Source organism: Grampus griseus, assembly GCF_964374135.1.
Source record: "Grampus griseus genome assembly, chromosome: 20".
NCBI lineage: Eukaryota > Metazoa > Chordata > Mammalia > Artiodactyla > Delphinidae > Grampus > Grampus griseus.
The window spans coordinates 58,234,038-58,295,414 of record NC_139014.1 but is presented as its reverse complement, the minus strand read 5'-3'; the positions used below and the strand labels follow the sequence as shown (position 1 = coordinate 58,295,414).

At 40.8% G+C, this 61,377-nt stretch overlaps 2 protein-coding genes and 1 long non-coding RNA gene across 4 annotated transcripts; 2 read left to right on the top strand and 1 right to left on the bottom strand.

Annotated features, from left to right (window-relative positions):
* Positions 1-1,367: 1,367 nt before the first annotated feature.
* LOC309838288 (protein SLFN14-like) lies at positions 1,368-8,658 on the top strand (the record flags this gene model as incomplete). Of its 2 annotated transcripts, none has more annotated exons than XM_082679347.1 (4): positions 1,368-2,430; positions 3,879-4,007; positions 4,907-5,621; positions 7,824-8,658. In XM_082679347.1, 4 exons carry the CDS (start codon positions 1,371-1,373, stop codon positions 8,656-8,658), a joined length of 2,739 nt encoding a protein of 912 aa, XP_082535473.1. The 2 variants fall into 2 exon arrangements, with proteins under 2 accessions (XP_082535473.1, XP_082535472.1); XM_082679346.1 differs by having other exon boundaries at positions 1,398-2,505.
* Positions 8,659-10,910: 2,252 nt separating this feature from the next.
* On the bottom strand, positions 10,911-21,952 carry LOC309838205. Its single transcript, XR_014298330.1, has 3 exons — positions 21,648-21,952; positions 20,243-20,306; positions 10,911-11,388 (listed from the first exon to the last, which is right to left on the bottom strand). It is a non-coding gene; the product is annotated as an uncharacterized lncRNA (long non-coding RNA).
* Positions 18,766-36,303, top strand: SLFN11 (schlafen family member 11; the record flags this gene model as incomplete). Its single annotated transcript, XM_082679225.1, has 5 exons — positions 18,766-18,802; positions 29,581-30,644; positions 31,561-31,689; positions 34,138-34,861; positions 35,520-36,303. Exons 2-5 carry the CDS (start codon positions 29,582-29,584, stop codon positions 36,301-36,303), a joined length of 2,700 nt encoding a protein of 899 aa, XP_082535351.1. The 5' UTR covers positions 18,766-18,802; position 29,581.
* Between the last annotated feature and the right edge of the window lie 25,074 nt (positions 36,304-61,377).

Sequence of the window (61,377 nt, the reverse complement as noted above, 5' to 3'; positions counted from 1 at the left end):
GTGGTTCGGGCAGTAATGCGAGTGATGGGGAGCTATAGGGAGCGGCAGATGAAGCTTCCCTAGCTCGCCGCCGCTCACCTCCTGCTGTGCGGCCCTGTTCCTAACAGGCCGCAGCCCAGGGGTTGGGGACCCCTGTTACAGAGAGTATTTAAGGTAGATGGTTGGACCAGATCTTTAAAGTCCCTTCCAACACTTCTGTGATTCTATGATATAATAGAAACTTATCAGAAATTTCTCTAAGAGCCAAACATTTACATTTGCCTATAGGAGATGCTCACCTATGAAAAAACAATTCATCAGGTTGATTTTGGTTTGCCTGGAGGAAGTGAGAAGGCAACCAAGGCAAGCTAACAGCAGAGGAGAGGACCCATCCTGCTGGATGCCTGCTTTTTTCCCTTCTGGTGGATATAAACAACACCCACCTGGCCTCTGCTTAGCAGAAATCACACAGAAAAAAAATGGGTTCCCTTCTTCTAGAGGAAGAATTTGGGTTTGGGTTAGTAAATATTTTATTTTGCAGTTAACAAAGACTAAGGGGGCTGTCTCTGAACCATCTGCTTCCAGGGTGCTAACTTCAATGTAGGTGCCTGTTTTCTGGTCTGGGAAGCAGAAGGAGGTTGACCACAGTTTAATATCTATGTCTCAAAGGCTCATGTCCATTCCCCAGTCTTAGGGGTTCCCACAGCACAGGCAGAACTATTAGGAGGGATGGAAAACTCCTGTTCCTGCATCCCACTGAATAAGAAGTGTACTTTTAGAAGAATGCCTGAAGAGCTTAAAAGATTTCTGCATTTGGTATCAATTGTTATTCTTTCAGGAGTAGAATAAGACTTTTTTAAATGTATAAAATAGCACATAAAGAATACCAAGTTTTATGCTTGTTTTTATAGCCAGATCTTCTACATCAAATATACTCCAAAGCTATACTCCCTTGGTTTGTTGTCTTCTCTTCTTTCCCCTCTGAATTATAAATAGGGGCATCTTCTGATGGCAACTACTACTTCTGTGTAATTTGCTTTGGCTCCTGTGCCAACCGATGCCCCTTATATCTGGGCTCACTGTTGGTGCTTCCTGATTTTAAATGAAAAATGGCTAAAAGTTCAGCAATTTTTCCATTATGGTAAAATATTAAGCATTCAGTTTATCTATTCCTGTTCATGCTGTGAAGGCTAAAGTTCTTGGCAAAGTTGTTAGAAAACAGTAATATCAAAGATGATTTCCAATGTTAAAATGTATCTCCAATAATCTAAAGCTTTGAAGAAAATTTTGTAATCTCTGTAATTCTTGTTAACGTAGAAGCAACATTTCTGTCCTAATTATTTATTGGAACCCCTTTCTGTCATTGTTTGGGGCACAGAAGGGCTGCTGAGATGGAGAGTCTCAAGATGGATACGGAAATGCTCTATCCTGAGATAATTGTAGAAGTGGGCAAAGTCACTCTTGGAGAAGAAAAAAGGAAGAAGATGACCAATAGCTATTTGAAAAGAACTGAGAATTCTAAAATCATCCAAGCGACATGTGCACTGTTAAATTCTGGAGGGGGTGTGATCAAAGCAGAGATTGATGATAAAACCTACAGTTACCGATTCCATGGGCTGGGACAGGACCTGGAAACTTCTTTTCAAAAGCTCCTTCCTTCAGGTTCACAGAAATACCTTGACTACATGCAGCAGGGGCACAATCTTATGATTTTTGTGAAGTCCTGGAGCCCAGATGTCTTCAGCCTCCCGCTAAGGATTTGCAGCTTGCGCTCCAATTTATTTCAGAGAGCTGTGACTTCCACCGTCAACTTGAGTGCCAGCAGTGCTCTGGAGCTCCTCCGAGAGAAGCAGTCCAGAGCTCAAAGAGGAAGATCAAAGGTGCAGGAGCTGCATTCTCAGAAAGCTCTTGACAAATACATTCAGGAAGAGGAAGATATGAGGATGTGTGCCTCAGAATTTGTTAAAAAAGATAAACTCATCTATAAGGAGAAACTCGACTTCAGTGAATCCACACATGTCGAGCTTAAAAGGTTCACCACCAAAAAGATCATCCCTCGGATTAGAGAAATGCTGCCCCATTATGTTTCTGCATTTGCCAACACCCATGGGGGATACCTAATTATCGGGGTGGATGATAAGAGCAAAGAAGTGTTTGGATGTAAGAGAGAAAAAGTGAACCCTGAATTATTAAAAAAAGAAATAGAAAACTGCATAGAAAAATTGCCTACATTCCACTTCTGCTGTGAGAAGCCAAAGGTGAATTTCACTACCAAAATCTTGAATGTGTACCAAAAAGATGTCCTGTATGGTCATGTCTGTGTGGTACACGTGGAGCCCTTCTGCTGTGTAGTATTCACAGAGGCCCCAGATTCCTGGGTCATCAGGGACAATTCTGTCACAAGGCTGACGGCTGAGCAGTGGGTAGCCATGATGCTGGATATTCAATCAGGTAAAGCAGACAAGACGTCATTGTCCAGTCAGCAGGGAGGAGCCCCTTCTCTGCCTTCTTTTGGGTATTTGGTCAATATTTTGGTTAGAGAATAGAAAGCTAGTTTTGCTTACAAACCCTTTGCTTAAAGGGTTATTTTCTAACATTTTTAGTTCCAAAGACTCAGAATATGAACTGTGTGAGGTCAAGAAATGCTTGGATTTTCATCTCTTTGGGGAAAGTTATAGTATGCCATCAGCCATGAATTCATGAAAGTTCCTTTTTATGCACTGTAAAGGTCTGCTGAAAAAAAAATTGCAGGCTGATAGTCTTAGTCTAAAACATTCATCAATAGTCTCTCTCTAAAGATGATATTTCAGAGAAACGTTGTTTAAGAAAGACTCTCCACTAATTCTTTCAAGGGAAACTTGTTGACAAATTTGAATTGTTTCAGTAACATTAGGAGCCAGTACCTTGAACCACTAGGCTGAGGGCACCACCAAGTGGAGAAAAACTTAACGCAAAAGAAGGTGCCAGGTACGGGCCTCCCTTATGGCACAGTGGTTGAGAGTCCGCCTGCCGATGCAGAGGACACGGGTTTGCGCTCCGGTCCAGGATCCCACATGCCTCAGAGCGGTTGGGCCTGTGAGCCATGGCCGTTGAGCCTGCACGTCTGGAGCCTCTGCTCCACAACGGGAGAAGGCACAACAGTGAAAGGCCCACATACCTAAAAAAAAAAAAAAAAAAAGGTGCTGGGGAGGGGATGGTGGTGGGGGAGGAGGATTTCTTGTGTTTTCACTTCCTTACAGTTTTGCTGAGCATCAGCCCTGGTGATTTCACATCAATCCATAAAGGACTTAACAGGCTGAATGAAGTTTATCGGTTTGCCTTCATGGTCAGTAAGTTCCAGATTTGATAAAAGAAGCTCAGATCAAGACTTCAGTGATTTTATTGACACACACACACACACACACACACACACACACACACACATACACACACACACACATAAACCCCAAACTAGAGATCCTACTACTTTCCATTCCATCTAAACTTTGGGGTGGGGGAGACTTTAACAACTATAATAATATTTTTAAAATACTGTGCCTACTTTTTCTGACACCACCCTACCACCACCACTACCACCACTACTGGAAGCCTTTTCTTCTTAGAGGTGACCTGGAACCAGAATATTAGAGTTGGAAGGAACCTTAGGGATCACCTGCTCACCCTTGCAGGAGAGAGGTGAAATGACTTGCCCAAGATAAGTCACAGGTGACTTAGATGATGCATGGCCCTACAGGAGTCCCAGACCTCTTTTCCTAACATATGTGAACTGTTTGAGGCATAGAAAGAATGAGAACAGCTCAGGCATGACACACACCATATGTCAACAGTAGGAAGAGCAATAGAAACATTCTTTAACTTTTTTTTTTTCATCTGAAACAACTCTCCATGGATTTGTTTAGCTCCTTCCAATTTGGCCGCAGACTACAGCCTTCACCTGATTTCACCAGCTTCATCTACACGAAGAAGCCCGTCATCTCCCATCAAAGTCCTGGAATTTAAGGGGGCTCTACAACAACGCTTGTTTCCAGGTATTCCTTCTTGATTTCAGCTGAGGGGATTATTTATTTTCTAAAATTAAGTTGGGAGGAATTGGTAGCAATTCATCCAAGCCTTTCTCCTTAGAGAAGATCAAATGTAGTGCTTAGCAGATACAATTGTCCTGAATTAATATACATGGCGAATTCTTGATTTCAGTCATCAAATCCACCCTACACCTCTGTGCGTTTTGGGCTTCCAGTCACAGATGGCTTTTGTTCTCCAAATATGAGAGAATACATTTGAAAGAGCTGCCCCCTGGCTTTCCAAGGCAGAAGGAGGTGAGCCTTGGGGTCACCTAGACTCTTCCTAAGGCAGAGTTTCTCAGTCTTGACCCTATTGATATTTAGATCAGATAATTCTTTGTTAGGGAGGCTGCCCTGAGAATTGTAGGATGTTTGGCCGCATTCCTGGCCTCTAGCCACTAGATGCCAGTGGCACCTCTCCAGCTATGAAAAATCAAAACATTTCCAGATATTGCCAAATATCCCATGGGGGCAAAATTGCCACAGGAAAAGGAAAGTTCTTAGTTTCCCAAAAGCATCAGGTTCTGTCTCTGTCTCTGTCTCTGTCTCTCTGTCTCTCTCTCACACACACACACACACACACCCTTAACAGGAAGGCATACCTTCCTAGTACTACTGGACCATTTGGGGTTGAGGACAGAGTGCTAGAAGGCTGTTCTGTGAAGACCCCTCCCTGATTGCCTTCCCCTGTATGAGAGCTGCCAGAAACAGTGACTTCTCAGCCCTGGCCTGTGAAGAGGAGATGCTTTCTTTGCAGACAAGGAAACCCATAGTTCCATGGCTAGGCTCATCTCTTCTTACGATGTTGCAGGAATACTTAAATATCCTTTGGAAATTTTAGTAACTTCTATTCCTTGCACTTTCAGTGACACAGGAAGAGATACAATTTAAACCAGAATCCCTCTGTAAGAAGCTCTTCTCAGATCATAAAGGACTGGAGAAATTAATGAAGACACAGATATATCCTTGTTCTCAGGGGTTTGTGATATTTTCCAAAAGCTGGGCTAGTGACATTGGCTTCAGGAAGGAGCAGAATGTCCTGTGTGATGCTCTCCTAATAGCAGTAAACAGCCCCCTTGTACTCTATACAATCTTAACAGACCCCACGTGGATTGGGGGGCTTATGTACGCCCGGAACACTGCTCGTCAATTAAAGCAGAAACTGGGAACTGTTGGTGGTTACACAGGGAAACTGTGTGTCATCCCAAGGCTGATATACCTGCCCAGCACACAGTGTAGACCACGTGAAATCCCCATGCACTATCCCCGAGCCTACAGGCTTGCTGATGAGGATGAAATGGAAAATTTGTTGCAGGCCCTTATCATGGTCTCACTCTGCTCTCGATCTCTTCTGAGTGACCAGCTGGGCTGTGAATATTTCAATTTGCTTGTAGCAGAGCAGTGCGAGCTGCTTTCAGAGAGCCTTCAGGAGACACGAGAATTGTTCCTCCACTGCTTTCCAGGAACCAGGAAGACTGCCCTGGCCATAAAGATCATGGAGAAAATTAAGGACTTGTTCCACTGCAAGCCCAAAGAGATCCTCTACGTTTGTGAAAGTGATGCCTTAAAGGATTTTGTGATGTAAGAGTTTCACTAACTAAACACATTTAATCAGTCTTTCAACAGTATCACACAAGTAATTTGTGTCTTTAGTTTAAGATTTTGCAATGCCTTTGCTGCATATGGACAAGAGCCCAAACTATATACACATTTGCAAGTGATCAAGTAGTTGAGCTAGAAAACGGCACTTTGCAATGTTCAGGCTTAAACATCTCATTAGAAATTAGCTACATATGCATAACTTTAAGTTTATATAACTAGAAACATTTTCCCCCCACAATCTATGGCCTTAAATTTAAGAAAGGTTGAAACGAACCTATCTTGTTTCACATATACTTTTTGCTTGATATTTAGTGCTTTAAAGTCATAGGGTCTTTCAGTCAATTAGACATTACACCTAATGGGAACTTGAATTTAAATACCATTTATTTCGTTTATAAAATATTTTTACTTGTTTGACTTGTTCTGAGTCAATAATTTTAGAAAACATGCACATTTGCTTCTGATTTAAATCTTTAGCTTTCGATTTAGTAAAAGAAATTGGTTGTTAGTCAATCCAGCAACTGAGGGCTTTTAATTGACTTGCTTATTTATTCAACTAATCTTTTTGAACACTGTTTATATGCTAGGTACTGTGTACATTTAGTGTTAGAGGAGAAAAACATATTGCAGACCTTGCCGTAAAGCCCAATAAGAGAGACAAAGAGAAAAATAAGCAATGGGAGTGTTGTGTAACTATTATGATACTAAAGATATGCTTAACTTGGGCTGGATATTGGTCAGCAAATACTCCCCAGTGAAGGAGATCTTGACTTCCTTCTTAAGAAGTGAGTAGGAGAAGTGAATAAAGGCAAAGGGCACAGCAAGTGCAAAGGCATGGAGATTAGAGAATCATAATGGTAGGTCTGCCTGGAGCCATGAGGGACTGTGGGTATGCGACAGATGATGAACTTGCAAAGGAGGCAGATGCCAGACTATGAAGGATCTTGTAAACTGTGTTAAAGGCTACGTTCTTTATTACGCTTTACAGGTATAAGTTTTTTTTTTTTTTTTTTTTGCGGTACATGGGCCTCTCACTGTTGTGGCCTCTCCCTTTGCGGAGCACAGGCTCTGGACGCGCAGGCTCAGTGGCCATGGCTCACAGGCCCAGCCGCTCCGCAGTATGTGGGATCTTCCCGGACCGGGGCATGAACCCGTGTCCCCTGCATCGGCAGGCGGACTCTCAACCACTGCGCCACCAGGGAAGCCCCAGGTATAAGTTTTTAAATATCCCCAGTCAAAAGACAAATTCAATTCAACAAACATCTATGAACTTAATGTGAGTGGGTTACGGAGATGACTAAGAATCAATGCTTTTCTTCAAGAAGTCTACAGAGTCCAACCTGGAAGAGAGGAACGTGAATAGTTATGATTCAGGACATAGGGAGTAAAGCCCCAGGGACTGCACATGCAGTCCCACATCTGCAGGGATGGGTGATATGACTTGATTCCAAATTAGAGGTGGCAAGAAACAACCAAGTTTGTTTTTAAAAAAAAAAGTATACACACACACACACACACACACACACACGTATGCTAAAACATACTATAAAGGAAAATTGAGCTAAGTAAGTAGGATTGGTAGCTCCATAGAGGCAAAGACCCTGCAGACTTGGTACCCTACTTGACATGTCATGGAACTCAGCAACCTCTTAATGTTTTCCTTACCAAAATCTAAAGAGGCTTCTGCTTTTGTACTACAAGTAAGTGGGGAAATAGGATTTTCTTTAGAGGAACTTGTATGAGCCCATACCTCTTTTGCATACGAAAATTATGATATGCCTCTAGGTGACTGTTCTCCAGCTCTAAAAAAGACAGAAAGTAAAGAAATAGTAGTAACAAGTGTAAATTCCTTTTGATATTTCCTTTAGATGTAAGGAATTTACCTTCAGGGATTGTCAAGCAGCAGAAATGGACTATGGTAGAAATAATAAAATCTCCTACCTGGGTTCATTTCAAAAGTATCGCATGCAGATTCAACTTAATAACCCCAAAGAGTAGGGTTTGCAATTATGTATTCTGTCTATCAGGTAACTTGTAAGTAGAGCATTTTTGTAGTTATTGAATCAGTGAATCAGTCTCCAGATGAGAACCAGTCTCTAATGCTAATCCAGAGAATAATAAATGCATGGTATTTCCTTTGTTTATATGGCTGAAGCCCTATTTTCTCCTTCATCCTTACAGCCAGCAAACCACCTGCCAAGCTGTGACCCGGAAAACCTTCATGCAAGGGGAGTTCTCAAAGATCAAACACATAGTGATGGATGAGACTGAGAATTTCTGCAGTAAATATGGTGACTGGTACATGAAGGCTAGGAGCATCACCCATCCAAAGGTGAGGGGCGCCGGAAGTGAAAATCTTCACCACGGGATTCTCTGGCTTTTTCTGGACCCTTTCCAAGTCCGTCATGCAGATATCAATGGCCTTCCCCCTCCATCTGCTCAGTTTCCTCGAAAAACAATCACCAATGGGATCCACTGTGCTCTGGACATAGCGATGTTGATGAAAGAAGAAATGAAGAGGATCAAAGAAAATCCTCACCCCAACGTGTCTCCAGACACATTGGCATCATTTAGGGAAGCTGCCTATGAGGAAGCAATGTGCGCTCAGGCTCTGCCTGGGGTGTGTGAGACAGAGACGAACCTGACCACAGAAGAAATTGCAAAACACGTGGCAGAAAGATGTCACAACCTGTTCCAATGTGGATATCTGCCCAAAGATATAGCAATTCTGTGCAGGAGAGGGGAGGACAGAGGACGCTATGAGCTTGCACTACTAAGAGCGATGGAATTATTTGAGACCCACGGAGCAGTGAAGGTCGTGTTCAGCCAGGTCTCTGGTGTTTTGGATGGTCACATCATTTTAGACAGTATTCAGCAGTTTTCAGGCCTGGAGAGGAATATTGTGTTTGGGCTCAGTCCGGAATATGCCCTGTCAGAGGAAGTTCATAAGCTCTGTTTTGCCTCGAGAGCCATTAAACACCTTTACCTGCTTTATGAAAAGAGGGCAACCTTCTGAAAATTATTTCAAACAGTACAGGAAGGGAGAAAGAGCAGAGTCCCTGCTCCCAGGCAGGTGGCAGCTATGCCTTTTCATGTGTTACAAGTGAGGAAATCAAGGCACAGTCAGAATAGCATGGAGCCACAGAAACATCTCTTGGGACTGGGCCTTTCAGTCTGTTTGCAGTGTCACTGTCCTTTTCCCACTCCACTCCACCTCTTCCCTGGTACTTATCACTGGTGCCTTGCCTCTGGTTTTTCTAGTCCAATCCAGCTTCCATCTTGTCAACCACAGAAGTCCTCCTCAAATACAGAACTGACTTTGTGACATCCCTGCTAATGTATCCCCAGGGAGTCCCCGCAGTCAAACCAAACTAATTTTCAAGGCTTTCCAGGATACACCCTGACTTACTGTCCTAATGCATCCTTTATTATACCTCTATCTCCCAGTGTTTCTAACGCACCCCAGCCTTGCTGGCCTATTTTGGGGATGGGGTAGGGTGCCCTCCAGGCACAAATCCAGGAGAAAGTGAGGAAATATTCTTTTTGGTTATAATTTCAGATAAAGCCCATCATCTTTCCAAGAGGTGGAAGAGCAGGCAGGGCTTGGAAAAGTGCTCTTAGCTGCCTCTCTGAACTGCTCAGGCCCCCAAGCCAGCCATCTGAACCTAGTGGTCGGCTCTCCTGATACTGGATTGAACAGAAGAAACTCCCCACTTACTCCTGTTGCTCCAGCTACCTGATATTTCATCATTTTTACCTTTCCTTGGGGGCTTTAAGGGTACTTTTAGATGGGAGAAAATAAAGTTCAGCAATTAGTTAGTTTTTGATGAAGCAAAAGATACCAGCGTGTTAACATTCAGAGAATGGGAAATGTGTGAATTCTCTAAAAATAAAGAGTCAAAAGTGGAGGAGGATTGAGGGAATGGAGAGAACAGGGGTCTGCTAAATTTTAGTCGTAAGCCTCAGTGCCATTTGACTTTGAACTATTTGCATACATTGTATAATTTTTGATAAAATAATTGATTTTTTTAAACAAATTAATTGTTTTAAATATTGCATTTGAGAGTCTTTGTCAGTTCTATGCAGACAGTTTGGTCGGGCTCAAAGTAGAAGGCCTAATCCAGTGGTTCTCAACACTGGCTGCTCATTATAACCATCTGGGGAGCTTTAAAAAATAGCAGTGATCAGGCCAGAAACGAGACCAGTTAAATCAGCATCTCTGGGCATGGGCCTGGGCAACGGTATTTATTAAAAGTTGTCCAGGGACTTCCCTGACAGCGCAGTGGTTAAGAATCCGCCTGCCAATGCAGGGGACATGGGGTCAAGCCCTGGTCCGGGAAGATCCCACATGCTGTGGAGCAACTAAGCCCATGTGCCACAACTACTGAGCCTGTGCTCGAGAGACTGTGAGCCACAACTACTGAGCCCACATGCCACAACTACTGAAGCCCGCAAGCCTAGAGCCCATGCTCCATAACAAGAAGCCACCGAAATGAGAAGCCCGCGCACCGCAACAAAGAGTAGCCCCTGCTCTCCACAACTAGAGAAAGCCCACACGCAGCAACGAAGACCCAATGCAGCCATAAATAAATAAATAAATAAAAGTTGTCCGGATGATTCCAATGTGCCACCAGGGTTGAGAACTCATGAATCTTTCTTCTAGTCTGTTCTTTCTGGCCCCAAATGTATGTGTACAGATTTCTCTTCCCATTAGACTGTGAGACCCCTGACAGTAAGGATGGCACTTACACATCTTTATTATTTCCCTGAAAGTAACTAGTGCAGCACCTTGAACATGGCAGGTGCTCAGTAATTATTTACTGAATGGACTTGCTGCTTTCAGAAAATCAGAATCTACTAGGACAATGCTTCTAGCCAATAGAATGAATATCTAATTTTGGAGACTTCAAAGAGGTCAGTGTGGAGAATAATTAACACTGCCATAATGGAGAATAAGAGAATAAAGGAATTTAAACTGTTTTTAGGCAACAGCTAAAGGTCCATGTTGATGGAAGTTTGTTAGATTTGAGTTTGAGATTAGGAACTGGTGGAGACTAAGAATAAATGGCTAACTTGAATGTGCTTAGAATTCTACATTTTTCCTACAGACCCTTAATATAATAGATAAAACAATTTGTTTGGTGAAATAACATGCCTGCTGTGAGAAGCTTCTAAAACTTACTTTAAAAAAGAAAGGTACTATATTATGTAAGTTTGAGAAATGGAGAGAGGCAAAATAAACAGTTCTTAGCCACTTGTTATCCAGTCATGATTTTTTTCATTTTTGCTTATTTATTTCTATTCTTTGTTGACTTGCAAAAAATATTTTTACATAGTTATGATCAAGTTGTACAATCAATTTTATATCCTGTGCATGTGTTTTTTCCATGTAATCTTTTTGTGAGGCACTGTTGTAGACTGTATAATTCTTCCCAGTACTTCATCACTCCCTACACCTATACCATGTGTAGTTCCTGAGATTACAGCTGGAGTATATTTTCCACCCCCTTGATGTCAGCTTGGCTGTATGACTTTATTTAGCCAATGAAATGTTAGTAGTTGTGATGTGTACAGAGGCTTTACCCATTTCAGTGCTGGGTCTGCTCTCTTGGGCTTCTGCTACCACCTTGTGAAGATGATGTCTTGGGCAGCCCACTAGTCACGGAGGAATGAGAGATGTGAACTCAACTCATGGCTGGAGCCAAGTTCCACTGATCCCGACAAGATTAGCCAAAATCCAGCTGACCTGCAAATGCAGAAGTGAGAGAAAAAGACTTATTGTATGACTGAGATTCTAAGCTTGTTGTTTGTTTTGCAGCAGTAGCTGACTAATGCAGGCATTTCCCCATGTTGTAGTGTAGTCTTCAAAATGATCATTTTTAATGGTTGCACAATATCCCAGAAGATTATACAAAATTTCAGTAATCATCCTCCTAATAATTTGGGTAACTAGCAATTTTACACTATTAAAATCAAGCCAGGCACATACTCTACTCAGGCATATGACCTTTTCTTTCCTTGGTATATTTATGAATCCCCAGAGGTGAGATGACTGGCTCAAAAAGGTGACCTTGATAAAAGATTCACCTTATTCGTACTGTACATAACAACATTCAGATTTGTTGCCTTAAACAAGAGAACAAAATGCTGACCAGGTTTTGATGACAAAAGAGGCACTGGCATCTCAGAAACAGGTGGCTCAGAGCACGCTGTCTGCATGCAGAGTAAAACCAAGGCCCATCACCATAACCCAGAACCTCAGAGGAGGAATCTAACTTGGAAAATTACAGATGGGAACATGAATTATGTAACCTTAACATTATATGTAAATAAAAAGCTCTCATCACTTGAAACCAATGTAGGGTGTTATCCCAGAGAAAAGAAAAGGCAGGATACCTCTAATCATCAATAGAACTCTTTTTTTTGGCCGCACTGCGTAGCTTGCGGAATCTTAGTTCCCCCGACCAGGGAGCGAATTCACGCCCCCTGCAGTGGAAGTGCGGAATCCTAACCACTGGACCGCCAGGGAATTCCCATATAGGACTTGTTTTGAAGAAAGACTGTGCCATCTATGAAATGGAAAGAGGAAGAACCAGAGAGGTAAACTAGATTTCTTATGAAGCTGAGCTGCCTCAGTTTCCCCATGGTTTGGGAGAGGCTGAACATCAAATTATTTTCAAGAAGCTTCAATTTCAAATAAACACAAAATTTATAATAACCGTATGTTTCTATTTACTGAGATGTTACTACAACCAGCTACTATCTGCTAATGCTTTGTGTACATTCTCACAACAACTCATATGAGGTATACCACACACGTTATCACCACTTCATAGATGGTAAAACTGAGGCGCAGAGAATTTAATTTTCTGAAAGGCACATGTCTAGTAAGTGTCCAAGCTGGATAAATATAACATTTAAATAGATTTAGTCATCTCAACTCTGAGAATGTAGAAATACTCTGAAGATACTCTCCAAAGGCGAGAATACTCATGTTTGCTAACAGGATCCTTGGTCAAGCTCTCAACTCTAGAAAGCATTGGCCTCCACTGCAAGTGAAAACAGCTGAGTAGTCTATACTGTTTCCTATACTTAATATCTGTCAGTTCTCCCAGAGCCTCCTGATCGTTCTAGAAAAATCTGAATTTCTTCTTCTGCAAAGCTCAGGATCAGACTCAGGTCATATTCCTGACCTGTCCAAAGTCAGGGACTCCTAACATGGACTGGCAAATCCCCTCCGAGGCTGCTGCATCTTGGCTTCTCCCAAGATTTAGTGTAAAATCCCCATTTTCCTCCTTTTTGCAAAGTCCTTTTGTGGGGGGAGGGGAGAAATATACATCTATCTTGCTCGTTTTCAAATGGAATGGGCATTTAAAAGTTCCAGAGACAATGTTTTCCTTCTGAATCTACCTCATGCACAAGCGGAAGGAGACTCAAGCTGCCTCTTAGTTCAGTATCTTCAGCTGACAGAGGTGACATGATTTTGAAATAAATGGGATCAGTTTTCAATTTTGTTCCTTCTTTCATTCTCAGCCTAAAATGGAAGTGAAGAATGAGGAATTAGGACACAGCCACTATGTTCATCCTCTTTTTATTGTTTATTGTTTCAGAATCATCTCAGACCATTTGCATTTAAAGTCCACCTTCACCTCTGCTTTAATCAGGGAAAGTTGTCTTCTTTGCCCAATTATACAGCTTGGAAGAAGCATGTCTTGGGTGGGGGGGGAATGAGGGAAGCACGGGCTCCCTTCCAAGACAGCCAGATATGACAAATAAACCCCATCAGTCAATGGCTAATACATCAAAATGCCTCTACAGCTCCATCCCTGTATCCTCTGATATCTAAGATTATAGCTAACATATAGTGAGTGCTTACTATGTGTCAGATACTGTGCAAAATGTTTTAAATACCTTATATCTTTTCTCATCCCCTCAATCTTTGAATTATGTATAGCAGCCTCAAGCAAGGTAGGATAAAGTCCTGTTAAGAGCTTGACTCCTAGGGTCAGATTGACCAGAGCTTTGAATTCCAACCGTATTTCTTAATCGGCTGAATGACCTCAGGCAAGTTAATTTCCCCCTTTAAGACTCAGCTTTCTCATTTGTAAAACAGAAATAAAATTCATACCTATGCCTTAGATAAAGATGAAGGTTGAAATAAATAATATATTTAAATAAAGCCTGGCATATGGAAGGCTCTCAATAAATTTTGGCCCTGATTAGCTTTAATTTACAGTTGAGGAAAATGTGCCTTGCCTGAGACCACCTAGTAAATTCTGAACCCAAGATCTGAACCCATGTCTGCCTGACTCCAAAGTCTACTTTAGCCTCTTTGCTATTCTGCCTTCCTGCACGTCAAAGTTAAATGCATGAGTCTCCATGTTAACAGTAATTTATTTGCTTTGATATGGAGACTAGGATTGGATATACTCGGAATATTTGTGATATTAAGCAACATGGCTCTTGTTAGCTTCTAAAACTTTTCTACAAAATCTGTATGATAACAAAAATGACTCACATAACAGAAATGTTTAGGGAAAAGTGATTTCTACAGTAAGAAACTTTAAAAATATACCTTTCATAGGGGCTTCCCTGGTGGCGCAGTGGTTAAGAATCCGCCTGCCAATGCAGGAGACACGGGTTTGAGCCCTGGTCTGGGAAAATCCCACATGCTGCAGAGTAACTAAGCCCGTGCGCCACAACTACTGAGCCTGCGCTCAAGAGCCTGCGAGCCACGACTACTGAAGCCCACGTGCCTAGAGCCTGTGCTCCACAACAAGAGAAGCCACCGCAGTGAGAAGCCCGCACACCACAATGAAGAGGAGCCCCTGCTCGCCGCAGAGAAATGCCTGCGTGCAGCAACGAAGACCCAACACAGCCAAAATTAAAATAAATAAATAAATAAAATAATTTAAATATATATATATCTTTCATTATGAGATCTATATAATGACATTACAGAAAGATTAAAAAGTAGAGAATGACAATGGAATATTACTCAGCCATAAAAAGAAACGAAATTGAGTTATTTGTAGGGAGATGGATGGACCTAGAGTCTGTCATACAGAGTGAAGTAAGTCAGAAAGAGAAAAACAAATACCGTATGCTAACACATATATACGGAATCTAAAAAAAAAAACAAAGGTTCTGAAGAACCTAGGGGCAGGACAGGAATAAAGACGCAGACATAGAGAATGGACTTGAGGACACGGGGAGGGGGAAGGGTAAGCTGGGACGAAGTGAGAGAGTGGCATGGACATATATATACTACCAAATGTAAAACAGATAGCTAGTGGGAAGCAGCTGCATAGCACAGGGAGATGAGCTCTGTGCTTTGTGACCACCTAGAGGGGTGGGATAGGGAGGGTGGGAGGGAGATGGAAGAGGGAGGAGATATGTGGGTGTAGGTATATGTATAGCTGATTCACTTTGTTATAAAGCAGAAACTAACAGACCATTGTAAAGCAATTATACTCCAATAAAGATGTTAAAAAAAAAAAAGTAGACAATGACAGGGAATTCCCTGGTGGTCCAGAGATTAGGACTCCATGCTTTCACTGCTGAAGGCCCAGGTTTGATCCTTGGTCTGAGGACTAAGGTTCCACAAGCTGTGTGATATGGCCAAAAAAAAAAAAAAAAGGTAGAGAATGAGAAAACTCCTTCCTACCGCTGTATCATACAGTTGCTTCCACTTTTGCTTATTCATTTCCAGTGTTAGTCCATCGGCAGATATATTTTAGCAAAGTTGTAATCATAGTATACACTGTGTTTTGCATCCTGTTGGGGTCAGTTGTTCTGGAGGCCCCTTCCCACTCTGCAGTTTCCCACTGAGACACTGTCCACATTACAGCCTAAGGAGGGGTGATTCCCGGCACAGCAGATCCTCTAATGTTCCAGTTGATTTCTTAGCCAAACCCACCTGAATTCACGCCTACAGAAAGAAAGATGATGATGGGCAAGTAAAAGATACAGAAGCTCTTCACCAAACTCCATCACATACGGAGGTAGGGGTGGAGTGAAGACATTTTAGGCAACTCAGCAACAGAGTAACATGATTAGGACAGACGCATTCTTCTCCCCTCATTTCCCCACAGGTCAGTGTGAGAAGCTGCCATTGGTGGTTGTGCCCTCCCTCAAGGGTGCCTGTTGCCAGGCACACAATGCAGGAGGTCTGTAAAACAGACTCTGTTCATTCAAAGCTACCTAAACAGTGTTGTCCAAATTTTCCTGATAAGAATCACCTGGTGTGGTTGTTAAAATTCCAGATCCTAGGCCCCTCTCAGCTTTAGGGCAGGGGCCTAAGACTGGAATTTGGAGATCATTTAGGAAACGTTGTATTGACTGTTGAAATGGGTGGAGACTGTGACTGAATTACAGGAAGAACACCCACTCACTACTTACAGTGCTACCCAGGAATGACCACAACATCCATCAGACTGAGCTTGGAGGAAGTACCCATGTACTTGTGTGGGTTTCAGAGCCAAATGTGACAAGGTTCAAATATAGCCTCAGGTACCCAAATGTGATCTGGGCAGGTTAACTGCTCTTTCTTACATAAAATGGAAATAATAATATAGCCATGTCTCAGACGGTTGTCATAAAGATTCAATGCTGTGTTCCATGTGCTTGGTACAAAATCCAAGTGTCGACAAACAGTAGCTATTAAACCACCACTAAATTCTCAGTGCCTGGCATGTGATGAAACACTGCTACTTAACCTTTCTGAAGCTTAGTTTCTTCCTAGGTATAAGAGATGTTGGGAAGGGGGAAATTTTCCCCCTACCCCTCGAGTTCTTTTAGCTGAAGATTGACACAAGACAAATTAACAGGAGAAAAAAAATTAATTAGAATGCAGAGAGGTCTCATAGAAATGCCTCCCCAAGCGACCAAAGAAGGCTGTTCATATAACATTTTTAGGCAGAGAAACAATTATTTGTGAAGATTTAACAAAGGGGTTTGTGCTTGGGGTAGCCGACTCAGGAAGGAACAGAGTTTGCTTATTCGGCTTTCTTAGCATTGAATTCCTTAACTGGTGATAAGGATACTTTCTAATCTCCTGGTATAGGGAGGATACTTTGACACGGGAGATTTCTTTTCTACTTTCTGGGGGAAAACGGGGGGGTGGGGTGGTCAGAATGTTTTTTTTAATATCAGTCTTTCCCCCCCCACCTGTTTCTCAAGTAGTTTTCACTCAGAATAATCAATATGCCATTGTGGCATATCTTGGGGCAGCCTACTCTGAACCCCAACACAGGGGTACTATGAAATGCTGGCCTAATACTAAATCCTCTGTAAATGGTGGCTGTTAAGACATGCCCTGGAGATTAGATAGTAATAATATATCAGTGTTTATTTCCTGACTTTGATGACTGTCTTGTGGTTATGTAGAATAATGTGTTCAGGGATAATGGGAAATCAGGTTAGTAATTTACTTTCGAATAATTCAAGAAAAAGTTATTTACAACTGTACTTGCAAATTTTCTGCCAGTTTGAAATTGTTTCCAAATAAAAACATTATACAAAAATGTACACTATTAATAATGTACTATTTATAATATAATATGTACTTCTTTGATTTTCATTTCTGATATAAACCAAGATACCTTGTAGAGAGATAAGAGAAAAATGTGAAGAAATGGCAATAAATCCAATTGTTAATTACTAAAAAACAAAAAGACATCCCCTGGACCCTGCTGAGTTTTTCTCACTGGACACGTCTCAGGTATAACTTTTTAAAAAAATGCTGTGTCTCTGGGACAATTTGTGGGATGTATTGCTTTTGTGCAATCAGATAATTACCTGCTCTGTTTGCCACATGTAGGCAATGTCATGAAGTGATAATGCTCGCCATATTAGAACCAGATTTGGTACAAACTGGATTTGTGTGGCAGTCTGTAATAGTAGTAATTTCTAGAACAATTCACCATGAATAGTGAGCTGAAAGATTGTAACAATGGGAGACAGGAAATATGGGAGTCCAGTAGTTCCCGAACCTGGCTGACCATAGAATCACCTGGGAATCTTAAAAATACAGATTCATTGTTTGCTGCATCGTGTCTGGGGAGAAGCCTGAGAACCTGCTTTTTTTGTTTGTTTTTTTCTCTTTTTAAAAAATTTTTAGTTTATTTTTTATTATTATTTATTTATTTATTTTTGGTACGTGGGCCTCTCACTGTTGTGGCCGCTCCCGTTGCGGAGCACAGGCTCCGGCCGCGCAGGCTCAGCGGCCATGGCTCACGGGCCCAGCCGCTTCGCGGCATGTGGGATCTTCCCGGACCAGGGCACGAACCTGTGTCGCCTGCATCGGCAGGCAGACTCTCAACCACTGCGCCACCAGGGAAGCCCTTTAGTTTATTTTTATTAAAAAAAAAATTTTAGAATCTGCATTTTTAAAAAGTGTGCTGAAAGGTTCTGATGAGCAGCCAAGACTGGGAACTAATTATTTGGTTGTAGTGTAGAACCTGATAGTTGACGTTTTTTCTTTCCTTACTCATTTCAAAGATGTCTATCTTGATTAAACACATTGCCAGCCACCTCCCGGCAATGAGGAGGCTCTTTTGTTTTTGTGAGCTTGGTTGATTTCATAACTGACCATTTGGGTTACTGGACTTTCTTTGTGTTTTGTCTTTTTTTTTTTTTTGCAGTACGCGGGCGTCTCACCGCTGCAGCCTCTCCTGCCACAGAGTACAGGCTCCGGACGCGCAGGCTTCGGACGCGCAGGCTCAGCGGCCATGGCTCACCGGCCCAGCCGCCCCGAGGGAAGAACCCGCGTCCCCTGCATCGGCAGGCGGATTCCCAACCACTGCGCCACCGGAGAAGCCCCTGTGTTTTGTCTGTTTTGGTCACACGGCTTGTGGGATCTTAGTTCCTGACCAGGGATTGAACCCAAGCCCTTGGCAGTGAAAACACTGAGTCCCAACCACTGGAGCGCCAGGGAATTCCCTGTGGGTCGCTGTTTTTCGCTTTTTTTTTTTTTTTATTTCTTCCTGTTTTAAATTCCCGCCCTTATGTTTCAAGTTCACCAATAGGGAGCCCGCCAAACTCTAAGCTCCCATCCTCCACCCCAGAGAAAGCGGAACCCCAGGCCAGCATGTTCTCTTTTTCTCTCTACCCACAACCTCGCTGTGTGGCCCCAGGTCCGCTGTGTATTTCCAGATCCTGTAAGTAATAACCCTTTATTTTTTTCAAAGGTTCCTGATGGTTATTGCTGAAGGGTGTCTCGCAGTCATAATAAGAACTAGAAGGGCCAGTCAATTCCCTTTGGTGCACGACACCTTTTCTCAATATTAAAAATTATTGCTGGGCTTCCCTGGTGGCGCAGTGGTTGAGAATCCGCCTGCCGATGCTACGGGACACGGGTTCGTGCCCTGGTCCGGGAAGATCCCACATGTCGCGGAGAGGCTGGGCCCGTGAGCCATGGCCACTGAACCTGCGCGTCCGGAGCCTGTGCTCCGCAACGGGAGTAGGCCACAACAGTGAGAGGCCCGCGTACAGCAAAAAAAAAAAAAAAAAAAAAAGATTGCTAAGTCTATATTGTAATAATTTTTGCAGTCTATAAGGATGGCTACCCAAAAGAAACCAAAAAAGAGCTCCAGGGGACTGTGATTTGTGTAGGCTGTAGAGGGAAGCTGCAGATCAAAGTAGTAAGTAGAAGAAACTTAATCAAAACAATACTAACAGTATTAGCAGTCAAATCAATAACAGGAAACCCAGCAGCAGTTTCAACAGGATTTAACTGCAACTGTTGGGCTTATAGAGGCTACCAGAAAAATTAAGTGAGAAGGTCAACGAGATGCACTGCTTAATTACCTATCTGACTCTAGCACTGCTTTCTTTTCCTTATTGCATTAAACATTTCTGGAGTAATACAGGCATAATGTACAAAATAACAATTTCTCCTCCCCTTACCATCTTCCTTTCCAATTCCACTCCCCAGGGTGAAATCCTTAATAATAGTTTGATGTGTATCCAAACAGGTTTTTCTGTAGCCTTGTTCTCCAAGAAGTTTAAAGTTTCAAGCCAGAACTAACTCACTTTTCACCTACTTATTAAAAGGACAAATTTCTATTGATAGAAAGGCAATATTCAGCCCCCCACCCCCCCCACCCCCACCCCCCGGCCCTTGAGGCTGGAAAGACAGCCACTAAGAGGCAAATGCCTTCTAATTAGTTTTCTGAGAAACTGAAACCTAAAAGACAGAAGCATGTTTACCTTTGGTTTCAGGAAACCAGGTTTAAAAAGGCGGGGAACATTCTTGTTTCCCTTCTTAAGGAAATAAAAATTTCTTCTGGGCTTGCTTTTGTTAAGCTGCAGACACCCAAACAGGTCAGGACTCAGGTGTTTTCAGCACCCAGACCCTAAGGAATCTTCTAATTCGCTAGGTAGGTAGAGACTACCTGGAGAGACCTGAGCCATGCCTGTTCAACAGAAAAGATGGGCTGAAAAAACGACCACAGAACCCTAAGATAAAAATCCACCCTGCGGCTAGAGACCCTTCCAGATATATCTACTTTAGGCAAGAGAGGCTGAGGTGGACCTGTTATGCCCACATTTTTCTTAAGTGAAATGGACAGGAGAACTGGCCCTTAGATGGGACTCACCTTCTAGCTGAGGCCAGGGATGCAGGATTCCAGCCAGACAACCTGACAGAGGTCTGAGACAGTGCTGTAGAGAGTTATAAGGTGGACTGATCAACGAACTATCTGGAAACAAACTTTCAGATGGGACAGGGAGGAGCTAGAGTCTTGGTGGGAAGGGGTGACTGTGACAAAGGATTCTTTGTCAGGTACCCAATTGGTTGATCTCTACGGAAAGGGTTTTCTTGTTTTTCATAATGTATACACTTTCATTTTCAGAAAAAAACTTTAAAATATATTGACCCGGAAGCTCTGACCTAGTTGGATTTTCCAGGTTATTTTTTGCAAGTGTGTCAAAAATTCATTTCGTTATTTTGTTTACCAACATTTATTAAAGCACTGGAAAATAACTTGCCCAACTTTATTTTTTATTTATTTATTTTTTTAATAGAAAGTTCTCTAAGTCTTTTTATTATTATTACTGAGATATAACTGACATGTAACACTGTATTACTTTAAGGTATACAGCACAATGATTTGATATATGTATATATTGCAAAGTGATTACTACAAAAAGTTTAGTTAACATCTGTGACCACACATAGTTACATTTTTTTCTTATGATGAGAACTTTTAAGATATACTCTTTTAGCAACTTTCAAATATACAGTAAAGTATTCTTAACTGTAGTCACCATGCTGTGCATTATATCCCAGGACTTATTTATAACTGGAAGTTTGTACCTTTTGACCACCTTAACACATTTCACCCTCCCTTCCCTCACTTCTGGCAACCACCGATCTGTTCTATGAGTTCAGTTTATTGTCATTTTTTAAGATTCCACATATAAGTAAGATCATACAGCATTTGTCTTTCTGACTTATTTTACTTAGCATAATACCCTCAAGGTCCATCCATGTTGTCACAAATGGCAATATTTCCTTCCTTTTATGGTTGAGTAATATTCCATCATATATACACACCACATTTTCTTTATCTACTTATGGACAATTAGGTTGTTTCCACATCTTGGCTATTGTGAATAATTTTTTTTTTATTTTCATTGGAGTATAGTTGCTTTACAATAGTGTATTAGTTTATACTGTACAGCAACTTCCCAACTTTAACAAGTTGCTTCTTCTAATCTTTTTGGAGATAGGGCACGAATGAATGTAAAATTAGGAATAATTCAGCAAGTGGATGGTTGAGAAATTTACCACTCTATAATAGGAAAAAAATCATCTGTGATAATAGATACTTATTTTCCTAGACACAGGCAACACCTACAGATATTCTGGGTATCTTGCAGACATCAACTGCCATACTCATTTTTACAACATAAATATGTTTTTATTACTGCAGCCATAGATGTAAGATGATTTTTTAGACCCAAATTAAATGAGGACAAACTACTAGAGAGTATACTTACAGCATTGATGTGGGGAAAAGAAATAAGTCAGAGAAGGTCATCTAATCCTGAGCAGGTCATAACTTCTCTGGTTTGAGTCTTCATCTTTGAAATACAAGATAGCATAATGCCTGGGGCAGACAGAGCCAGGTCTGAGGTTGTGGGTCTCCTCTGTCCAGGGTCTGATTGTTTGTTTGTTTGTGGATTCCAATTTTCTCAGCCCCGGGGACTCATAACCCTTCCCCATTCCATTCTTCCCCTTGGGCCCACACGCAGAGGCTCTGCTTCTCAGACTAGCTTTTCCCAAGCTGCGCGCGCACGCACGCTCAAGAAACCCGCCCGGTTGGGGGCAGGGAAGCAGGAAAAGACAAACCAAAACGCCAGGTGGGGGAGGTGCAGGGCGCAGGCGCAGAGCCGAAGGGCAGGAGTGCTCAAGTGCGAGCAGTGAGCCCGGGAGGGAAGGACGCGTTTGTGCGTGTTGAGCGCGGGAGAGCGGGACTCGGGGGGGGGGGGGTGTGTGTGTGTGTGTGTGTGTGTGTGTGTGTGTGTGTGTGTGTGTGTGTGTGTGTGTGTGTGTGTGTGTGTGTGTGTGTGTGTGTGTGTGTGTGTGTGTGTGTGTGTGTGTGTGTGTGTGTGTGTGGTGTTACCTTAAGACTCTAAGATTATACACTAGTATGTGTGTGTGTGTGAGATGTTACCTTAAGACTCTAAGATTATACACTAATATGTATAAAATAAATAACTAATGAGAACCTGCTGTATAGCACAGGGAACTCTACTTAGTGCTCTGTGGAGACCTAAATGAAAAGGAAATCCAAAAAAGACGGGATGTATGTATACATATGGCCGATTCACTTCGCTTTACAGTAGAAACTAACACAACATTGTGAAACAACTATACCCCAAGTAAAAAATAAATTAAAATCCAAGAATTTCGTGAAGAAAAAAGACTCCAAGATTAAAGACTCAGGGGTGTGTTTGTGTGTGTGTGTGTGTGTGTGTGTGTGTATGTGTGTGTGATGTTGCCTTAAAACTAAGATTAAAATACCCCCCTGCTACTCTTCTTAAATAATGCTTCTCTAGAGTACTTTGTAAATATATATTATCAAACAAATGTTTGTATTTATTGAGATAATTTTGACTTTCTATTAATGTTCCTATGACTTTTTTATTAATTAATGGTTTTTCTTGTATTGTCTAATCTTGTATTCTGGGCTAAACCCAATTTGGGTCTGTGTGTGTGTGTGTGTGTGTGTGTGTGTTTAATAATAGCAATAATAATAAACTTTAAGTACAAAAAACAAATCTAAAAAACTTCTTTTGTTATCCCCAATTTTTGTTACTCCATCACCTCAAATTGACAACTGCTGGCATCTTGCCATAGTTACTTCAAGCTTTTAAAAAATTCAATAAGTAAAATATTGTAGATAAGTTTGAGGTTCTCTTTGCCTTCTATTTCCAGTTTCATTTTTCTCTCCTTTTCTCAGAAGCAACCAACATTCTGAGTTACTGTATATCTTTTACACTATTTTTTTTTTTTGTGGTACGTGAGCCTCTCACTGTTGTGGCCTCTTCCGTTGCGGAGGACAGGCTCCGGACGCGCAGGCTCAGCGGCCATGGCTCACGGGCCCAGCCGCTCCGCGGCATGTGGGATCTTCCCGGACCGGAGCACGAACCCGTGTCCCCTGCAGCGGCAGGCGGACTCTCAACCGCTGCGCCACCAGGGAAGCCCTCTTTTACTCTGTTTTTAACACACACTGTTTTACACACACACACATACAGGAATAATATGTAATATTGTTGTGTGCATTTTTAGCTTATTTAAATTGTTTAATATTATATGTATATTTCTGCAACTTGATTTTTTAACTCTACATTTTGTTTCTGATATCTGTGTCATTGTGTGTGTGTTTTCGTTTATTCTCTTCAAGTGGCTCACAATACTCCTTTCAGCAAATATTACCACGTTTCATTTCCTTATTTCATTATTGATGGACAGTTAGGCTATTTCCAAAATTTGGTGTTACAGACAGTGCTAAAATGACTGTTCTTGTCTCCTTGCACACATTGTTTACCTATTCATCTGTTGAAAAACATCTCGGTTGCTTCCAAATTTTGGTAATCATGAGCAAAGCTACTATAAACATTCATGTGCAGGTTTTTGTGGACATAGGTATTCAACTCTTTGGGGTAAATACCAAGGAACACTATTGCCAGATCATATGGTAACAATATGTTTAATTTTGTAAGAAGCAACTAAACTGTCTTCCAAAGTGGCTGTACCATTTTTCATTCCCACCAGCAAAGAATGAGAGTTCCTGTTGCTCCACGTACTCATCAACTTTTGGTGTTGTAAGTGTTTTGGATTTTAGCCATTTTAATAGGTATGCTGTGGTAGCTCATTGTTGTTTTAATTTGCAATTCCCCAATGACATATGATGTGGACATCTTTTCACATACTCCTTTGCCATCTGTGTATCTTCTTTTTATTTTTCTTTCTGGCCGTGAGTATGGCTTGCAGGATCTTAGTTCCCCAACCAAGGATCGAACCCAGGCCCATAGCAGTGAAAGCGAGGACTCCTAACCACTGGACGACCAGGGAACTCTCCCATCTGTATATCTTCTTGGTGAGGTGTCTGTTCAGATATTTTACCCATTTAAAAAATTGGGTTGTTTGTTTTATTGATGAGTTTTAAGAGTTATTTGTATGTTTTGGATACCAATCCTTTATTAGATATATGTTTTAAAGAAATTTTCTCCCAGCCTGTGGCTTACCTTATCATTTTCTTCAGTGTCTTTCGCAGAGCAGAAGTTTATAATTTTAATGAAGTCCAACGTATCAGTTCTTTTCATGAATCATGCTTTTGGAGTTGTATCTAAAAAGTCACTAACTACCAAACCTAAGGTCACCTAGATTGCCTCCTATGTCATCTTCTAGAAGTTTTATGGGTTTGCATTTTACATTTGGGTCTATTATCCATTTGAGTTAACTTTTGTGAAAGGTATAGGTCAGTATCTAGACTCATAGTTCTGCATGTAGATGTCCATTGTTTTCTGCACCATTTGTTGACAGGACTCTCCTTTATCCATTGAATTGCCTTTTCCCCTTTGTCAAACATCAGTTGAATATATTTGTATGAGGCTATTTCTGGGCTGTCTTATCTGTTCCACTGATCTATTTCATCAACATCACACTGTCTTTATAACTACAACGTTATAGTTAGTCTTGAAGTTGGTTTGGTCAGTCTTCTGACTTTGTTCTTTCAATATTGTGTTGGCTATTCTGGGTCTTTTGCCTTTCCATGTAAACCTTAGAATCAGTTTGTTGATATTCACAAAATAATTGCTGGGATTTTGATTTGAATTGCACTGAGTCTATAGATCAAATTGGGAAGCACTGATTTCTTGACAATATTGAATCTTCTTATCCATGCACATGGGACTATCTCTTCATTTCTTTAGCTCTCCTTTGATTTCCTTCAACAGAGTTTTGTCATTTTCCTCCTTAGAACTTGTATATGTCTTATTAGATTTATACGTAAGTATGTCATTTCTTTTTGTTGTTGTTGTTCTAATGTAAGTGACATTATGTTTTAAATTTCAAATTCCAGTTGTTCATTGCTGGTATATAAAAAAGCAATTGACTTTCGTATACTAATCATGTATTCTGCAACCTTGCTATAATTGCTAATTAGTTCCAAGGGTTTTTTTTTTGTTTTTTTGTGGGGTTTTTTTTTGTTGATTCTTTGGAATTGTCTACAGAGATAATCATGTCATCTGTGAATGCAGACAGCTGTACTTTTCCCTTCCCAATCTGTAAACCTCTTATTTCCTTTTCTTGTCTTAATGCATTATCTAGGACTTCCAGTACTATGTTGAATAAGAGTGGTGAGAGGGGATATGCTTGCCTTGTTCCTGATCTTAGTGGGAAAGTATCTAGTTTCTCACCATTAAGTGTGATGTTAGCTATAGATATTTTAAATAAATGTTCTTTATCAAGTTGAGGAAGTTTCCCTCTATTCCTAGTTTGCTGAATTTTAGAGTTCTTTATATATTCTAGATTTTGGATATTTGTCAGGTATGTGATTTGCAAATATATTCTCCCAGTCTGTAGCTTGTCTTTTCATTTCCTTAATAGGAGGTTTCGCATGGCAAAAGTTTTAAATTTTTGATGAAGTCCAATTTAATGATTGTTTTTCTTTTACAGATTGTGCTTTGGGTATCCTCTAAGAGCTGTTTATCAAGCCCTAGGTCCTGAAGAGTTTCCCCTATCTAAACCTTTTGTTTGTGCAGAGTTCTTTTTAAATAATAAAAATGCTAGGACCTTGGGATTAACATACACACACTACTATATATAAAATAGATAATCAACCAGGACCTACTGTATAGCACAGGGAACTCTGCTCAGTATTCTGTAATAAACTATATGGGAAAAGAATCTGAAAAAGAGTGAATATATGTATATGTATAACTGAATCACTTTGCTGTACACCTGAAACTAACACAACATTGTAAATCAACTATACTCCAATAAAACTTAAAATAAATAAATAAATAATAAAGATGCTAGTGCCTTGTCTAAAAAACAAAAACCAAATAAGCAAAAAGCAAAACAAACAAAAACAAAACTCTCCATCTTGTTAATTAATCAAATAATTCCTTTTTAATTTTCCAACTTCCGTCTGCCCTTCCATCTATTATTCCTTTTCTTTTGTGTTCCTTTGCAATCTGGTTCTTTTTCTAAGTTCTTTCAATGTTGATGAGAGTCACTCTGTTTAAATTTTTCTGTCTTACCAATATAGGGATTAGGGCTATGGGTTTTTCTCCACATATCGTTTAAGCCATATCATGGTAATCTGATGGACCCTAAACGATACATCTCCAGCAGTCAGATTCTTTGTGTCTCTCACAGCAGTTTGTGTGCCCACAGTGAGTGCTCATTGAATGTTTCCTGTGCTAAAAAGTTAATAAATGAAATGTTTCGATGGCATGCTTCAGTATATAATCAAGCAAGAGAGAAAAATGACTGTAGGTTGCAACACATCCCTAAGAGTTTTAAGAGCCCTCTCCTCACTATGGTACTGTTGAGTTTTACTGATTTGCTCAATCACTCCCAAATACAAGTGTTTTTTTGACATCAAAAATCTTAGAATCCACTGATCCCTCTTTTTCCCCATTTCTCAGATCCACCTTCTGCCCTGGCCATCTTTGTTTTCCACCCTATCCACCTAAGAATGCATAATCCAAAAGTTCAACCACTTTCTTACTAATAATCTAAATTCATATGCCCTACTCGCCTTTAAAAATTTTTTGGAGGCAAAAGTTTTCTTTTTTATGTCATGAATAATTTCAAACTTACAGAAAAATACAGAGAGCAATATAATGAACACCAATATGTCCACCACCCAGTTAATAGATGAAGTCAATTTTAAAACTTATTATGGAAACTTTTCAAATATGCACAAAAATAGAGAGAAGGAGAGAATAGGAGAGTGAATCTCCACTTATCAATCACCCACCTTCAATAATCATTGATCTTTTGCCAATAAGTGGTACCACTAACCACCCAGTTGCCCAAGCCAAAACCCACTTACTAAATTTTAATCCTTTCTCCTGATCTCTATCTGTTCAATACAGAGCCATGTTAATTTTATTTTATAAATGTCTCTCAGATATACTCACATCTCTTCATTCCCATGGCCCCAACTGTGGCCCAGGCTACCATCATCTCTCACCCGGATTACTGCAAAACCCTCCCTACTGGTTTGCTCCTCTCTAATTAGTTCTCCACCTGTAATTAATAATGTGCCCCCCCCTTAATAATTTATCATGCAAAAAAATTAACTTTTTGGGTGTGCAGCTCTATGAGTTTTAACACATGAATAGATTCATATAATTACAACCACAATCAGGAAACAGAACAGTTTCATCACCTCAACAAATTCCTTTGTGTTATCCCTTTGTAGTCACACCCTTCCCTCCCCATAACCCTTGGCAACCATGGATCTGTTCTTCTACATTAATGTGTCTTTTAAAATGTCTAGGGACTTCCCTGGTGGTCCAGTGGTAGAGAATTCGCCTTCCAATGCAGGTGACGCGGGTTCGATCCCTGGTCAGGGAACTAAGATCCCACATGCCGCTGGGCAACTAAGCCCGCGCGCCGTTACTGAGCTCGCGTGCCTCAGTGAGAGAGCCCACGTGCCAAAAACTACAGAGACCACACACTCTGGACCATGCACGCCATGACCAGAGAGAGAAAACCTGCATGCCACAACTAGAGAGAAGCCCGTGTGCCACAACAAAGAGCCCATGCCACAGCGAAAGGTCCTGCATGCCACAACTAAAGATCCAATGCAGCCAAATAAATAAATAAATAAAATAATAAAATGTCTATGTGTTCATGTCACTCCCTTCCTTAAAATCCTTCTTTGGCTTTCCACTGTTGTAAGCAGCAGCCCTTTTCTAACTTTCAGGTCTCCTCTTTCACCACTTCCCATCTCACATCCTCTGTCACTCTTTTTTTTTTAGCTCAGTGTAAACTTTTTTAAAAAATTTATTTTATTGGGGCTTCCCTGGTGGCGCGGTGGTTGGGAGTCCGCCTGCCGATGCAGGGGACGCGGGTTCGTGCCCCGGTCCGGGAAGATCCCACATGCCGCGGAGCGGCTGGGCCCGTGAGCCATGGCCGCTGAGCCTGCGCGTCTGGAGCCTGTGCTCCGCAGCGGGAGAGGCCACAACAGTGAGAGGCCCGCGTACAGCAAAAAAAAAAAAAAAAATTTATTGAAGTATAGTTGATTTACAATGTTGTGTTAATTTCTACTGTACAGCAAAGTGATTCAGTTATACATATATATATTCTTTTTCATGTTCTTTTCCATTACAGTTTAGCATAGGATATTGAATATAGTTCCCTGTGCTATACAGTAGGACCTTGTTGTTTATCCATTCTGTATGTAATAGTTTGCATCTACTAATCCCAAACTCCCAGTCCATTCCTTCCCGCCCCTCCCCGGCAACCACAGTTCTGTTCTCTATGTCTGTGAGTTGGTTTCTGTTTTGTAGGTAGGTTCATTTGTGTCATATTTTAGATTCCACATATAAGTGATATCATACGGTATTTGTCCTTCTCTGTCTGACTTCCTTCACTTAGTATGATAATCTCTAGGTCCACCCATGTTGCTGCAAATGGCATTATTTCATTCTGTTTTATGGCTGAGTAGTATTGCATTGAATATATGTACCACATCTTCTTTACCCATTCAACTGTCGATGGACATTTAGGTTGTTTCCATACCTCGGCTATTGTAAATAGTGCTGCAATGAAAATTGGGGTGCACGTATATTTTCAAATTATAGTTTTTTCCCGATATATGCCCAGGAGTGGGATTGCAGGATCACATGGCAACTCTATTTTTAGTTTTTTGAAGAACCTCCATACTGTTCTCCAAAGTGGCTGCACCAATTCACATTCCCAGCAACAGTGTATGTCCTCTGTCACTCTTAAGTTCTGGCCAGACTGAACATCTCTCTACCATTCCAATACACTAATCCCTTTGATGATTTCACGCCTTCCTACATACTTTTCACTCTGACTGTAATGCAATAACTCCTCCTAACCTCAGATTCCTTCACATGGCTAATTCAGATCTTAGTTTAAATGCCCTTTCCTCCAGGAATGCTTCCCTGTTCATATTAGGTTGATTGTTGCTGTTTGGTGCTTCCTTTCAGGGTATGTATCACACATTACTGCAATTACTCTATTCAATGTTTCTGTCCAGACTGTAAGCTCTGAGAGTCAGGGCTATGCTTATTTTTTATTTACCACTTAATTTCCAGCCCCCAGCACTTAGCAAGAACTCAATAAATATTTTTTAATAAATTAATAAATGCACTTTTGTGTACTATGCAATCTACTTCTTCATCAACATGATATGTATTTTAATGGTTTCAATTGCAGAATGAACATGGAGGAACATAATTCATCTTTGGTGGTAGAATCATCTTACCCAGACTTGGTCATCAATGTAGGAAAAGTAACTCTTGGTGAAAGAAACAGAAAGAAGCTGCAGAAAATTCAGAGAGAACAAGAGAAGGCAAAAGTCATAACAGCTGCATGTGCTTTATTAAACTCAGGAGGAGGAGTGATTCAGCTGGAAATGACAAACAACGATGAGCATCCTGTGGAGATGGGACAGGATTTAGAAGAGTCTTTGAGAACACTTATTCTGTCTTCAAATTTGCAGGATTTCTTCAAGACTAAGCAACAAGGGAGGTGTTACTACATTTTTGTTAAGTCTTGGAGCAGTGACACTTTCCCTGAAGACAGTTCCTTTAAGCCCCGCATTTGCAGCCTGAGTTCTTCGTTATACTGTAGATCCGGCACTTCTGTGCATCTCATGGATTCAAGAGAGGCATTCAGTTTCCTGAAAACCAAGAAAATAAATGCAGAAGTCTTGGGGAAAGAACCTTTTGGTAAAGTTGTCAAGGTTATACATCAAGACCTCCATAACTCGGATCCTACTTACCTAGTTTTCCAAAAAGACCAGCTTGAATATGGTGAAATCGTGCCTTTTCCCGAGTCTGAATTCATAGAGTTTAAGCAGTTCTCTACAAAACACATTCAAGAATATGTGAAAAACATAATTCCAGTGTACATCTCTGCATTTGCAAACACTGAAGGAGGCTATCTTTGTATTGGAGTCGATGATAGGAGTAAGAAAGTTCTGGGATGTGCTAAAGAAAAGGTTGACCATGATTCTTTGAAAAAGAAAATAGAAAACACAATATACAAATTACCTTGTGTCCATTTTTGCCAGTCTCAATGCCAGATAGATTTCACAGTCAAAATCTTGGATGTGTTAGCTGGGGGAGAGCTATATGGCTATGCTTGTGTGATCGGAGTGAAGCCATTCTGTGGTGCACTTTTCTCAGAAACTCCCTGTTCCTGGATGGTGAAGGACAAGCATATTTGCAAACTGACAACTCAGGAATGGGTAAGCATGGTGACGGACACAGATCCAGGTAAGATGGAGAAAACTCCCTCCCTGTCCTTTCTACCTCTTTGGAACCTGTATATTAAACAGGTTTCCCTCTGTTTCCTATGACTTTGAACTTCCCCCACACACTAAATTCTGTGTTTTTTGAATCTTCAAGTATCCTACTTTCCATACATGAGAAAATTTTGTTGGGTGATGAGAAGCCCAAATAAAGTATCTTATAAAAGGCAATTTCCTACATCAGATGAAAAGAAAATTGGGGATGATTGCCTTGCAGTGGTGTATTGGAACTGGCTCTTACTGGCTCGAGAGCCATCTGTTAACTTTTCAGGAATGTTTTGAGCCAGTTGTTAAACAGTCATTACTAAAAATTAAGTTTTATAAACTTACAGTTCAATAAATTGTATTTAAAACAAATTTAATAAATACAAAACCTAATGATTTACTACATTTTAAGATTATCTGTATGCATGAGGTTATTTACATCTACTGTATCTATATGATGGAAATACTATAAAATGGTGTATTACGGTGCATGTCTTCCCAACTCTGCATTTAGTCACATCATATTGGTAGCTTAAAATTGTCCATGGTGGGAATATTTACACCACAAATATATGCATAGATAGGTGTACTAAAAGAATGTGCTATGTACCATAAAAGAAATTCAAACAAAACGATATCCAGAAACAGAGGGTGAAGACATATTGAATGGGAAACACATTCAAACTTCCGAATAACATCTCTTTTATGATGGATTTGGCAACTTTCATATGCAATGAAGGCACTTGTCCATACAGGGTGAATGGGGTGTTATCTTGCCATTATGTCTCAAGTCATACCTAGACAGTCATATAATACACCCACTCATAAGGTCTTTTTCAGTGGTGAAGAGATGAACTAACATGTCAGAATAACATGAATTTCCCTTCTTTGTTAAGATTTTACATGGTTGTGCAAAGACTTTGAATCTCAGCTGAGTCTGTCTAGCGGGCCTCCTCTTAGCAGACCAGTGTACTCCAAGAAAGGCCTGGAACATAAGAAGGATCTCCAGCAACTCTTATTTCCAGGTAGTAACTACGGTTTGCCTACTTGACACCAGCCAGTTTCTATGTTAGGATAAGGGGAGATAAACTGTTATGTTTTATATCAAGGTGGAGCACAAAACAAATAAAATGAAAATCAATTACAACATCCATGAACATGTTTTGGGTTTAGGAGAAACAGTCGTGTAAAAGCGCGAAATCACGTTTCAGAACCAAGGACAGTGCCTGTCCTCTGCTCTCATCCTTTGCTCCCACCATGATAGGCTTTAGCTATGAGTCCATTGTTGTCCTCTTTCTACACTTCTGGAGAGGAAGAACCACTTGATCAACTCTATGAAGTAAATCAATGGCTTATCTGGCACTAGAATCTGATGCATAAACGTCCTATATGTGTGTAAATATCTATTGAGGACCATTAAGTTAATAAATAATGACTGCTCAATTTAAGATTTTATTTTTCACCTTACCTAATTGAGGTCTTTGCATTCGCTTGCATATCAAATTTATATTTTAAAAACTGTCCACAATAAACAGTATTAGATCCAAGAGTAAACATAAACATTGGTAATTACTCTCTAAACTCAGTAAACTCTGTTTTAGTAGAGCTTATTATCATGGAATAAATTATATCTAAAAACAAAATACTGGGCTTTATCCTCATAGAGTGATAACCTATTATTCTGGTATAAAAAAATCAATTTTCCAGGAATTGTACCAAACATTTGAGGAATAAACACTTCCAACACTATTTAAACTTTTCCAGAGCCATAGAAAAAGAATGAAAATTCCCAGGTTATTTTTAAAATGGGAGTAACAGTATTTGCAATACTTGACAGAGATAGCATAAAAAAGAAAAATTCAGACTAATCTTACTTGTGAATGAAGACGCAAAGACAGAACTCCAAGAACGAAAGGATGGATAAACATTAAGGGAGTTATTACTATAATCCATCATTTCTATACATTTATGCAGAAAAAATTTTATGATTGTCTTCTAATATACTGAAATGGTTTTGAAAAACATTAATATACATTTTGATTTTTAAAAGATTCCATAAAATATGAACCCATAGGGCTTCCCTGGTGGCGCAGCGGTTGAGAGTCCGCCTGCCGATTCAGGGAACATGGGTTCGTGCCCTGGTCCGGGAGGATCCCACATGCCGCGGAGCAGCTGGGCCCGTGAGCCATGGCCGCTGAGCCTGTGCGTCCGGAGCCTGTGCTCCGCAATGGGAAAGGCCACAACAGTGAGAGGCTCGCGTACCGCAAAAAAAAAAACAAAAAAAAAACCAACCCATAGATACTTTTCTTTAAAGATTTTTAAATTACTTTTTTAACATTTTTTTATTCAAAGTCACAAAAATTATAATCATCCTCATCAGTTCACTCAGTCCCATGTAATTAATTTTTTTAACTTGATCTTTTGTTAGCACTTTTATGAATTCATCAGTTTTCCATTAGAGTTCTGAAAATGCTTATTCATTCAGTTCAGCAGTATAGTCAATTACCAGAGACCTGTACTTGTCAGAGTCTTATCTATGAATTCCTTGAAGATGAAAACCTTTTATAGTAACATTTTTGCAAAAGCATCAGAGTACACCCAGAACTGTCTGTAAATGACAAAAGACTTAAAAATGACCACAGCTAATTATTTGATGAAAGTTCATAATAATGCAATTGACAAGGAAATTTAGTTATTTCTGAGATATATATTTTAAAGTAATAACTAGAATTATGCCTTATGACATTATAATAGAACATATAAGATTTTTAGGAATTTCATGTAATGTCTGAAACATTTATATTAACATATTTCTCTTGTAGACTCTTGTGATAGATGCATTATTACATAGATCTGTAAGTGAGTGATGCTTAAGGAGAGTTATCTCAGAGACTAATCTTAGGATCTCCCAGTGGAGGGCTGCACAGAGGTCCCTCCTAGTAAAGTTTTCATAGCTCCATCTTCTCCACAGATATTTAATGAGCACCTTCTTCCTGGGAGGGCTGATCCTACCTCCATCAATGGGGACTGTTAAGGGACACTTTGAGATTCAGGTGCTTTAAGAGTAGGAAGGGAAAGAGAACTAACATTTCTCAAGCAGCTACAATGAGCAGATACCTTTATGCTATTTCATTTATTCCTCACCATAAGAGATGTGCTATTTTTGTACATGTGGATTTTTGTTTGTTTTACAGATGAGGAAACAGAGTCTTAGAGAGGCTAAGGAATTTTCCAAGGTCATAAACGTAATAAGCACATAGGCTTAGATGAAGTGTGTCAGACTTTTCAAGGCTTCTTTTCCTTCACTGTGATATAATAATATTGGCAAAAGAATGTATACAAAAATAAGTAACATCATAATTAATAAAATTAATTATAATTAAGTGTAAGTATAGTAATTTTGATTAATTACAATTAATCATTAAAATAAATGTGATTTTTGCCACTAAATTTATAATTCTTTCCATATCTAGTGCTACCAGGACGTCTGCAGTGTACTCCCAAATCCCTCTGGAAGGAGCTGTGTTCACAGAATGAAGGTTTGGAGGAATTAATAAATATGCAAATATATCCATTCTCCCAGGGAATTTTAATCCTTTCTAGAAGCTGGGCTGTGGACCTGAACTTGAAAGAGAAGCAAGCAGTCATCTGTGACGCTCTGCTGATAGCATGGAACAGTCCCCCCATTCTCTACACCATTCTCAGGGAGCAGGATGCTGATGAGCAGTCCTATTGCACCAGCACCGCCTTCACTCTGAAGCAGAAGCTGGTGAACTTGGGGGGCTACTCTGGAAATGTGTGTGTCATTACCAAGGTCCTCCACCTGAGTCCTGAGAGCAATGCGGAGTCCTCAGAGGGTGCAGCATCCCTGATTGATTACCCCAGGTCCTATTACATTGCAAACACTCAGCAAATGGAAGCTTTGTTGCAGTCCCTCGTGATTGTCTTGCTTGGCTTCAGATCTTTCTTGAGTGACCGGCTTGGCTGTGAGGTTTTAAATCTGCTCACAGCCAAGCAGTATGAGATCTTCTCAAAAAACCTCCGCAAGAACAAAGAGTTGTTTATCCATGGCTTACCTGGCTCAGGGAAGACAATCATGGCCATGAAGATCATGGAGAAGATCAGGAATATGTTTCACTGTGAGGCAAATGAAATTCTCTACATTTGTGAGAACGAGCCTCTGAGGAAATTTATCAGGTAAGCAGTTGGATCTTCTTTTTTTTTTTTGGCCGCGCCCCATGGCTTATGGGGATTGAACCCAGGGCCACGGCAGAGAAAGCACCCAGTCCTAACCACTGGGCGGCCAGGGAAGTCCCAAGCAGTTAGATCTTATTGTCAGCAAATGAGGTTCAGTCTAAATTCCCTCCAAATCACCTTGTTCCTTTTTAAAATTATTATTATTTTCAATTTTTTTCCAATTAATTTATTTTTGGCTGCACTGGGTCTTCATTGCTGCACACAGGCTTTCTCTAGTTGCGGCCAGTGGGGGCTACTCTTCGTTGAGGTGCTCGGGCTTCTCCTTGCTGTGGCTTCTCTTGTTGCGGCGCTCAGCCTCTAGGGTGCCCAGGCTTCAGTAGTTGCAGCGCGTGGCTTAGTAGTTGTGGCGCACGGGCTTAGTTGCTCTGTGGTATGTGGGATCTTCCTGGACCAGGGATCGAACCCATGTCCCCTGTATTGGCAGGTGGATTCTTAACCACTGCGCCACCAGGGAAGTCCGTGAATCACCTTGTTCCTTGAGAGTAAGATGGTAAAATGATCTGTGACAACAGTATCGTGTTCATAGGAGTATGATAGAGTAATTTTCCTCCTTTATTGACTCAGAGAAAACCTGAATGTGTCTTTTTAATTTTTACAGTGACAAAAAAATCTGCCAGGCAGTGACCCGGAAAACCTTCATGAAAAATGACTTTAAAAAGATTCAACACATCATCATCGATGAAGCTCAGAATTTCCGCAGTGAAGATGGGGACTGGTATGGCAAAGCGAAAACAATCACTCAGAGAGACAAGGATTGCCCAGGAATTCTCTGGATCTTTCTAGACTACTTTCAGACCAACCACATGGAGTGCAGCGGCCTCCCTGCTCTCTCAGCCCAGTTTCCAAGGGAAGAGCTCACCAGAGTGGTCCGCAACGCATATCAAATAGCCGAATACTTACAACAGGTATTGCAGGAGGTCAGAAAAAATCCTCCACCTAACATCCCCCTTGGGTCCCTGCAGATGCTTCTTGAAGCTGAATGGGCTCAGGGTGTTGAGGGAACCTTAAATATTAAGAAAAACTTGCCTCTGAATAAAATAGTGACATATGTGGCAGACACTTGCAAGCTTCTCTTTGAAAGGGGCTATTCTCCCAAGGACATTGCTGTGCTTGTTAGCACCACAAGAGTTGTGGAGCGTTACGAGACGGAGCTCTTGAGAGCAATGAGGAAGATAAAGGTAGTGCACTTCACCAATGCGAGTAACATGTCAGGTGATTATATTGTGTTGGACAGTGTCCGAAGATTCTCTGGCCTGGAAAGGAACATTGTGTTTGGGATCCATCCAAAGACAGTTGAGCCAGCTATCTTACACAACATTCTTGTCTGTCTGGCATCCAGAGCAAATCAACAGCTACATATTCTGTGGCACTGTGACGTTTAGGAAGAATTCCAAACCAAAACAAGTTGAAGCGATTACTATGTAAATGTCCATAGGTGACAATCCGCTTGGTATTGGGAGAAACTTCTCTTTTCTGTTCATAGGTCAGCTAGAGATTTGGGCAGAGCTGACACACAGAATTTGGAACTTTCCCTCTCTGGCTCTCTCCTTTCAGGGATTCCTCCCCTACCTCCTTTCAGCAGCTATTATTGTCCCAAACTCTGTCCCCAATTCTTCCACCCAGAATAATAGTGGTTTTCTGAAGGAGATTTAACCACCCTGCACAGCACAGACTATGACCCACCCTGCGGTTAAAAACCATAAAAACAATATACTCGTCCTGTGGCCATTCTTTCTTCTAAGTCTGGACGTCCACAGTGCAATTTTTTGTTTTTTAAAATTTGTCCAGGGTTTATATTTATCTGCAGAAGGGTGGCCTGGTAGAAACTACCTTGGCCATACCAGAAGCAGAATTTTTGGTTCCTGAATTCTTGACATTTCTCTTTGCTATATTGATCCAGGACTTGGGAGATTCCCAAGATAATTCAAACTGTGACCAAGTGGGCCTTAATAATTTTGACAGAACAGAGAGCACTGATAAAATTATTTACTCCTTTAAAACTGTAATCTCCATTTTTTTTTTGCCCTCAGAATAACCCAGATCAAGCTTTAATTGTGATAGTAAGCATTAATTGTCACTTTACTGAGAAATTGTAGGCCATTAGAAAACAAAAATAAAGCTGTTTTCTCTGGCTTTCAGTGAGAGATAGCATTAGAAACCAAAATCTGGTTCTAAAGATACACATAGGCCATTAAGTAAACAGAGCTAGGAAAGATACAGCCTTTACAGATCAACTTCTCAACTCAGCTCTACGTATTGTTCTATAACATATCAACTTAAATTTTAAGTCAAGTACATTCTTGAACTGTATTTTTCCCCTTTACTTTTATATTTTGTTGGGCTACTGTTATGGACTGAATGTTTGTGTCCCCCTGAAATTCATAGGTTAAAGCCCTAACGTTTAGTGTGGCTGTTTTTGTAGATTTGTAAGGAAGTAGTTACAGCTAAATGAAGTCATAGGATGGGGTCTTGATCTCATAGGATTAGAGTCCTTATGAGAAGAGACACCCAAGAGCTCTCTCTGTCCCTCTCCCTGTGCACACATAAACAAAAGGTCATGTGAGCACAGAGAGAGATGGCGGCTACCTCCAAGCCAAGAGAAGAAGCCTCAGAATGAAACTAATCCTACTGACACCATGATTTTGGACTTCCCAGCATCTAGAACTATGTGAAATAAATTTCTGTGTTTAAGCCACCCAGTCTGTGGTATTTTGTTATTGCAGCCTGAGCAGACTAATACAGCCACAGAATTATTCTTTGAACTAAAACACATCAGTGTTATCGCTTAATAATGCTAATACAATGACTTATTTTTCTGTTTATACAAAACATTTAAAAATGTTTCTAATCTAAAAAATAACAATAAAATATTTGTATAACAAATGGAAATTTAAACATTACATGACTAATATTCCACATATTAGTAATCCTAGTCTACTGATTTCCTCCATATTGCAAGTTGTGAATTTTTCTGCCTGTCTTTCTCCTATCTGTGTTTACTCATGGAATTCCAGCCTCTTGCCTTGAAACCGTAGGCTCTTCTAACTTCAGCAAAATAAAATATATGAGCAAAATAAGGGAAAAAATGTTCTTTCTTTCTGACTACATTAGATCAGATACAACTCTGTACCAAACAGTTATCCTTGTAAATGCTGTCTCTAATGAATTGGTTTTGTAAGATCCCTGGACTTGAGTTGCAATGTCTGTGAAAGTAATTCTTTAGAAGTCTAATTCTGGAGCGAAGACTGCCACCATGTCCTGCCGCCATCCACCGCACAGGGGTGGGGTGTTGCTCCAGGACCTTGCTTCAGACGTGTAAGCTCCCACATCCATTAAACCATTGATGTGTCTGTTGCTGACTCTGGGCTCTTTCTTCAGTCTTGAAGCTGGACAAGCGCAGGCATTGTAGGCCTGCAGGGTGCAGCCCAATAATTAGTGGAGCCAGCCAGAAGACCGAGGAAACTCCCATGAGCGCCAAGATGTCGGAAAATACAGGATGGGGAATGGAAAGTTGCGGGGGCCGTCCACCAGCGTGTGGGGCCCGAAAGTTGCAGGGGTGATCCTGAGGTGGCTGTCTTTGCTGAATGGGGGCTCCCAAGAGATCTGGAGAATAATGGCCTCCAACGGCTCTGCTATTGTATCAAATGAGCTAAGCTATCTTTCTAGAAGGAATTGGTATTTCTCTTGTGCCTTTGAGATATAAATGATCTACGTGGGCTCTCTGGAACTTTAATCTTATGTGATCTCTAAGAGTAAAGGAGAAAAAATAGCTTTTAGGTAAACTCTATAGAAATAATTATGTTTTGGGAATGTCTATTTAAAGTAGTCTCTCTAGATTTTGGTAACTTGAAAATAAAGTTGAAGGAAGAGAATTCATGGGTCATTTCAAATAGGATAAAATATTAATTGCTGGGCGAGTCTAAGTTAATCTAACTTTGCCTGCTTAGGAGAGGAAGAGTCAAGCATTCAAGTTTTCCAATCAGGAAGTGCACAAATACTTGCTTCTTGGTTTTTGCCAGAGATTAAGGTTTTCAATGGTTAAGGTTATAATCAGTCATAATTCCTGTAACCAAGTTTCTTTATTGATTACATTGTGATTAGGTGTTTAACTGTACCTTTTAAGTCTTTCGTCATTTGTAGACAGTTATTGTTGTACTCTAATGTTTTGGCAAAAATGCTTCATCTTCAAGAAGATTCATACCATTGTAAAGCAATTATACTCCAATAAAGATGTTTAAAAAAAAAGAAGATTCATAGGAAGGCCTTTTTGACCATAACAGGTCTTTGATAAATTTCAGATCATACTGCTGAACTGGGTAAGAACTTAAAGAATGCTAATGGAAGACTTAACGGCTTCATAAAAAGTTAACAGAAGGATTGGTTACTGAGTGAACTGGTGAGTATGGTAATAATGTTTATGGGTTTTGTCTGGAATGTTACTGCTTTTGATCTGTGTTTTGCAGATATGGGGAAGCCCTTCCCCTCAAGTTGGTTATGATTTATAGCAATTTGGTAAACTACACCTGTGGGTAAAATTCAAGCATTTTTCTTTTCTCTCTCTGCCTGGTCCCTCCAGAAACTGGGGACTTTTGGGTTCGAGTGTTTCCTGGCATGTGCAGGAATCTCAGTATCTTGGAGACAGAGAAATCCACCAAGGCAGAGCCTGATAGCAGACCTTTGGCATGCTTTGCTGGCTTTGAGAGGACTTTTGGGAATTCAGTCTGAGACTCCTGAGGAGTTCACCCTCAGCCAGTTTGGAGGAGGCTATGTGGTCAATTGACCACACTTATTTTGCAAACAAATTAGTTTTGATTGGCTGTGTTTGCTGGAGATGAGGGCAGATTTAGAGAGAATAATGTTATGTTTCAGTGGATGTTAAATTCTAGTTCTGTTAATTGAGGTCTGTATTTATAAAAGTTATTGTATTAGCCATACTTTTGTCCTGATGTTCTGGATGGAAGGAAAATTATCTAGTGAAATTGTCACAGAGTATAACTACTCATGAAGTGTGACACTGTTTGCTGTAACTCTGCTACTAAAAGCACATGTATAATGCTTGTGTGACAATTGGGTGTAAGTGATAAAATATATGACCTATAAAGTGTTTCCCGATTAACGTATCTCTGAGCCTGTTCACGAGGTCTGATTAGTTTTCCCCCAACATGAATGGCTTGGCGAATATAAAGGAAGACTAGCACCGAGGGACACGTTCTGAACCTGGGGTAGGAGTCAGCACCCCAGCATTGAGGGATGGATATTTTGATCATCAATGCTTTCTATTGAAAGATTTGCAATCAAAAGGGGAAATGATGGAAAAATCTGCACATATTGAGGTATGGGGAAGTCAGAAGGCTTATACATGGTTGAACTTAAATTTTACTGACCAGAGCAGCCTGTTTTTTGGCCTTTCAGACATGCATTGTACATCTGCTTTGTCCATTGAGGAAGGGAATGCATTTGAAAGTCAAGATGGAGTAGCTGAGGTTCAGACAACCAAGGTGAAGCTAGGCGGCCATTGTATACATGATTTTGGACATGCTCTTGTATTACCGAACACTCGAGTTTTCTGAACTGTATTGCAGACCAGGACAAAAACCACAGGCAGGTGTGGTATTATCTCTGAATGCAGTTACGGCTTGTATTTTGCTTAATTGTCATGATCTCCCCTGTGTTGTGCCTGTTAGATGTCTTACATTTCATCCCTAGCCTGAGTGGAGGAAATCTATTCGAGGACTGAGCAGCAACACTGGCCTCACTGTGAAATAAGTCTAACTGCTGGGTCCACAGTGAGATGCTCTTGACATCCTCCTCTGGACTTCCATGAAAAATCAACCCGGCTACTGTGGCTAGTGGGGAAAAGACATCCCATATGCCAATACATCAGAAGGACCCTGTCAGCATATGTTAATGTACAATTGACTGCCCATGAGCCCCTCTGGGCTATGCTGTGTGGAATGGAACAGGCTGGCTTCTGAACACACAAGTCCAACTAGTGGGATTAATTGTTTTTTGTTTGGAAAGACCTAATGGGTCCACCCCTAATGGCACTCAACATAACATGGGGTGACAGATCTGTACTGTGCCTGCTGACTCCTGGCTAGACCACCAGAATGTTTCTTTTAAAGCCGGGCCTTCCCCTCCCCATAGGGGTGGCTCTGGGTTTGTGAAAACCAGGGGTGACCTGTCTGTATTGTATTTGTGGCATCTGGTTGCAGCGCCCCCTATATACTTGACCCCAGGGATATCATGGAAGAGGGGCGGACCAAGGTGGTAAGGGTTGTGCAGGGTTAGTAGGGGTAGAGTGTATGGTCAGGCCACTCAAGATGGCTGCTCTCTTGCTCTCTGTACATCCCCTGCCCAACCAGTGCCAGCTTCACCTACACCCTACTCACATGACTGACCTTTCTGCGTACTTGTCCCAAGCCCCAGCTAGTAATTGTTCTTATCAAAGGGGCAGTGAGGGGCTTGCCCCTCTACTGGTTTCCTTGCTAACTAATGAGCCCACCCAACGTCAGTTCCCCTATAACTGGCAATCTCCCTCCTCCCACCCTCCCCAGCTCCCCACCCTTCCTCCGGGAGTGAAGACTGCCACCACAGTGGGGTGTCTCTCCAGGACCTTGCTTCAGACATGTAAGCTCCCCCATTCATTAACCATTGATGTCTCTGAAAAAAATAAATGAAAATACAAGTCTAATTCTGACTGGTTGTGTCACTTAATGATTTATTTATCGCCCTAGTAATAATATTTTTAAACTATAATATTTAAAAAATATATAAATACTCATGAGTTTCTCTTTAGACTGAAGAGGATTATTGATGCCGCCTTCTTCTTCCATATGAATGAGGAAAGCTTTACCTTGTATATCTGCTGCATTTCTGTTTTAAGTAAAAATTTGAGAGTTTGTGTCTCATTAAACAGAAAAAAAATGGTGCTGTAAAATAAATTATTAAATTTTGGAAAAAGGGAGCACTGAGGCCAGTGACTCCATGAGAGGGTCAAATATGACCCAGCAAAAGGTTAAGCAAGATTAACCTCTAGTTGGGTTTTGCTGGGGGTACCTGCCTATCTGCAATCTGGCTCTAACCATTTGGGACCTAACTTCACTAAGATCTGAAAATCTACCCAGCCATTGTAAAAATAAAACAAAATGTTTTTTAATTTTTAAATTTAAATTTTGTTTTAGACTTACAGGAAAGTTACAATGTTGGTACAGAAAGCTTCCGTATACCCCTCACTCACTTTCTCGTTTTGTTACCATCTTATCTATGGTTCATTTGTCACAGCTAAGGAACCAACCTTAGGACACTACTGTTGGGACTTCCCTGGTGGCGCCATGGTTAAGAATTCGCCTGCCAGTGCAGGGGACATGGGTTCAATCCCTGCTCCAGGAAGACCCCACATGCCATGGAGCAACTAAGCCTGTGTGCCATGACTACTGAGCCTGCGCTCTACAGCCTGCGAGCCACAACTACTGAGCCCACATGCCACAACTACTGAGTCCTCATGCTGCAACGACTGAAGCCGGTGCGCCTAGAGCCCATGCTCTGCAACAAGAGAAGCCACCGCAATGAGAAGCCTGGGCACCGCAACAAAGAGGAGCCCCCGCTCACCACAACTAGAGAAAGCCCGCGTGCAGCAACGAAGACCCAACGCAGCCAAAAATTAATTTAAAAAAAAAAAATAATTATTAAAAAGGGACACTACTGTTAATTAAACTCCACACTTTATTTGGGTTTCTTAGTTTTTCCCTAATGTCCTTTTTTTGTTGTTCCAGGATCTCATCCAAGATACCACATTACATTCAGTAGTCATGTCTCCTTAGCTTCCTTTGTTCTGTGACAGTTCTCAGACTTTGTTTCTGGTGACCCTGACAGTTTTGATGAGTACTAGTCAGGCATTTTGTACAATGCCCCTCAATTTGGGTTTGTCTGATGTTTTTCTCGTAATTGGACTGGAGTTATGGGTTTTTGAGAGGAAGACCACAGGGGCTAAGAGTCATTCTCATCACATCATATCAAGGACATAGGCTCTCAATGTGACTTATCACTGATGATGTTAACTTTGGTCACCTGACTGAGGTAGTGCTTGCTAGGTTTCTCTACTGTAAAGTTACTTTTCCCCACTCTTCATGTCAGTAAGTGCAGCCCACACTCAAAGGATGGAGATTGAAGATACACCTCCTTGAAAGCAAGGAAATCTACATAAACTATCCAGATTTTTTTTCCATTTCCTGGTGTAACGCTTTAAATATTTTTAAAATTTTAATTTAATTTTAATTGTTTTAATTAGCATACAAAGTATATTAGTTTCAGGTGTACAATGTAGTGATTTGATATTTTTATACATTTTGAAATGATTAAGACAATAAGTCTAGTTACCATCATCACCATACGAAGTTATTACAATATTCTTGACTATATTCCCTATGCTGTACATTACATCCCTAGGACTTATTCATTCTTTAAATGCAAGTTTGTACCTCTTAATCCCCTTTACCTATTTTGCCATCCCCCAACCTCTCTCCCCTCAGGCAACCACCAGTTTGCTCTCTGTATCTGTGAGTCTGTTTCTGTTTTGTTTGTTCATTTGTTTTTTAGATTCAACAAAGAAGTGAGATTCAAACTCAGCCTGTTGGCAAAGATGCAGTTAATGAAGTGGCTATTAAACCCAAGGGTGAAATCTCTGAATCAATTAAGTTGACAGTGAATAAATTATTTCAGTCGACAAAATGGCTCAGAGAAAAGAGCTTGAATACATGGGTCTCCTATGGAAGCCTGCTAAGTTCAAGGTACATGGAATTAAATCTAAAGAGAGAAGTATATTTCAAAAAGAATTCTAGGTATTGACACATGGAGTTAACTGGAACCAAATAGATTCAAACAACACTAACAAAAAATGTTTTCGAGAAAGTTAAATTGCCAGAAAGTCATTGACTAAAAAGCCAAAAACTGTGACTTCCTGAGACTTGAAACAAACCTTGGGCCCCCATCATTCTAGGGGCAGGTGGTATGTTGAGGAAGCTGCTCAGCATGCAGGGAGAGAATGGTTCCCAGTTTCCTCTTTAAATGTGGCAGAAGAAGATGATGCAAAAGGAGGAACTCTCTGAGGGTGAAACCAAGAACCTTGGGGAGTAGTGGACAAGGGGAACGACTTACTGGGAGCAAAACTGATCAAAGTACACTCTCCTCCCCAGGTCAGAAGTCCAAGTCAATGTCTGCCTGACCAGACGAATTTCAGAATTTTTACGGATCAGTGACTATCCTGTGCCTCCCATTCTTCCCCTGTCTGAATGGGAGGATTTACTGAGGTTATCCACTTACTGTTTCGCATTGCATAGTGTGTACGTGTTGTGTTGGGGGCGGGGGAGGGTAGATAACTTAAATCTCCAAAAAGAGTCCTCTCCAGACCTAATATGAAGACTATCACAATATCAGGACTTACTCTATCATGGGACATCCCACTGGGATGGAATTTTTGAGTTGTTTTCTTTAGGGATGGAGGTATATCTTGAATATGAAAGGAAGAGAAGTGAATTTTTGTGAGCAAATATTTGTGGTGTATTGTAGTCTTTTCCAAAATATTGTCTGTCCCTCCTTGGATTAGGATTACACTTACTGCCACATTGAAATCAAACTTGGCCATTTGATTTGCTTTGGCCAATTAAATATGAGAAGTGATGTGTGCTACTCTGAGCAAAAGCTCTAAGACCATCATGTAGTTTCTCCTTGCTCTTGTCTTCTTCTGCCACAAGACTGGTGATGTCTCAGATAGGGTTCTTCTGGCAGCCTGCATCCCCACATGAGAAGGATGTGGAGCAGAGCCAAAGTGAACCCCCAGCAGACCTGCAGTGTAAGTGAGAAAGCAAATGTTTGTTGTAAGCCACTGAGATTTGGGGATCGTTTGTTCCTGCACCATGACCTGGCCTATATTGCTTAACATGTGAAGCATGTCAAGTGAGGCAGAGCAACAAAATGGAAGAGGTCTTGGACTTTGTTGACTTCTCAGAGGAATAACACATCATTTTTTACTTCTTTATGAGAAATACACTTCTAATTTCTTTAAGCCATTGTCAACTTGAGGTTTCTGCAAAAGCATCAGAACCAACATCCAAACACATGCCAACTTTACCCTCATCTCCTTTCATGCTAAACCACGGGCCTCTCTTTCTCCCTCTTACTCATCCTAGGTAGTGAAATACCTTTGTTCATATATCAATTTACGTCTGCCACACTACGTATCTTTCTTAGGTCTACAGAGTCTGCTATATCCTCTCACATCATGTTGCAGGTTGAGTTCTCCAGAAGCAGATGCTGAGCTGCAGTTTAAGGTGAAAGATGTTTATGACAGAGCAGCACCCTGAATAGAATGGGAGGAAGCAGAATTGGGTAGAGAAAAGCAGTTGAACTGGGATGCAGCCCTCAACAAACCTTAGCCAACCAGGCAGGATGCTGTACAGTGAATTTTGCCCAACAGAGTTGTCCTGCATTGAGCTGAATGTTTGAGACTTTATATTGTCCATAACTCATTTTCCAGTTGTCAGTTGTAGATTGTGAGTCTGGGAGTGGTTTGTGACCCCAAGCAATGCAGCTCATTGCAGCTGAGGCGGGCCTTGAAGGAGCTGACATTTAGAGGCTGGTCTGCCGACTGCCCTCTCCAAATCTGGGCAGGAAACCTCCCTTGAAGGGAGATCTGGGTGGTGCATTCCCCATGTCTACCACACCCCACCTTCCTACAACCTCCTTTTATTCTCTTATGTATAAAGTTGCAATGATCTCCAAGTGTACTTCTGATCTATTCTGATGTTCATGGCATCAATCACATGTACAATGTATTTCACGTAGTTTTTTTGTTTGGTTTTTTTTTGCAGTACGCGGGCCTCTCACTGTTGTGGCCTCTCCCGTTGCAGAGCACAGGCTCCAGACGCGCAGGCTCAGCGGCCATGGCTCACGGGCCCAGCCGCTCCGCGGCATGTGGGATCTTCCCGGACCAGGGCATGAACCCGTGTCCCCTGCATCGGCAGGCGGACTCTCAACCACTGCACCACCAGGGAAGCCCTCATGTAGTTTTAAAGACCAGGATGCAGTTGTCTTTATACGCTGGAGAATCTATATAACCAAAAATTCTACAGTACCTGTTTTTACTCTTTTTCTTTCCTCTATATTCAATACAAGGGGAAGGGAGGGAGGGTCAAAGTGTTTTGTTCAATTTCTTTTACTTTTTAGCAGAGAAAACTATCCATTTGCAATCTGAATGTCCCTAGGTTTCCAGCTATCCGTGTCACTGAGATTTTTGATGCCCACCTGATATTGTCAGCTCTCATCATGTGTAAATACAGAAAGTTTGGTCTTTTATCTAGTTTCCGTGCATTAAGATTTCTGAGAGTGCCAGAAATGCTTCCATGCACCACAGATCTCTTCCGGTCCTCTCCTCTCACTTTTTGCTCTGGACTGCTGTTCCAAGACCCCGGCCGGTTACCTCCTTGATTGACATGACAGCTCTTCCAAGCTCTGCCCCCTCCATGCTCCTCTGTATCCCAAGAAGAAAAAGGTCTCTCCCTTCATCTCCCAAGTTACAGGAAACATCAGGCCCTAATTTTAGCAAAACATAGTAAAGGTTTGCTTACGGTGAAAGGCAAATATTTAAAATTAGATGTTAGATATCACTGTGTCCAGAGTCCTTTGGCCACAGATTATCCTGATGGCTTTTTTCCTCCTTGTCTCCGTGCCTCCTTCTACTGCCATTTTTTCCACTGAAACATTTGAGAGTAAGTTGCAGACATGATACTCCTTTACTGCCAGTACTTCAGGGGTGTTTCATAAAAATAAGGACATTCACAGCACAATAATCAAAATCAGGAAATTAACACTGATATAGTACTCCGATCTAATCTATAGACCTTATCTGACTTTTATCAATTGTGCCATAAATGTCTTTACGGCAAAAGAAAAAAATTCTGGTCTAGGATTCAATCTAGGATCACACATTACATTTAGTTTTCATGTCTTTTTCAAATAACCATTCTTTCAATTTATTTATTTATTTATTTATTTATTTATTTTTGGCTGTGTCAGGTCTTAGTTGTGACACGTGGAATCTTCATTGCAGTGCTCATGCTCTTCGTTGTGGCGCATGGGCTTAGTTGCCCCGCAGCATGTGGGATCTTAGTTCCCCGACCAGGGATCAAACTCTAGTTCTCTGCATTGGAAAGCGGATTCTTTACCTATGGACCACCAGGGAAGTCCCTAGTTTTCATGTTTCTTAACCTCCTTTAGTCTGAAACAGTTCCCCAGTCTTTGCCTTTGATGACCTTGCCACTATTGAAGAGTTTAGGCCTGTTACTGTGGAGGATGTCTCTCAATTCAGGTTATGAAAAGGTTATAGAAGTGCTTTTTTTTTTTTTTTTTTTTTTTTTTTTTGCGGTACGCGGGCCTCTCACTGCCGTGGCCTCTCCCGTTGCGGAGCACAGGCTCTGGACGCGCAGGCTCAGCGGCCACGGCTCACGGGCCCAGCCGTTCCGCGGCATGTAGGATTTTCCCGGACCAGGGCATGAACCCGTGTCCCCTGCATCGGCAGGCGGACTCTCAACCACTGCGCCACCAGGGAAGCCCCTATAGAAGTGCTTTTTGTCCTTCTCAGTGCATTATATCAGAAGACCCATGATATTGATTTATCCCATTACGGATGATGCTAACTTTGATCACTTGGATAAGGTGATGTCTGCCAGTTTCTCCACTGTAAATTTACAATTTTTCCCATTTATAATTAATAAATATCTTGTGGGGATGTTTTTACTTCTTAAAACATAATATTTAGGATTTTTCCTATTAAAAAGTAATTATTCAAGAGAGTTCAACGGAGTGATATTATACAACTACACTCTTTGGCTCCACAATGCAAATAAATTAGAAATTAGTAGTTAAATAGTAACTATAAAAACCTTCATATGTTTGGGAATTTAAAAAAAACATTTAAAAGTAACTCATCAATAAAAGTAGAAATTCTATAAACATTATACATAATGAATTATCAATAAAATACTTTCCCTCAATTATCACGTTTTTCTTTATTTATACACAAGAGAACATCAAACAAAAGTTTAATGACATGTATACATTGGAAAGATCCAGAAAAACATGGTAACTCTATCACAGCAGATTCTAAGAAACAAGTTTAAGGAAGAGAGAGTTTCGATATTACACAAACTCCCCACAAGAACAGAAAAAGAGGAAACACTGCCTAACTAATTTTATGACGTTAGCATACTCTTTTTTAATCCCTTTATTTTGCATATTTCTTCTAGCAATTTCCTGGATTTACTTTTTTTTTTTAAATTGAAGTATAGTTGTTTTACAATGTTGTGTTAGTTTCTGGAGTACAACAAATTGATTCAGTTTTATATATATATATATACACATACATATACATATATATATTCTTTTTCAGATTCTTTTCTATTATAGGTATTGAATATAGTTCCCTGTGCTTATACAGTAGGTCCTTGTTGTTTATCTATTTTATATATAGTAATGTATAATTAATCCCGAACTCTTAATTTATCCCTTTCCCAGCCCTTTCCCCTTTGGTAACCATAACATTGTTTTCTATGTCTGTGAGCCTGTTTCTGTTTTGTAAATAAGTTCATTTGTATAACTTTTTTTTTTTTGCGGTACGCGGGCCTCTCACTGTTGTGGCCTCTCCCGTTGCGGAGCACAGGCTCCGGACGCACAGGCCCAGCGGCCATGGCTCACGGGTGCAGCCGCTCCGCGGCATGTGGGATCTTCCCGGACCGGGGCACGAACCCGTGTCCCCCGCATCGGCAGGCAGACTCTCAACCACTGCGCCACCAGGGAAGCCCTGTATAACTTTTTTTAGATTCCACATATAAGTGATATCATATGATTTTTGTCTTTGTCTGACTTACTTCACATGATATGATAATCTCTAGGTCCATCCATGTTGCTGCAAATGGCATTATTTCATCACTTTTTTAAATGGCTGAGTAGTATTCCATTATATATATGCACCACATCTTCTTTATCCATTCATTTGTGTTCATCTGTTGATGGACACTTAGGTTGTGTCCATATCTTGGCTATTGTAAATAGTGCTGCTATGAACATTGGCTAGCATAATCTCAATAACCAATTGGATAAGTAAAATATGAGAGGAAAGTTGCAAATCATCACCATTCAATGTCTAGATGAAAAAAATTCTAAATAAAATTTTAGCAAACCAAATCCAACAAAATCTAAAAATGATAATACATCATGACCAAGGCCGTTTAAATCAGGAATTTATTTTTTCTTCTAGCTTTACTGAGATACAATTGACACAAAAGATGTGCAAGATCCTTATGGAAAATTGTATATAACTTTATTGTGAGACATTGAAGAAAATGTAATTAAGTATAGGATATATTATGTCCATGTATCAGAAATTGTAATCTCATAAAGATGTCATTGTCTCCAAACTGATCTACAGATATTTGCAGCACATACAAGCAAAAAAAAAAAAAAAAAAAAAGTAAGAACTATAATGATCAGAAAAATAAATAAATAAGCGTCTGAAAATATCAAACGTTGCAAAGTCCTTAGAAAATGAGAAAAAGAGCCCCAAGAAGAATACACATAATATTGTTCCAGTTACTATAGATGCATAACAAGTTATTCCAAAACTCAGTCGCATAAAATAACCATACTTGGGGACTTCCCCGGCGGTCCAGTGGTTAAGACTCCGCATCTCCACTGCAGAGGGAGCCAACTGGATCCCCAGTCGGGGAACTAAGATACCACAGGGCGCGCTGCGCGGCCAAAAGTTAAAAAAAAAAAAAAGATTAAAAAAATATATAACCATACTCACGGATCCTGTGAGCCCAGAATACGGACAGGGGACAGGGGGAAGTCTTGTCTCTGTTCCATTCATTTTCAACTGGCTTGAAGGTTACGGTTGGAATCCTCTGAAGGTTCTGTCACTCACAGGTCTGCGGTTGACGGTAGAAGACTTCAGCAGCTCAGGGTTCCTTAGGCATCCCTCCCTCCTTCTCTCCCCCTCCCGCCTTCTCTTTCTCTCTGTTTTAAAACAAGGTTTCTGTGCGTTTCAATGTCTGTGGGTTCTGAAGACAGGTTTTAGACCTGATGAGCTGCAGAAATATCCATTACCATAATTACCATAAAAAGGGGCCCCAAGAAAAGGAAAGTGTCAGGAAAGCTTTATGTCCTGAGAGAAGCCATTGGAGCCAGCTCTGGACTCATTATCCCTGATGGCCCCAAGGTGCTCCTTATACCACGAGGGGTTGTGTGTCCGAATCTGCCTCCCGCGGAGCAGACCGCTCTTCTCCCCTTTCGTCCTTTCGGTGCACTAACAGCTCTCGCCCGGTCCCTAGAGGCTACTGCGCTTTTAGTCCACGGGACAGTAGTACGGCTCAAGGAATGAGAGTAGAGCTGGAAAGTCCCGAGTAGGATCACCCCGCCAGAAGCCCTGATCCTTCTTCAGTTTTGAGGGGGCAAAAAAAACGCCAGCTCAGGGGAGCGAGCTCAGGGGAAAGCGAAAGCTCAGGGGAGCTCACAGCGCGCGGGGGTACTTCCTGAAAAGTTGATTGGCTGCCGCTCTAAAGGGCGATAAGGGCCGTCCGCCGCTCGGGAAGCCAGTGCGCCAAAGGACCCGGACCTGGGTCCGCTTAGGTGGTGTAGAGCGCGCGGACGGGGACCGGAAGACGGGCTTCGCCCACTTCTTTCTTTCTTTGTTTTCTTTAAATGCGCTTCGTTCTTTTGGTCTTACCGTGCAGTATATAGAAAATACAGATAACCAAATACGAAAGGAGAAATCTCCCGCCACCACTCTGAGACAGTGCTTAAAGTCCAGTCGCTTCTTGCGGAAAGTTTCGGGGGCGGAGCGGCGTCACCATTGGCTGAATGCTCCGCCTTAACTCGAGTGCACCAGCTCTCCTCGCAAACTGGGTATTCTAGCTCCCCTAAGAATCCTGCGAATCCCGAGCAGCGCTCCTGGGTAAGTTTGTCCCCTCTCCGTTGCCAAATATCGGAACCTCAGCTTCTTATCCCTTTTAAATCTAGTCTGCTGGCTCTTTGACGAGGTGGGGTGCAGCCAACACAGCCCCGTCCACCCCGCTCCCGGGGAGACCCTCGGCTGTTATCTTCGATCTGGAAGTCTTGGCTCTGTGATGCCTGTCTCAGTAGCAGCATCTACCAAAAAACTACACAGACTGTTAAGGACTTGCGATCAGGACACTTGGGAACTTGAGGTCAGGGCAGTACGTCATCCCATGCGTGAGCTGGGAAGCGTCTTAAAGAGCCTGGGGAGAGGAAGTTGGGGTTTGGCATGGACTAGGAAGGGAGGAAGGGCAGGGTGCTGTAGGGACAGGTCAGGCAAGTGCAGCTCCTTGGGGGTGCCCTGCACGCCTGGGGTCCTTAAATAAGGGAAGTTAGGGAACAGGTTCTGCTGGTAAAAATGTGGCTGACCAGACACTGATGAACTGTCTTCTAAATCCAGAAGGAGAAACCAGGCACTGTTAGTGTCCTGCCGAAGTTTATAACCTAAAGGGGGCGGGGGTGGGGGGGAGATAAGAACCACGCCTTTCTAAACTAAATACACAGTGTTAAAGGAGGAGGGCAAAGAATGAACTATGGTTTTTATTCCTCAGAAGGTAGTTCCTGTCACTCCTGTCCTACCTTTCTGTGCAGTTCCCACGAACCTGCAGTCTGGCATAACTAAGGAGATGTGAATGCCTTCCCCTTTCCCATTAAAAAGAGCTAACAGCACAGACTAAATCCCCAATCCAGGTCAGAAAGAATTTTCCCCACAGTCAAAAGTATAAAAGATTTCGGTTTGGGCTTCCCTGGTGGCGCAGTGGTTGAGAGTCCACCTGCCGATGCAGGGAACACGGGTTCGTGCCCTGGTCCGGGAAGATCCCACATGCCGCGGAGCGGCTAGGTTCGTGAGCCATGGCCGCTGAGCCTGCGCCTGTGCTCCGCAACGGTAGAGGCCACAACAATGAGAGACCCGCATACTGCAACAAAAAGAAAAAAAAGAAAAAAGATCTCAAATCAACAGCCTAATTTTATACCTTAAACTAGAAAAAGAAGAACAAACAAAACTCAGTGTTAGCAAAAGGAAGGAGATAATAAAGATTAGAGCAGAAGAAATGAAATACAGAATAGAAAAACAATAGAAAAAAAACAATGAAACTGAGGTTTTTTCTTTAAAGCTTTTAAAATTTTTTATTTTATTTTATTTATTTGTGGCTGTGTTGGGTCTTTGTTGCTGTGCATGGGCTTTCTTTAGTTGTGGCGAGCAGGGGCTACTCTTCGTTGCGGTGTGCAGGCATCTCATTGTGTGGAACACGGCCTCTAGTCATGCGGACTTCAGTAGTTGTGGCTTGCGGGCTCAGTCGTTGTGGCTCGCGGGCTCTAGAGCGCAGGCTCAGTTGTTGTGGCACACGGGCTTAGTTGCTCCGTGGCATGTGGGATCTTCCCGGACCAGGGCTCAAACTTGTGTCCCCTGAATTGGCAGATGGATTCTTAACCAATGCGCCACCAGGGAAGCCCAAACTGAGTTTTTTTAATCAACAAAATTGACAAACCTTTATATTGATGAAGAAAAAAAACCCCTCAACTAAAATAAAAAATGAAAGAATGGACATTAATACCAATTTTACAGAAATAAAAGGGATTATAAGAGAATACTATGAACAACTGTACACTAGCAAATTGGATAACCTAGAGGAAATGGACAAATTCCTAGAAACATACCTACCAAGAGTGAATTAGGAAGAAATGGAAAATCTGAATCAACCTATAACTAGTAAGAGAATTGAATCAGTAATCAAAAAAGAAAATCCCTGGACCAGATGGCTTCACTGGTGAATTCTACCTGGGCAAATAATTTTTTGTGGGGCTTCTGTCAATAAAAATAATTTAAGTTAACTAAAATCAGAACATTAGCACCATTCTGGCAATCCAGTCTCAATCCTGCGAAAGAAATAATTTCAGCCAGTGAGGTGATCCACTTACCAGGTGTCTTAGTTTGTTCATGCTGCTATAACAAAATATCATAGACTGGGTGGTTTATAAACAACAGAAGTTTATTTCTTACAGTTATGGAAGCTGGGAAGTCCAGATTAAGGTGCAGCAGATTTGGTGTCTGGTGAGGACCACTTCTTGTTTCATAGATGACTGTCTTTTCTCCGTCCTCACATGTCCTCTGACCCCTGTCCTGGGGTCAGGCAGCTCTCTGGGGAATCTTTTATAAGGATACTTATCCTATTTGTGAGGGTTCCACCGTTGTGACCTAATCACATCCCAAAGGCCCTATCTCCAAACACCATCACACTGGGGATTAGGTTTCAACATGTTAATTTTGGGGACACATAAACATTCAATTTATAGCACGAGGCTATTCTCCAGAACCAGGATTCAGCCATGAGGTCTCAGGACAACACGTTGGTATGAGTCCCGGGGCTCCTTGGGTAAAGGGCCATTGAGCACTGAAAAGAGAAGAAATGGGGACCTGGACCCATAGAGTGTTGTCCAGGCTTGGGCACCTTTCCAGGATGACACTGCTGGCCCTGGCTGGTGCGTGGGCTTTCTCTAGTGGGCCCAGGCACTGGAAGGGCTCAGAAAATTTCATGGAAGACATTCCAGAGCAGGAAGAGTGCTCTGCACCCACCGAGGTTCAGAGTCCATGGCAGGAACGAGGCCCCAGGCCTTTCCTCCTGGTGTCCTAAATGATTAGGAGCCCCCACCAGATTTCACGTAGTTTGAAAACAACCACTCTAAACACTTCAGTACTCTGTTTCTAAAGATTTCTCTAGATCTATGGTAAGATTAGGGCCCAGCATGAATAAAAAGTTCTGTGGGAGCTCTGAGAAGAGGATAGACATGGGACTTCTAGGAAGGATGAGAGTTTTCAGAAGACAAAAGTGGGAGAGGGCAAAGGCACAGAGGCCCCAAGTTTCACGGGGGGTGGTGACTACTCTGGGGCATTTGGAGTGGTGACATTTACTGAAAACTTAGTCTAGGCCCTGTAATTTGCTAAGTGTTCTGTGGAATATATTGTTGCTTTTTTTCCTCTATATGGAATGGTCCATGATCAACAAAGGAATTCTCTTGGTTTAACCCCAACTGTCCAAATCATCTGGAGCCCCAAATTTACTGTTGTTGTCTTAGTCAGCTCTGGCTGCTATTGTAAAAATATCATAGACTGGCTGGCTTATAACAGAAACTTATTTCTCACAGTTCTGGAGGCTGGGCAGTCCAAGATCAAGGTGCCAGTGTGGTCAGGTTCTAATGAGGGTCCTCTCCTGGTTGTAGACTTTTCATTGTATCTTCACATGGTAGAGAGCAGAGAAGGGAGGCAACCTCTCTTGAGGTTCTTACAAGGGCATTAATCCTACTCATGAGTGCTCGGCCCTTATGACCTCATCTGATCCTAATTACCCCCCAAAGGCCCCACTTCCTCATACCATCAGGTGGTAGGGAAGGGTTTCAACATATGAATTTTGAAGGGACACAAACATTCAGTCCATACAGCTGTTTACATATGATCAGAAGTTTATAGAGACTGAGGTGTATCCACAGCCTACAGCTGAGTCTCTGCAGGATACTGATCCAGCAGTGGACAAGAGTATTCTGACCTTTGTATCCTTTCCAAGTGTAGTGATCACTACCTGTGATGAACTCTTCTCTCAGCTGTCTCTAGGCCATCTATAACAAAGCTGTAATCCCAGCAGACCTTAAAGGGACAGGGTTAATGAATTTGGGATACTTATACCTAAAGCAGATGTTTTTGTATATAAGAATTTTACCTCATTGAAAATATGTGGATATCTGATAGAAAAAGGGTATAGTGACTTGGCCCAACTTGCTTAAGATCAATGGCCAAAATTTATGAATCTAACTCATCCTTGCAAGAAGGAAAAATTATTAAAATGGCATATTGCTAGATGTCTTTAGACTCCCAAGGGATTCCCCAATAAAAGAAAATAATTAAGATAAAGTTGAAATTATTTAAAAAATAAAAGTATATGTAATATATAAAACTAAAATTTGGTTCACTGAGATCAGAAACATAGATAGGCTCCCCTCAGGGGCTTATTTAAGAAAAGAAGAGAGAAGCAAGTTATATAATATTAGGGATTAGAAAAGAGATATAAACACAGATAAAAATTAGATTAAAACAATTAGAAGAGGATCATATAAAACTATGGCAAAAATTTGGAAAATTTTACAGGAGTAGAAATTACTATCGTCTTATCATCATTATCATTATCATCAGTTCAGAATATGTCCCCAAAACCTATTTTATATCTGTATCCTTATCATGGCATCCAGTGGAATATAGGATAAAACAAAATAAAGAATTTTGTTGGGTTTGCCTCACAATACACAATTTGCTATCTCTTTTGCTCAGGTCCTATTTTAAATGGCTCTGTCTGTTTTACAGAAAAGAATTTCTGCTTGGAAGTTGAATGGCTTCGAGGGAAATGACCGTCCGTGTTGTTTTGGACACTAACTATGCTGAGCTGGTTCTAGATGTGGGAAAAGTCACTTTCGGGGAGAAGAATAGAAAAAAAATGAAAGATTGTCAATTGAGAAAAAAGCAGAATGAAAACGTCTCACAATCTGTGGTTGCTTTGCTGAATTCTGGAGGGGGCGTGTGCAGGGCTGAAATTGAGAATGAAAACTATAGTTATGAAAAAGATGGAATAGGATTAGATTTGGAAAATTCTTTTTCCAATATTGTTTCGTTTGTTTCTAAATACTTAGACTTTATGCAGCAAGGTAAATATTTTCTGATTTTTGTCAAATCGTGGAGCTCAGAAACCTCTGGGTTGAGGATTGCCACCTTGAGCTCCAATTTGTACAAAAGAGATATAACCTCTGTAAAAGTCATGAATGCTACCGCTGCACTGGAATTCCTCAAAGACAGGCTAGAAGCTGGAGAGGGATTTTCTTTAATACCTAAATCATCTCCAAAGAGGTACCGTTTTGATGTACAAGAAGAAAGTAGCATGAAGGCCTTGGCTGCTGACTTTTTTAATAGGATGCAACTCAGGTACAGAGAAAAACTCACCTTTACTGAATCCACACATGTTGAAATGAAAGACTACTCAACAGAAAAGTTGTTACAACGCATTAAAGATATTCTCCCTCAATATGTTTCTGCATTTTCAAATACTCATGGGGGATATTTGTTTATTGGTTTAAGTGAAAAAAATCAAGAAGTAACTGGCTTTAAAGCAGAGAAGAGTGACCTTGACAAGATAGAAAAAGAAATAGAACAATGCATTAGCAAGTTTCCTGTCTATCACTTCTGTATAGAGAAGAAGAAGATAAATTATTCATGCAAATTCCTTGAAGTATATGATGAAGGAAGTCTTTGTGGATATGTCTGTGCGCTCAAAATAGAGCTATTTTGTTGTGCAGTATTTGCCAAAAAGCCAAATTCCTGGCATGTGAAAGATAATCAAGTGATGCAGCTGACCGTGGAGGAATGGTGCCAATTAATGCTGGATCCTGAACCAAGTGAGGAAGGGGGATTAGAAATAAGGGTATATTTGGCTGGGATGGCAAAGCTTTTTTTTTCTCTTGGATTTGGAGCAACATCAATAGTCCTCAAATTTCAACACCTAATTTACTAATCTCTGGTGGTTACAATCGTAGTTCACTATCTCTACCCACTTAGAAGGTAGCTATTCCATACAGAAAGCACATTACCTCCTCTCTGTAGCACTGCCTGGTATAAAGATCCAATCAACCCTGCTTTTCTTCCTTGTCACTTCTACTCACTTTCAAGGAGAGCCTGTGAATTCCTTCTCCCTTTCCCTTCTGAGCTCGGTTTCAGTAACTGACCACTTCTCTCTCTCAGGAACACTTGCCTCTTTTATTTACTTGCTCCTTCATCTTTCTTTACACCTTTGCATTTATTTCCCTTAGAACCTCTTCCCTCTTCCTCTCCTGTCTCTTCCGTTTGTGAATCAACGTGTAACCCTAAATTGGACTGATAAGAAAAGGATAGTGTTGGTATTTCATCTGATTTTTGGAAAAGAAAAGCCTCCAATGAAATTAGACCAGCACTAGCAACTTAAAAATCTCTGAAAGTGCAAGCTTCTTCCTTAGAATCTGCACAAAATTCAGCTCTCCACTAGCCATCATGTCTTCTAATTTTAATTGCTTTAAAAATGAACCCAATTATATGGTAACGTATTCAATTACTATTAATGCAGTTTCCTATTAGTATTCAATATAGTGTGTTTCAACAGCCTCAAGGAATAAATTTATAACTTATGTTTGACTTGGGAATCTAAGCACAATATCTAACAATATTTCTATTGGAAAAATGGGGTCATTTCTAAGCAAACTTTTGATATACTAAGCATTTTGTTGATATACTAAGCATTTAGTTGTGACAAATTGAGAAAGTGATTTTTGTTTTTTAAGATTTTTCCAGGTCATTTGAAGAGATGAACCTTCAACAAAGTATGTTATCACCTATACCCCTTGATGGGTCTCTGTATAAATATAAGAATTTGGAAAGTCAGGAGCAGAGATATCACCTTACAGGTAATTTAATTCTGGTTTCTTTGGACTTGGTGTGAGTATTTTCAAATCTTCTCTTCACATCAGCTCTATCTTGAAACTTATCATCAAAGTATATTCTGGCATTCAGGGGAATGCTTTGGTGTTTTTATCATTGAATATGTCAAAATCTAATTTTTCAGATTTTGATTAGACTTTTCTTGGTGTAATAGGAACTCCTTTAATTGGAAGCAAGAGAACCCCAACTCAATTTAGTTTAAACAAAAAAGGAAGTACATCATGTTGCTGGGAAATCTAGATTGAGACCCAGCTTCATACATTCAGTTACTGAAGAAAGGCCACCATTACTCAGAATCTCTGATTTATCTGTTTCGTTACTACTGTTTATGGACAACATGTCGTTTTCTGCCATATAAACAGCGTTACCTTGAATATTCTTGTTCAGTCTTCTGGTGCATATTTTCAAGAGTTTCTTCTGGGTCCACACCTAGGAGTAGAATTGCTAGGTCAGGAAGTATGTGAATATTCAAGTAATAAGATAATGCCAGATTGTTTTCCGAAGTAAATGAGTCACTTTACTTCCAACAACAATATGTTACAAATGCCACATCTTCTCCAGTTGTCAAACTTCTCTTCATCTTTCTTCTCACCCTCCTTCTTCCCACTCAAATAGGTGTAAAATAGTATCTCTCTGCGTCTACATTTCCCTGGTTATTAATTTGGTTGAGCATATCTTCATATACTTACTGGCCATATGTATTTTATCACCTATGAAAGGCCTATTCTGTCTTTTGCCCATTTTTCTATTAGGCTTTTGTCTTTTTCTTGCTGATGTGTAGGAGAATCTAGAATCCAAATGCTCTTTTGGTCATAAGTATTACAGATTACAGAGATCTTCTCCAAGTTTGTGGCTTTTGTTTTCTCTTTTCTTAAGGCATATTATGATAATTAGTAGTTTGATATTTTAATTTTCTGATTTAATGCTCTTTGTGCCTTGTGTAAGAGATCATTCTCTACCTTAAGGTTAGAAAGATATTTCCCTTCATTTTCTTCTAAAAGTTTTAGGGTTTTGCACTTTACATTTAACATTTAAATCCTTGATCCATCTCAGTGGTGATGTAAGAGTACTATTTCATTTTGTTCCATGTGGATGGCCACATTACCCAGCTCCAATTACTGAATAGTTCCCACTTTCACCCACTGATCTGCCATGCCACCTCCAGCATATTACTAAGTATAAGTATAGCCATATTTCTAGAATCCCTATTATGTTCTCTTGGTCAATTTGTCTGTCCCTACATCCACTATACTGTCCTAATATTATAATATCCTATTAAGTACTTGGCAGGGTAAGCCACCTTGCTTTTATTCTTTTTCTTTGACAGTGTCTTGGTGATTTTAAATCATTTAATATATTATACAAATTTTAGAATCTGCTTAAGTGCCACAAAAAACCCTTCAAGGATTTTGATTGCAGTTACATTGACTAGGTAGATTTGTGACATATTTACATCAATTGTTTTGTACAGTTGAACATAGGAAATCTCTCCATTTGTTTATATCTTCTTTAATGTCTTTAAAGTTTTATAAGTTTCTGTGTACAAGTTTTGTACTTTTTTGTTATATTTATTACTAGATTTTTAAAAAAATTTTATTTTATTTATTTTATTTTTGGCTGTGTTGGGTCTTCGTTGCTGCATGCAGGCTTTCTCTAGTTGCAGCAAGTGGGGGCTACTCTTTGTCACAGTACGTGGGCTTCTCATTATGGTGGCTTCTCTTGTTGCACAGCATGGGTTCTAGGCACGCGGGCTTCAGTAGTTGTGGCATGCAGGCTCAGTAGCTGTGGCTTGCAGGCTCTAGAGCGCAGGCTCAATAGTTGTGGCACACGGGTTTAGTTGTTACGTGGCATGTGGGATCTTCCTGGACCAGGGCTCAAACCCGTGTCCCCTGCACTGGCAGGCAGATTCTTAATCACTGTGCCACCAGGGAAGCCCTATTACTAGGCTTTTAAAAAGTTTTTGTTGTTGTAATTGTAATTGATGTCTTTCTTTCTTTTTTTTTCTTTTCTTTTTTGGCTGCACTGTGCAGCTTGCGGGATCTTTGTTCCCTGACCTGGGATTTAACCTGCGCCCTCGGCAGTGAATGTGTGGAGTCCTACCCACTGGACCGCCAGAGAATTCCTGATGTTTTTCTTTAAAAGTTACATTTTCTTATTGTTTGTTGCTGGTGTGTAGAAATGCAATCAATTTTATATATTGAGTTCATGCTACCTTGTTAAAATTTATTTTGAATAATTTGTCCATAGATTCTTTTTATGTTCTTTATAATTATACTGATTATGTTTTCCTAACCCTTTTTTTTTTTTTTTTTGCGGCACGCGGGCCTCTCACTGTTGTGGCCTCTCCCGTTGCAGAGCACAGGCTCCGGACGCGCAGGCTCAGCGGCCATGGCTCACGGGCCCAGCTGCTCCGCGGCATGTGGGATCTTCCCGGACCGGGGCACGAACCGGTCCTCGGAAGAATGCTGCAAACTCAAAAATCTCTCCAGTTGCAATTGTATTTCAAGAGTAGACTGCTCGGGCTCCCCTGGTGGTCCAGTAGTTGAGAGTCCACCTGACGATGCAGGGGACACGGGTTCGTGTCCTGGTCCGCAAAGATTCCACGTGCCGCGGAGCGGCTGGGCCCATAAGCCATGGCTGCTGAACCTGCGCGTCCGGAGCCTGTGCTCCGCAGCGGGAGAGGCCGCAGCAGTGAGAGGCCTGCATACCGCAAAAAAAGAAAAAGAAAAAAAAAGAAAGAGGAGACTGCTCTTCTGTTTATATCTCCTGCTTTGGTTACTTTTCAGTGCCTTCAAATACTTAATTTTTAATATTTTGTCCAGATTTTACACTTTGCATCAGTGAGAGGGTTAGTCTGACTAAGCTACTCTACCATTGCTTAGAGACAAAAACCTCTCATCTGTTTTTTTTTTTTTTTTTGCCTTTTTTTGGATTATTTTATTTTACTTTCCTGTTCTTCTCTCAGCCTTTAATACATATTATTCTATTATTCCTTTACATGGTTTGCCCAGAAATTACAGTGTACATCTTTATTTTGCTAGTTTTACTTCTTCCCAAGTTTTTAGCTTTATATGAATCCTTTTATTGTTTTAAAACTGTCAATAATACTTCTTATTTGCCCAACATTTACTCTTTCCAGGAAAATGTATTAATTCCTGAAGTTTAATGCTTTCATTTGGGATAATTCTCCTTTAAGAAGAAGAACTCTGTTTGATGTTATTTGTGGTGTAGATCTTCTGACAATAAGCTATCTCTTCCTCTCTCTTTCCCCCCACCCATTTGAAAATGTTTTATTTTTGCCTTTTGTTGGATATTTGTGGTACATGTTGAATTCTAGGTTTGCAAACCTTTTCTTTCAGGACTTTAAGATGTCATTCCAATGTCTTCTGGCTTATAGACTTTCTGTAGAAGAATGAATCATAAGTCTTATTGTTGCTTCCTTATAGATTATGTGTCTTTTTTCCTCTGACTGCTTTAAAGATTTTTCTGCTGTAGGATGTCTTTCCATTTATCTGTGCCTTCTTTAATTTCCTTCATCAGTGTTTTAGAGTTTTCAGTGTACAAGTCTTTCACTTCTTCAGTTGTTTATTCATAAGTATCTTATTCTTTTTGTTACTATTGTAGATTGGATTGTTGTCTTAATTTCCTTTATGGATAGTTTATTGTTAGTGTATAGAAATGCTACAGATTTTTGTACATTGACTTTGTATCCTGCAATTTTACTGAATTTTCTTATTAGTTTTAACAGTTTTTGTTGTTGTTGAATCTTTAGGGTTTTCTACATCTATGATCATGTCATCTGCAAACAGAGATCATTTAACTTCTTACTTTCTGATTTGGTTGC